This window comes from Rhipicephalus microplus, unplaced genomic scaffold (assembly GCF_043290135.1).
Source record: "Rhipicephalus microplus isolate Deutch F79 unplaced genomic scaffold, USDA_Rmic scaffold_15, whole genome shotgun sequence".
Classification (NCBI taxonomy): Eukaryota; Metazoa; Arthropoda; class Arachnida; order Ixodida; family Ixodidae; genus Rhipicephalus; species Rhipicephalus microplus.
The window spans coordinates 6,307,861-6,379,949 of NW_027464588.1; positions in this window are offsets into that span (position 1 = coordinate 6,307,861).

Here is a 72,089-nt window from a genome sequence, read left to right on the forward strand (position 1 = left end):
TCATTTGATTAAGCTGCAGTTGGGTTACTGGCCCTCCGCTACGAGAACACGGCAAACTGATGTCCTATTCTGTCGCCTCAGAATAGGACACACTTATGGTACCCATAGCTTTCTGCTGACTGGCGATGAACCTCCTACTTGTGGTAGATGTGGCGAGAGGCTAACCGTCCTTCACGTCCTCCTTGAGTGTCCGGAAGCTGAAAGAGAAAGAAAGAAATATTTTCCTTTAGCATACCGCTATCATCTTCCTTTACATCCGATTATGTTCCTCGGCGAAGAGCCGCTTTTTGATGCAAAATCAGTTCTAAGCTTTTTAAAGGATGTAGTATTGAATGTTTTTAGCCCAACATTGAATGTTTTTAGCCCAACAAGTTCATAGCGCATCCTCTGTTCAGAGGATGCCGCTGTGATAGTAGCTTTTAATGAGCCCAGGCCTCCAGGCTTTTGTGTTAAGGGCTCTGTTGAGGCACTGGTGCTCCATGCCAAGTTTTTATTTCACATACGTATCACTTTTAAACCATTTAGTGTCTCCTTAGCACACATGATTTGTCATATCCATAATTTTACTATATGTATATTTTTACGCACCTACAGCGACTGTTTTTAGGTCCATTTACAGCCATGTCACATCTGTTTTATCCACACTGCACATCACACAGTTCATTTTCATCGCTCTGGCGCTCTTTGGCCATATCTGGCCCTTGCGCCAATAAACTCCACTAATCATCAATCAATCATCATCCCATTACATATAGCAAAACTGGTATGGTATGACATGACTCCACAGGAAGCAAAACTGACAGACCCTAACGTGTATATTATCACTGGTGTGTCATATTTATAAGTTATGACTACACGCTGCGCTCATGGTATGCTCATGGTCGTTCTGCTAGCTTTACACTACCAAAATTGGTATCACGAGACGTGAATGAATGACGAAGGTATGTGACTGGTGCAAGCACAATAGTCATGAGATGCATGTCACGTAACAACAAGACGACATTCCACGTTCATGATGCGTTCGAGGCTGTTTCGCTAGCTTCACATATACCAAACTTGGTACGTGAATAGACGACGTCCAAACGTTATAATCATGACATGCGTATCATGGGAAACATTACTACATCCTACGCTGCATATCACGCTCATGGCTGTTTCGCTAGCTGCACATATACCAAATTCGGTATCAAGTGACGTGAATGGACGACGAAGGCAAATGACACGTCAAATCATGTTAATACTGATATGTGAATCATGTAAAACATGACTACATGCTACGTTCATAGCGTGCTCGCGGCCGTTTGTCTAGCTTCACATATACCAAATGTGGTATTACGTGACGTGCATGGATGACGACAGTAAATGACACATCAGAACATTATAGTCATGATATGCGTGTTGTGTAAAACATGACTACATGCTGGGCTCACTGCGCCCTCGCGGCCGTGTTGCAGTTCCACATATACCGAATTAGGTATTACCTGACGTGTAGACGACAAAGGTAAATGACACGTCCAACCGTGATAATATTGAGGTGGAAGTCATGAACGGCATAGTTTACGTCCGCCTCCTAATGTTGTGCTGATTTTAAAGTGACATATCAAGCTTCCTCATTCGTGCTTAGGATATAATCGACTCCTCTCTTCATGGGGACTGCTGATTTGTTTTCCTTGTTTAGCAAGCTTTGTTGCTGTTAATTATAATGGCCTAATACTAAATTTGTAACCTATCATTGAATATAACGCACAAACTTGTATTGCGTGGAGTTAAAAAACGTTTTAATTACTTCAAAAACATGCAAAATTTCAAAACAACAGGTTGTCAAGTGAGTGTATAAATGTGAAATAATGAAAGAATGCGGCTAATGTTTTCACTCCTACGTTTTATATTCTTCATTCATCGATGAAAAAAATTCTCTCAGGCAGGTCAACTGACACTCTATTACCACAGTTATATCTTGTCAGCTCGATACACAATGAGCTTCTACGACAAAGCGCACAGGATGAAAAATTTATCAGTTTTCATCTATGAGAAGGTGAAACGCAGGGCTGCACCCCATGATTGACTGTAATCAGCTGCGTGCTTAATATTGCGACAAGCATTACGTGCATGTTCGGGTATAATTTTTTTATTGTGATACACTATGAAAGAAAGAAATTGCCTTGTCCACTTTAATTTTTTTCTACAGATGGAAGCAAGTCTGTGCAGGCTCTGAATAAGCTACAGCTCCTGTGGTATCGCAGGGTATGGCAAAGGTTTTGTTAGGGTCCACGGAAAGTAGGGCCCGAGGCGGGGCCTCGAGACAAGGTCGGTCGATACCCTCGCGTAGACTTGCTTAGGTATTATATGCACTTTCATTCTTGATGGCTTTACCTCATCGCTTTTCTTTTTATGTAATTGTAACCCATTTTCTCTCGAATGCCCCCTGATTTAGCGCTCACATAAATCAATCAACAAATAAATAAAACTAAGGCAGCTCAGCACTAGCAGTGCTAATCATAAACAAAGTACGAAGATGGGCAGCTTTTTTACAGCGAACGCTGTTATGGGATCACAACTCGGGTCACGCGCGGCGCGGTAGTTGTTCGCCGCCACCGCCAGTGCCTGTAACCACTATCACACGAAATAAAAAGCAAGTAAGTACCAAGCACAAAGTGGCGCTCCAACCCTGGTCGGCTGCGTGCCACCCCAGATTTCTACCACTGAGCCATGCCGGTGCTTGGAGTTTGATCGCAAACTTGCCTTAGACAGGCTTCATTTCTGAAAAGGAGTCACATTATTATAAGTAATAAAGCGATTTAAAACAGATAAATAACAATCAGACATCACACAATGCGAATAGCGTAACGAGTGGGTTGTCGAAATCTTGTTCTTGATCATCTAATAACTGTGGCGCATACCCACTACTGAAATGAATCCTCACCGTCGACTGCCATCGCATGAATGATTGGCACAAAATTCCTTGCAAGTGCTTAGCGGATATACTACGTGAGAAAAATGACGAAGTACACCACAGCGAATGCTGGCCTACCACCAAGAAATCGTTTTAATACATCCGGTGTGGGTACCCAGCAGTGTGCTTGCAGCAGTTACCCTATGAGTGTTTAGAAACGGCTCTGAAAGAACGGCTCTGAAAGTCCGCTCTTAAAGCTATCGCTGTGACAGTGCTGTGCGTTTGCGCAAGCCTTGCGTTCTGTCTTTTCTGGTCTTGCCAAGTTGCAGAACAATCAACAAATTCTGAACCAGAAATTTGCAGAAAAGACAAGTGAAGCTAGTAAACAGAATTTGGTGACCAGCCAGTGAAGCTGGAAATCTTATTCAAGATCAGGATCTGTTCACGAAACTGAGCCTGGAGCCACATCCTGCCCCAGGGTGCAGGAGACGACCCTGGAGGGGCCTGGCGACCGAGAGCGCGCGACATCGAAGCCACGTGAAAGCAGCTCGTCTTTGCGGCACATTATCTGACAGCGGGAGGGCTGTTGTGCCTTGGAGTCCGAACCAAACTTCAGTGCTACAGCAAAGGCAACCAGCGTCAAAACCAGTGAGTGAGCCAGGCTGACTTCATCTCTGGCAACCGCGTCTTACGCAATGCGTACCAAGCACCATTTATCCATGGGTCTGGGTCCAGTCCTATAGTGCAGTCGCCGTCATCTAGCCCGGTGCATCTTACGTAAAGCGTAGCAATACCGCTGGCCCTTGGGTGCATTATCTCGGTGGTTTCTGATTGGTGGCTGGTGATGCAAAGACGCGGCGTTCAAGATTGGAGGCTGCTGACGCAAGGCGAATCGGCATTTCTTATTGGATGTTGTGGACGTAAGGGTTAGCCAGGGCCTCTAAATGGGCCAAGTGGCGTGGCGCCAATCAGCAGACGAGTACGTCACAGCAGACAATAGCATCACAACGCCAGAAGACATTCTGGCTCTTCAAGCTCCTTAAGCTGACGGCTCCGGTGAAAATAATGCATCGGCAGTACATAAATGTTGCCTTAACTCACAATCGCTTTGTCCACTTCGTCTATCAGCTCTTCGCATTTGCAGCCGCGGGCTGAGAAACACGCGCTACCCAAAAGTCAAGTGAAGGCAACCCTTGGCAACCCGTGACCTCAGTGCACTACACAACAGTAGTGACAACGGCCCGACCGCAACAGGGTTCAGTTGTATGTATTCCTTGCATACATGCAAGTGCCCGATATTGAAATCGCGAGACGCACTGGCACACGTAATATACGAGGGCAATGTTGTAACGAAAAAATGGAAGGTGATTATTTACGCACTGTACCTGGCCGAGCCACAAAGGCTCGCTGCGAGTCAAGCGATCATGGCCAGAACAATCCTTGAATGAGGGATTCTTCACCTAGGTTCACCCCGAGATTGCGAGCTTCGAAGCACTGTTTCAAAAAAATAAAGTTATTGAATTCGTTTTTTTTCTTACTCTCAACCACCGCTTAGTCACTGAGCAGTTAACACTTATGTCCACTTTGAAGCGGAAGCAGGTCTAAGTCGCACGCATTTTTATTGTCATGTTTGATGTCCGAGCATTCCCTCGCGAAATCGTGAGTAGCTTGTGGATTTCTCGGTGAAGAGACGCCGGACATTTAGTAAGTGGTATCTCATAATTCTGCTTTTCTTTTTTTTGATGAAATGAAGATTCGTTATACTCAATGAAGGAAACTTTGAACTGCACATTTTGTATGTAGCGCTGAATGTATTAAATGATACTCAACATGCATCTTTTAAGGATGGCTTGTTGTTTATCTGGCCTTTATGGCAGTGTGAAGGGAAAAAAACGTTAATAATTAAAGGCCCCTTCTTGCTGTTCAGTATGCTTGTAATCTTGCCCATGCTTCATTAAGGTGAAGGCCCAAAGTATATTGCAGAGCAGCTGTTCTGTTCTATTCTGTTGTAACTGTCACAGCACTCGTTTTCAGCCGAGCTGTCATTGAAGAAAGAATACCTATCACAAGCTATCGTTCAATGCGGTTGGACTCGACATTCTTCATATGGGGGCTCTTTTCTAACGCAATAGTTTATAAAAATTCAGACATACCATCACAAATTGCCACATTTTTTGTCCTACAAATCTGCTAAATACTTTCATAGTTAAATTGGAACGGTGCCGTGTAGATTGTGCAGCAGGTTTTTTGTGCTGGATACTGCAACCTTTTCCTGCAACTCTTTACAGTGCAGAAATATGCAGTAGAGGCTGAATTGAATTTTTTAACTTTCTCTTTTCTTTTAATGAAATACAATTGAAATGTATTTGACGTCGCTTTAGGTCGTCCTGAATGACCCAACATTCGGGAAACGAATGTAGAGTTCCCAGTAAGGATTTCCCTTGAATGTGGTCTTCTTGATACACAATTATCAGACGTTGCCGAAGTGCACAGAGTGGGTACACTGCCGCCTCTATGTGGTTCATTCTCTAAGCGGAAGTGGTCGTCTTAAGACGCCCGGAATTTTCGTAAAGTCCAGCAAGTTGATTGTTCATCGATATAGGAGGTTCAACGTCCCAAAACCTCCGTATGTATATGGAAGACGCTGTAGTGCAGAGCTCCGGAAATTTCGACCACCTCGGGTTCTTTAAAGTGCACCCAAATCTGAGCACAGAGGCCTACAGCGTTTTCACCTCAATCGAAAGTACAACCGCCACAGCCGGGTATCCATCCCATCACTTGTGGGTCAGCAGCCGAGTACCTTAGCCACTAGACTACATTGGCGGGAAGAAAGTTCAGCAAGTTCAAGACTTTCGCGAGTGCCTTATTCTTTTAGCATTCTAGTTCAGTGCTCTTGCACAAAGGTAAAAGCACTGCCTTTCCAGAGCTTGTTCTCCTAGCGCAGCATCGCTGTAACGAAAGACAAATGAAGGAAATGTGGTGGCATCGAAGCCAGCGTGTTTTCTTTTCCTTTTTACTTCACAACGAAGCGCAGAAGCGTAGCAGCTGTTGCAAACAGCGCGATAACAAGGAATCTTTTCATCGACTGTGTTAGACCGAGGGCTGTGTAAGCACAACAACAGCGGCTCCGAACGAAATAACAACCGAGGGATGCGCTACAGCACCTCTTTGACACTGTGGGCTAAGCATTCTTCAATTTAAGCCATGAATGTCCCGGTTGGCAGTGGCCGTGTCTGTAGTTCTGCGTTCTTTCTAGTCTCCCCTCTTTTTTTCTTTTGCTTGCTCAGCAACTCGAGTTTGCCCGTCTGGTTCTGTGCTTCTAAGTGCTAAATTACGTCACCACAAGAATGCTAATGGGCTAAAATGAGAGTAGATGGTTCAGGAGCTAGCTTCTGCGTTGAAAATAACGGAAGTGAAGGTACTCAGCACAGCTGTTTTGGCTTTAGGTGCACATTGAAAAACACAGGTGGTTGAAATTTTCGGAGCTCTCCACCACGGCGTCTCTCGATAAATATATGGTGGTTTTGGGACGTCAAAGCCAATATATCAATCATCAGGTACTTTGGCGAGTTCATGTATTTTATTCGTGGCAGAAATTTATTATTTAAAGCGTTCAATGCAAGCGACAAGCTACATACACGGGGCTCCATGAGCACATGTGTTGTGGTCTCTCGCGTGTTTCTGTTTTTTGCACTATGGGTTATGAAACGGTAAAACAGTGAAATTCTGTTCGTAACAAAAAATTTATATCCAGTAAGTATAGCGCGATGAATGATTACGCGTGCTCATATATACTAGCGTGCGGCATGTTAGTGGACTTTAATATGATAGCGTTAAAGAGCTCGTTTCGCAAAAATTCTTGCGTTGCGTCGTTGGTTGTAAGAGAGAAATTATCATCTCATGTGTGACCGAAAAAAGGAAAACAATGAAAATAAAATATATAAGTGATAAAAAATCTTAGAGCTGGGTGGGGAAATAACCTGGGTTGTTTAGGTCCAAGTGGAAATTGAACCTAGGTCTTTTGCGAATGAAGCGGATGTTCTACCGTACGGCAGCGCAACTGCTTCAGAAAACAGTGAACAAAAAGTTTCTCTGCTTAGAAGTCCAGGGAAAGTAGCTTTCATGCTTCACAAACACACGCGTTCTGCAAACATGCTTCACTACGCAACATGAAATATTGGAAAAACAATTCGTGGTACAGGCGTCCATTACAAACGGACGTGTCTGCTAAAAGAGAGCGATGCTATCAAAAATTTACTGTTAACTGTCTGTGATTGACTGATTTATTTGTGGGGTGTAGCGTCCCAAAACCACGATATGATTATGAGAGACGTCGTAGTGGAGGGCTCCTGAAACTTCGACCACCTGGGGTTCTTTAACAAGCCCCCCAAAGCTGAGCACATGGGCCTACAACATTTCCGCCTCCATCGGAAATGCAGCCGCCGCAGCTGGGATTCGATCCCGCCACCAGCGGGTCAGCAGCTGAGTACCTTAACCAATTACCACCGCGGCGGGGTGTTCACACTCTGTCCTCGTTCCGAGTATACTGATTTTTGGGATTCGAATTGGTGGAAGTTTTTCTAATTTTGTATCTTGGGGTGCTCACGTGCCTATATTGTCCTTAATTTTTCTTCAGTTCTTAGACATGTGACCGAAATATGTGCACTTCTTATCAACGAAGGTCTATTATAGTTAAAATTCTGTATCATGACTTCTTCTTTACAAATCTATTATTGTGTATTATCCCATCTCTACATTATATATATTGGGAGAATACATATTATTTGTGGACACTTCTATCAGCTCCTATAAGAATTTGTGACGGGATGGACAATAATACTAAATAAGTAGGTAAGTAAATAAATAAAACATTATATAAATATGTGATTATTTTAATGGCTATGTGATTGAAATCAGATATGTTACTATAAAAAGCACACACTTACCGTGCCTATTTCTTTATGGCCATGTAGTCGGTGCATAGCAAATTCGAAAAGATTTCATGCACTGAGTGTTTGAAGCACGCACAAGAATCAGGATGTCGCTATCGCGCTGAACTCCCAAACGTGAAGCCTTAGGGTGTCCAGCTTAGTGTTATTTTCAACCGTTTATGAAGTATGCAACATAATTACAGCGTTCTGTCAGCAACAAGTCATTCCGTTTAACACCATCTCGGATCTGCCACAATAGAAATGACGTAAACGTAAAAATCATGTTTAGAGAACGACATTCGCCCAGGCTTTAAATATACAGTGCCCGTCAAAAATTGTCAAGTAATTATATCATGTCATCTGTGGCAGATTGGACTTGGAACTTTACATCAACACTCTACCTTCAATGCAAATTCCACACATATGTAATATTTGCTTACAGTTCTTTCTGCAATCACCAATTAAGACGATAAATGTACGCACAAGCAAATTATTGTGATAATTATATCACCATATAAGTGAAACATGCGGTTGAAGAAACAAAACTCGACTGACCACTGGGTACCTGTAGTTATTTTATTCAGCAAGACACTAGTTGTTGCAGCACTTCCACTGTTAGTGCCTATATTCTGTTATAGGTATTTTAATTCTTTGACCGTTTTAAATTAGCTTTATTGAGCTATAACAATGAGATCTAAATATAAAATGATCCTCTAGGCTTCCCACATCATTTGTGCCTGTATTTTTAAAAGTTTATTCTATGAGGTACACAAGTATTGTAGACTGAACGCATTATACAATTTTGTAATGTTTGTATAGGCATAGTGAAGACAAAAGAACAGAAATGTTTTTTAAAGAAATGATAGGCCGAATTTACCTACTTTCAGATGTAACAAAAGGTGACAAACTAGCTGAAGTACAGTTGTTGATACTTTTTTGCGCATGCGAAAGGAAAGCCTAGAAAACAATGTCATTTATTTATTTATTTATTTATTTATGGTACCCTCAGGGCCCGAAGGCATTACAGAGGGGAGTGGCAATACAAAATAATACAGCAAACGGCAAAACGTAAAGGAAAAGAAGGGAAAATACAAAGCGGTTGGCAAAAACACACAGTAACAAAGAATTAAATGTAGCAGCGGGAATACATGACAACGATTTTGAAAAAAAAAAGATCAATGTAGCGGTAACGATATTACAGGTAGTACATAGTCAAGAAACCGAAGTGAAGAACTACAACAATGATTAGCCAAAGCACTACAAAAAAAAGAAAGAAAGAAGAAAGCACGACATATATAACACGAAGCAGAATCAAACATCGCAAAACATGTTTTGCAAAAAGGCCCTAAAACGTGATGTGTCGGTAATAGCCGTAGCTGATTGTGGTAGTAGATTCCATTCGGATGTGGTTCTTGGAATGAAGGCATGCGAATAGGTTACGGTTCTGCAGCGGGGAACATGAACTTTTTGTAGATGGTCCAATCTGGGTGATATGAATGAGGGGGGTTTAATAAACTGTTCACGAAGATTTTTGCTATGATAAAGTTTATGAAGGAGACTGAGTCGGGCTATTTTACGCCGAATGGCGAGTTCAGGAAGGTTGAGCTGGGACTTCATTAAGGTAACACTGGCCGTGCGGTTATAATTGGCTAAAATGAAGCGAACTGAACGATTCTGGACTGCTTCTAATTCATGTGTAAGTGTAGTGCCACCAGGATCCCAGACGGATGATGCGTGATATTGTTACGAGGGTTACGAAGCCCCGAAACCAGCATATGTTATTGAGAGACCTCAGAGCAGAACTCCAGAAATTTCGATAACAAGGGGTCCTTTAGGTGCACCCGAATTTGAGCACATGGGCTTACACCATTTTTGGCTCCACCAATAATTCAGCCGCCACAGCCGGGATTCGAACCCGTGACCTACGGGTCAGCAGCCGAGCACCTTAGCCACTAGACCATCGCCGCTGGGCTGGAAAACAATATCACGCCACCGTAAAGCACTGCGACACTGTACGTCAAACTCTACCAAAGTCGGGTTCCTCTATACATGGCTTAAACTCAATGTTTGCAAAATACAGGAATACAGGGCGCTTCAAAGGATATGAGTGAAAGAAGAGGCATGGATGTTAGGCAGTCTAGAAAATCCCGTACTCTACCCTACACTGGGGAAATGCTGGAAGTTTTGAAGTGGCACCATGGTAGTAATAAAAAGCAGAACAACGTAAGGCAGGGCTGAACAAAGCTTTTTGAGTGCTGACAAAAAGTCGTAATGCCTACCTAAATTTACCGCCCAGAGCACCTTCCAATATTTTTTTAAATAGAGAAAAAGAAATTATTTTCAACATGCTGTGGCTACTGGGTGCTTTCTTCACTATCGGTTACTTCAAAGTATGAACACTCCGTTTATTTCCAGCCAACTTCATCACACTATCCGCATCCTGCATGATTTTTATATGTTTTGAAGTTTTGCTCACTTTCCTGTGTCAATTATCAGTGACTTTCATTGCTAGTTTTTGTACACGTATACCTTTATGAGTGGCACGTTTTTAGTATGGGCTCCAGATGCAATCTTCATACTCTCAACAATCAACATTTTCAGTCTGTGAGTCTGAGAAGAAACAACTTCTAAACTGGCCACACACACACACACACACACACACAACACACACTGTATATTCTGCGTATAGCATGCAATAGAAACACGACAATCAATTGTTTGAAGCCGTAGTGGTTCAATCTATTCCAACGGCGGCTCGAGAGCGCAACTTAAATACTGTAAAAAGTTGGACAGCATGCTGAAAAAACGTTAACGTCCATGGAATTATTTATGATCACGTTTTGTTCTTTTCCACTTCGAATAACTCAATGTTGCCGAGATCGTTGTCAAATTTTATGAGAGCTGTATACATGTGGGTGTCTATGGAGCTATTTAAAAAAAATAACAGCCACAAAAAGATATAAATAATTATCGCGGCGCCTTTCGTTCAGGCTTTAGTGTACTACGTCCTTTTATTTCAGCACATAAATGATTCAAAAGTAAATATTACAAAACTCGAGCAGGTTTTTTTTTGAAGACAGTCACGTTGAATGTACAATAAAGTTGCAAAAGCATAAACGAAGATATATGTATCACTAATACGACACCACGATGTTGTAAATTTTACATGAGCAAAAACTATGAATAGTACTTCTGTTTTTGTTTTTTGTTTTTGCAATGCGGGCACAGCATTTTTCTGGGTGTTTCCAGTCGCCCTTCGTCTGAAACATGAAGGTTCACAACAACGTGAAAGGAGCAAAGCACGAAAAGAGTACGCAACGACAGAAAGTGTGATATAAGAGGGTAGGCGCACCGAGTGGCGTCGCCAAAGAGTCAAAGCGACAAGCGACTGCTCATTTGGCGTAGAAAGATTTTGAACTCTGTGCAACGCCTTTGTCAGTCACTCGAAGGCATGTTCAATTCTCCTGCGTCATTTGTCACTGGGACGTTATGGCTAGACATGTTCTGCTTTCTATACAGCATAGGGGCGGTAAAAAACAGTGTTCTCTCACTGACAGTGTGAGAATCAGCGGCGCACACGAAAAACGTCACTGTCATCCAAAATTTATTTCCAAGCTCTTATTTCGAATCTAATAAATGCGTAACTGTGTCAGAACCACAGTACCATGCTGGTTTGATGATCGCGAGGTTCGCAAGTGACTATAGGATGGTCCACTGCTGGTCGCTTCGTTCAGTAGACCTGCACTTATTGCGTTCTGTTTATTGCACCGTGCGCCAGGCGTTACTGTGCAACCACAGCATATGAAGAATCGAACCCAACTTTTTTTAGAGAATGAAAAAAGAAGACGTTATGGACCATCTTTCTATGGGGACGTCGACAGCAGGTGTGTGCATGGCAATGAACTGGTAAAACGGGTGACGACGCGAGGGCTGGAAGAACGGTTGGAACCGAAACTCGGTGTAGCGATTACTCGACTAATGTTTATTTGACACACAGTGGCAGGGGAGGTGGGTAGAACTTAGTGTAAGTTTTATCGCAGATAAGCGAGCGGAAAGACTGTTTCCACTCGACATGCGGTTGAGTGTTGCCAGCCGTGGAGAGAGTGAACAGTTTGTTGCGAGCGGGCGGGGGAGCCGGCAGCGGCGGGTGCTGTGGCGTGCATGCTGTGGATGAAGTAGAGAGGGACGTCAGCGCGCATTTGCGATAGAAGCTTCCGAGGGGAGCGTAACGTCAATGGACAGCTGTGGCGTGACCTACTTGGCACAGCTCCAAAACCTGCGGCGAGGAAAACGCGTGGTGGCGCCTTCGCACGGAAGCTCATACGTGCGGCGCTACACACATGACTGCTTCGAATCTATAAGAGCAATCATTCATCTGCGACAGCGGGAAAATATTGCGCTTGCACCGCCGTGATGGTATAGTAGCAAGGTACTCGGCTGCTGACCCGCAGGTCATAGGATTGAATCCCGGCTGTAGTGGCTGCATTTTAGTTTGCGGCGAAAAAAACCCCCCAGATGGTCGAAATTTCTGGGACCCTCCACTACGGCGTCTCTCATAATCATATGGTGCTTTTGGGACGTAAAACCCCACGTATCAATAAAAAATATTGCCCTCTATTTCACGCATTGAAGCTTGTCGGTCGAAGAAACTGTAATGTCTCTCTACGTAGCAGACTACTGTTTGAATTGTGAAATAGAGCAAGTTATTTATTAAATGGTTTACAGCCTTGCGACATTTATATCGGCAATGTCACAGCATTATATAGCTGAAAAGACAATAATATTGTTTTAGGGGTGATGCTCTTTAAGGCGTAGGTCGTGCGTCACCTGTATGTAGTAGCCACCTCTAGTTTTAGTCCTTGGAATGTCCACTGGATGGTGGTACTTGTATATGATGATTGACTATATGCGAGAAGATGCGAGATGATGATATTTGTAGTGCTCAGTAGTTGGACGAACAGACAGAGAGACGGACAGACATACAGACAGATGGACATGCGGACAGGTGGACAAACAAACGGGCATAATACATACATACCTACATACATACATACATACATACATACATACATACATACATACATACATACATACATACATACATACATACATACAGGCAGGCAGGCAGGCAAGCAGGCAGGCAGGCAGGCAGGTAGATGGACGCGGCCCGCGGATGGGTCACGGTTTGCCGATAAAACCTTCGACGCTACGCCCCGCCCCGCTTATCGTCATTCACTCCTTGGATATGCTCTGATTTTTTTGTGGCCGTACATTCCGTGGGATGATAGCTTTCATGTATCTTGCTAAGCGTGTTGTTCGAAGTACAAATAGGTCGCGACGTCACTGCCTGCATCCTCTACTACGAGCCGCCACTTCCATCATGGCTCGTCATCTATCAATTTGTTGTGGCCCACGGAGGAAGGAAAGGTAAGGAGCGGCCCTGACGTCACTCGTTGTGAAGCCGCGATGAAGCCGGAAGTCGGCCATATTAAGTAGGCAAATTCTCCTCTCTTGTTTACTTATGAATGCGAAGCAGAAGGCACGACTCCCTCCCCGTCTCGGAAAGCACGTGGGCTGCGCAGCGCGTGTGTCGTGACGATCCGAAACTAATGGAACTGGGCTCATCACTCTGAGCCAGCGGGACACCTTCAGCGAAATCGCTTCATCCGAGTAATAACAGGGAGTAACAGCTCGCCGACAACGAAGCAACTACGAGAGAACGCGCGCTAGATGCACTGACAACGGCGAGTGCTTTCACGTCATTAATTCAGCAACTGCACAGACAACACGATCGGTCGTGCGCCTTCTACGGTTGCATTACGCCACGCGGCCGACGCAGCGTCCTGCCCCTGTGTCCGTGTTCCGCGTGAAACTCACCGGCGTCAGCATTCTGCGACCGTGGTGACTTTGAGCACGGTGCAAGTGACACTCGAACGCGGTTACTGTTACGTTTAGATTACATGCAATGCTGGTGGAGAGTGTACCAAGCGGAACAGAAAATGTGTTTTAATACGCACATGCAAGTTGTCACTGTACGCACACAACACGAAACTATGTATGTGCACATGGTCCTCACGGCACGTCTTGCTGGGCTCAACAGCGTCGTCCGTTGTCACAAGCAGGAGCACTGCTCAACCGTCACTGACCTGCAAGGCGTTCGTCGTCATTGAGCTTCGTTATTGGATTGGATAAACTTTTATTTGGTCCTCCAAAACACAGATCACTGTGTTGCGGGCCACTCCCACGTGGGTACTGAGATGCCAAGCTCCTCAGCCGCCTCGCGGGCTTGGTGGACAGCCCAGAGCTGATCTGCCAAGGATGAGCTGCGGATTGCCGCCTCCCATCTGGCAGAGGTGATGTGCGATAAATGAGCGAATTTGGTGCACTGCCAGAGCATGTGTTCTAATGAAGCTATTTCCCCACAATGTGGACAAAGATTACTTGGGTATAGGTCAGGGTACATGATGTGTAACATTTTCAAAGTAGGGTACATCCGCGTTTGCAAAAGCCTTAATGTAAGTGCTTGGGGCCGGGTTAGATTTTTGTGAGGTGGAGGGAAAATCCTTCTAGACAGGTAGAAATGTTTAGTGAGCTCGTTATATGTTGTAAGAATTTCCCGGTTATCCCCTTCACCGGTAGAACGCATCCCCGGGGAGGCGCGGTTGGAGAGTTCTCGCGCCGCCTCGTGTGCTGCTTCGTTGAGATTGGGAGGGGAATCGTTGATTTGTCCAAGGTGAGCTGGGAACCAACTCAGAAGATGATGTGTTATGTTCTTGCCTTGCAGTATTTTCAGCGTTTGTTCACAGACCGTCCCCTTGGCGAACGCCCGTAGTGCTGCCATGGAATCACTGTAGACGACTTCAATGTTATCCATCTTGAGTGCTAAGGCGATGGCCACTTGTTCCGCAATGATTGGGTCTTTCGTCCTGACCGTCGCTGAGTTGACGACATGGCCAGCCCCATCGACTACCACTGCCACAAACGCTTTCCCATTGGCGTAGGAAGCCGCGTCAACAAATACAACCCCTCGTTCCTCGTTTGAGACTTGACGAAGTATAGTCCTGGCCCTCGCTACTCTTCTTCCGACGTTGTGTTCTGGATGCATGTTTCTCGGTATAGGAGATACCGTGATAGTCTCCCTGATGTTGTCAGGGATATTATTGTAATTGCGTCTGATTGCTATTGGGTGTTGGCCCAGCTCCTGCAGGATCATTCTCCCCGACCTTGTAGTAGATAACCTTGCAAACTGTGCTCTCTCTTGGGCTTCTGCTATTTCTTCGAGCGTGTTGTGTATGCCAAGCTCAAGCAGACGCTCAGTGCTGGTATGTATGGGTAGGCTCAGGACCTTCTTGATAACTTTCCTGAGGAGCACATTCAGTTTCTCGGACTCTGCTCTTGACCAGTTGTGCATTGCCGCCTCGTATGTGAAGTGACTTAGAACAAACGCATGCATCAACCTGATGAGGTTGTCTTCCTTGATCCCATTTCTTTTGTTGGCCACTCTGCGTATGAGGTGCACCGCACTGTCTGTTTTCCGAGTTACCTTGGCTATAGATTTGCTGTTGGCGCCGGTAGACTCTATCAGCATTCCCAGGACTTTGATGGAGTCGACCCTCTGGATGGCATCCCCTTGATTTGTACGGAGATGGATGTCTATCTGGTTTAACGGCTTCCATCCCCTGGGCTTCGGTCCCCGGCGTGCAGTCCGATAAAGCAAAAGTTCTGACTTACTCGAGGAGCACTTGAGCCCGGAAGGGCGAAGGTAGTCTTCTACGGTGTCAATCGCCTCTTGCAGAGCGCTCTCAATCTGCCCCTCGCTTCCACCTGTGCACCAGATGGTAATGTCATCAGCGTAGATGCTGTGCTTCAATCCTTCTATGCTCGATAATTTCTTTGACAGTCCAATCATGGCAAAGTTGAACAGCATTGGTGAAATCACTGCCCCTTGTGGCGTGCCCCTTGCTTCTAGTTCGATTGCTGCGGTCTCGATATCTGCAATCTTCATCACGGCTTTCCGATCTGTAAGAAAGGACCATATGTAGTCATAGAAGGCTTTCCCTAGACCAAGCTTGGAAATTGCTTCGAGTATGAATGAGTGGTGGATGTTGTCAAACGCTTTTTCTAGATCTAGGCACAGAATGGCTCTCACGTCTCTGGTTTCATTGTCAATGACCTGGTGTTTGATAAGCTTCAATGCATCTTGTGTGGATAGCCCTGCCCTGAATCCAACCATATTGTGTGTATATATGTTGTTATCTTCCAAGTACTTGTTTATCCTGTGCAGTATGGCATGTTCTGCGACCTTGCCGATACATGATGTCAAGGATATTGGCCTCATGTTGTCCAAGTTAGGGGGCTTTCCTGGCTTAGGAATAAGGATCGTGCTGACCAGCTTCCACTGCTCTGGCACCCTGCCTTCTTTCCATGCTGAATTGATCATATCCCTCAGGGTTTCAATTGAATCATCATCAAGGTTACGCAGGGCCTTGTTTGATATACCATCCGGGCCAGGGGCCGACCTGCCGTTGAGATCATGCAAAGCTCTTCTGATCTCCTCGATGTTAAAGTCGCCCTCAAGACCTGGATTTGGCGTGCCCTGGTACTGTCTACTTGGTGGTGCCAATCCTCTTTTGATTGGGAGGTACTTATGCACGAGCCGCTGCACAACTTGCTGTTCTGTAGTGCGCCCTATCTCTTTATGCAAAATTCGAGCGATAACATGCTTTTGATTTGTTTTGGTGGTGTTTTCATTGAGGAGATGCTTTAACATATTCCATGTCTTGCCATTGCGCATCTGACCATCAACGGAGTTGCAGATTTCGTCCCATTGCTGCCTCGATAGTGCGCGACAATGTTCCTCGACTGATCTGTTTACCTCAGCTATCTTCTTCCTCAGTCTTCGGTTCAGGCGCTGACCCTTCCAACGGTTCAGTAGTGCTTGCTTTGCCTCAAGAAGATGAGCGAGCCGGCTATCCATTCTTTCAACCGGAAAATCTGTGGTAATGGTGGAGGAGACGGATTTGATGTCATCTTTATTCTGTTTGACCCACTGCTCCAAGCCTTGTCTGTGGCCATCTTGTTCCCTTTTCATCCTTATCTTCCTGAACTTATCCCAGTCTGTGAAGTGAAATTCTCTCTGCTTTTTACGCTCCACGAAGAAGGTAGTGGCAAGAATGCAGTGGTCACTCCCTAGGTCTACAGCAAGGTTCATCCACTGGGCCTTCTTGATGTTCCTTACAAATGTTAGGTCCGGGGTGGAATCCCTGCAGCAAGATGTACCAAGCCTTGTTGGTAGGCTGGGGTCTGTGATTAGGGTGAGATCAAGTTCACTGGCACTTTGCCAAAGTCGATTTCCTTTCCCAGTGTTGTACTTGTAACCCCATGTATGATGAGGGGCGTTGAAATCACCTGCTATGACGAGTGGACATTCCCCGGCGATATTAACAGCTTTCTTTAGAACCGTCTTGAACCCTTGCTTTTGTTCTTTTGGACTGCTGTATATATTCAGAATGAAAATGCTCTGACGGATGCTGGTACCCGGCACGATCTCTACCAAGACGTGTTCCAACCGGCCTGCTTCTATCTTGAGGTCGTGGGTTACGTGCGTTAGTTTGTTGCATACGAAGGTGCAGACTCCCCTCCCTTCAGTATCCCCTATTACAGGCCGGAATCCAGGCAACGTTGCTTGCGGTGAAAGGGTCTCTTGTAATAATATAATATGAGGCTTTTCTTCGCTGCTCCTGATATACTGCTGCAGGGTTGCCTTCTTTTTAAGGTAACCTCTACAGTTCCATTGCCAGATACGAAATGTTTCACGTAGCGCTGCCATCATGGTTATTACATGGGCGGCCAGAGCCTGATGCTGCACCTGTCGACAGGTTTGGTACCACTAGTATTGGTGGCCGAAGGGGTGAGCTTGGTGCATGAGGAGGCCTTGCTGTGTTGTGCAGATCTGCTTCGAGCTTTGTAATGCGCAAAGTCATATGCTCTTCGAGTGCCGCCACGCTTGATTGTAGCCTACCCATCTGCTCGCTAAGATTGGCTACTACTTTGCTGAGCGTGTCGAACACCTCTTTCATATCTGACATGGTCGTTTGGTTGGCTTCCACGTGTTCTGCCATGACTGCCCTCTTTTTCGCGGTTCTCGAGTCCCCCACGTTTTCAGCCACAGGGACATCAACTGGCTGAGGCATTGGCTGTGAAGATTGCGCGCTAGTTAGCTTAGTGAGAAGAATTTTTATTTCCTTTAACTCAGCTGATAGCCTCTCATTCGATTTTGTAAGTCTCGCGTTTTCTTGCTCTAGCTGTGCAATTCTATCATGCTCTGGCAGCTTACCTGTCATCACCTCTGCCCCGCCGTTGCGCACTCGCTCAGCCCAGCTGCCTTTCGAAGTAACTGCAGGCGTCCTCCCTGGGTGTGAAGCCGTGATCTCGAACTGAACGCCAGGCAGCTGGCCATTCGGGTGCCGCCCAGGCTGATCCCGACCCTGATGGTGACCTTGAGAACTCGAGCGCCCCCGTGATTGGGAGCGGGCCTTGGGTCTAGAACCTCTTCTGGAACGCGACCTCCCCCTGGAGTGGGGCCGCCTTTCCTGTTCTTGTGTAGTCTGGATGCTCTGGGTCCCGTAGGCTGGAATAAGCTGCTTGTCATTGATGTCTGGACTCGATGTGATTGATGCGTCCCGGGCTTCTGCGGCTGCTCGCGATCTTTCCCAACGTCTGCGTCTGACGACGTATGGCACTAAGAACCTGTTCTTGCACTCCTTGTCTGCCGTGGGATGGTGAGCGTCGCACAGCCTGCATCTTGGATTGCACTGGTGCAGGCTATCTGGGTTCTTGATCTCGCAGCCTCTGCAGATTGTTTCAGCTGGGTTCGGACAGACGTCAGACCGATGTCCCAGCTTTCCACAGACGTAACAAATATCGATGTTCTTGCGGTAAAGGGAGCACTGCAAAAGTGTAGGTCCATATCTCACGAATCTGGGCACCTTGTGTCCTTCAAACGCTATGATGATTGTCCCGGTGTCCTTGATTCTCTTCGCCTGCAGCGCGAGCGGGTTGTTCGCGTTCACAATCTTTCGGGTCAAAATGTCCTGAGTATCGCTTACGGGGATCCCGCGAATCACTCCTTTACAAGTGTCGTGGGGTGCCGCGGCGTACGCGCTAACCTCGAAAACTTTGCCTCCAATGTCAATTTGCTTGACCTTGAGGTATCTTGAAGCTCTGTCTTGGTCCGGCGTGCTTGCCACCATAATGTTCTGCTGCAAGTTGGAACAGATGATGTCCTGCATGGCCTCTTCCTCTTTGACGCCGGCCGCCAGTACTATCGCGTCTGCCACGGCTCCAGTGCCAATTCTCGAGATATTTAATCCTCCACGTGGTCGTAGCACAATTTTGCTGAAGTCCTTAGGTAGTGGCGGCATGCGTCCAGATCGCACAATTGTATGCTTGGTGTCATACCTACTACGACTGGCTCGAGCGTCTCCCGCAACGCCGGCTTCGGTCGAACCCTTGGCAGCAGGAACGCTAACCGCGGCTTGCTTATTCCTTGAGCGTCTCGTTTCGGCTTCCTTCCAACCCATTTCTTCCGTGCAATCCTCTGGAGAAATGTCCTCTCCATCTACTTGGTATTCCATTCTCAGTTGCAGTTGCAGATACTGGAACGCGCAGAGCGTTGAGTCGCGTTGGCGCCGGGCCGGCGCATCGGCGACAATCGCCTCCTTGGTTAGGCCTAAATCCCCCGGTGGCGTTGCCGTGTAAAAATGTCCCAAAAAACGGTTTAAAAAGTCCACTCACCGGCACAAAGGTGGTATCTGTTGATTTCTTGAGAACTTAGGCACACGATGAGAGTAAAAACTCGGCGACAAATTCGTGAATACCACAGGAAAACATTCTTGAAAGCAGGAGCCGATCTTCGCGCGTCCGCACTGGTCGGCACCTAGAGCGTCTCCAGCTTCGTTATGGTGCCCAACGCAATTTCGCTGAACACTAACTGCTTCATCCGCGTCATCCACCGCACCACACATGGATATGCACTTGTTCCACGCACTGTTGAAACCCCGTGATGGACAAAGGAATTTGTAAACGTTGCTAAGAGTAATGTAACAGCCAGGAGAACACTGCGTAACCAATAACGCGGCGCAGAGCGCAGATATTGTCCGCCACGGCTCAGAACGAGACCTGTGGAGGCACACATTCCGCCGCCAGCCGCGGCCGCTCACTGCTAGACCAGCTCCACTGCGCAACACGTAACCATAGCAACGCCGCCATTGTGCCTACTGATTATGGCCGCCATGATGTCATTTCCGCCACATTTTTTACGCCCTGCGCCGGCTGGGCATGCCCTCTCCTTACCTTTTTCCTTCCTCCGTGTTGTGGCCCGTGCGATGTGTTTTGTTTCCGCAAACATCTCTATCATCGGCTTGCAATTTCACGTAAACAACTTGTGCCGCTTGAGGGTCGGATTGTTTCCCTGTCGAGACAGGCCACAGCTCGGCAAGCTAATTCGTGTTAACGTGGATCTGGCAGCGTTTCTTCCTCAATGGAGCTTTCTGTGAGAATGCAGCGCTTGGCTTTCAATCGGGCAACCGAGACTTTCGACAGTGAACATTGCTGTGAGCCATGGCCTTGAGCGTCTTCCTTCCTCTCAACGACCGCAGCGATTAACGAGGGCCCTTTCGATGCACGTGTTGCCTTCTATTTAAATGGCTTGGCCAAAGCAGACTGCCGGTTGCTGGCAGTGTGGCGTGCATTACTGTGTTATCACACATCTTTTTTGCATTAAATAAAGGCGACCGCGAAAGGCTGTGCCTTCGTGTGGCGTTATTCGGCGGCAGGAGAGCAATTTGCGTTAGCAAAAAATAAGACTAAGTTTTTTTGCGAAGAAAAGAAAAAAGGGGGGGGCGAATTAGGCTGGAATGAGCGAAGAAAGTTTACAAACTGTATTTCCTTGATGTAGCCGAAACTTTAAGGACAAGGTTAAAAATTGCTTAGAAGTGATAACAGTGACGACGAGAGTTAGACCACGTCAAAATAAATAAAATTGTTCGCACACCCGCAAGCCAAAATGTCTTGTTATGGTTTCTTTTTATAATGGTCAGCATGTTTGTTTGTTTGTCTTCAAGAGGTAACAGTGCAAAAAAGAAAGCAATCTTGGGGTGCTGGAATGGAAGCTAATAGCTTTTGTTTTATGTTACACTTTTTGTGTGTCTACGTTAAAATAGCTTCATCGATAGTATATATAGTGCAATTCCAATTTCGTTCAGCAATGGCATACTCCGTATTTTCACTGAAGCATTTCTACTCACTTGTTTTTGAAACAAAAAATGTCGCAGTACTATCTAATTTTTCGTAACGTAAGGATACAAATATATATTTCATCCTTGTGGAACAAAGCTTGAGGTTATGAAAGTCGAGATATTTATTTTCCGACCATAACACCATACTGCGATAGGTAGCAAAAAATGCTCATGTACGCCACAATGAGTCAGCGACCTAAATCACCTCACTATCCTTTTGTCCAACTGGAGGAACAAATTCAATAAAGTTAGGACCCCTGGTGTTATGCCTAGAAGTCCCCCACAAACAGTACTGCTTCTGTGAAGTATTCAAGTTGTATCGTTTGATGCAAGCGCACTCAACCAAGGCGACAGCCTTATGTAATAAATGGCCATTCCCTGGCGCTCTTTGGCCATCAATGGCCCTTGCACCATTAAACAACATATATAATCATCATCATCATGTAATCAATGGCATCTTTTGTAGTGCGCCTGACGAAACCGATGGAAAAATCTCACACAACGTGTACCGAGCCTCCTCACCCACGGGTCTAATTCCAGCCCGCAACCCGCGGCGGTTCCTGATTGGAGACTTCGAGCTACTGGCTGATGCAAGGCATCCCCAAGGGCTATAAAAGAACCAAGCTGCGTGAAGGCGAGAGAGTGACTGAAGAAGTCCTGAGTCATTGTCAGACCTCGGTGTGAGCCAAACGAGCTGTCGGTTGCAGTGCCGTATATGTAACGCGTCCGTTCATACTGTACATGAATGTTGCCTTAATTAAACATCGCCTTGTCCACGGCATCTATTATCTCTGTGCACACACAGCCGGGAGCTGATACACCCGATACCCAACACTCGCAACAGCACGTGAGGTAAAGTGTATATATTTTTGTGTGAGCTTAAGTAAGGTTTCCACAACCCTATTTATTGGGTTTTAAGCTTGCCGGCTTTATGATATATTCTTTTTTTTAAATTGTAACTGGCGCCCTTCTATTGCAAGATGGACAATGCTGTGCACAAAGTCTACATTTGTGTGCGCTGCCTCTGGCACAATTTGTTACTTTACCCGAAGTCCCGCGACTTTCCGACAGTTTCAGCTACGGATACAGGATTTTCGCTTGCCTGTAATTATCACAACTGTTTTTAGCTTTGGACGAACGCTGGAAACAATTTTACGTTCCGACAACTGTGCGCAGGCACTGAAGCGAGCGTGGCTCGTTTTAGTCTCCCACAGAGCCGCTTTATCTCAGTGGCGTATGTATACGAGCGATGTTGACCCGCCGGTGATGAATGGGCGATTTGGGACCTCGATGCGTTAATTTATTCAGTGCTGCAGAGCTCAAAACTTCATTAATTGATCTCAAAGTGAGCCGCGGCACGCAGAGAATGTATGTTCCACTGAAATATTCACTATTCCGAAGTTCGTTTGACTGAAAAAATTTTGCATGTGCCTAAGAAACCAGCCTGGGATTTTTCATGAGCTCGGTATTATCAAATTTTACCTAAAGCATCGTTCATACTAGTGAAAGTTCACTGTATATCTTTTGTTCACTTTTCTTTCTTCAAACCAAGTGAGGGGAGGGGGGCGCTGCAATGAGCATTAGCTCTCAGTTCAAGGGAAACACCGCCCCCTGCCAATGCAATTAGTCCGTTTTACGAAGCGTAGTCGATAGGTTGACTAGATGGTATTGCTCTATATTATTGAAAACTGCTCAAATGACAGGACTACAAGTGGACACTGTGAAATCTTGGCAACTGGCAGGTTTATTGAAGGAACAAAAATAAAAATACAAAAAGAAAATGATGTGCCTCAAACGAACTGCGCAATCATCGACACGTCAAAATTTTCTCTACTGGGCAATTACAAAAGAACAAAAGCTAAAAACAACGATCGGTAAAAGGTTGGGACGTTCGAACTCTAGATAGGCACTAACGAGGCATGACGACAGAAAAACAACACACAAAAGCCAGAGACCTTATACTTCTTATGCACTGAGCAATGTTCTCCGAAGGCATGGTCACTAGCTGTTCGGGCCATGAAGTCAGTCCAGAGTGCATGCCCACTGGTGGTGGTTCATGCGCTTTTGAGGAGGAAATGCCGCAGGCATATAAAGCTGTAACTGACCACAGACTTCACACGCTGCTATTTCTTGAAACCTACACGTAGCTTAGGCTCTCTTAGCCAACCACCATTCATATATTAGGGCTGTTAATTACTGCCCACATTTTCCTTAGAGTAACCATCACTTGCATAAGTAATTTGTGAGTCTCGTAATTTTAAATCCGTAAAACGCGCGTAATGCTCATGAAGGCTACGACGCTGGTATTTAGTTAAAAGCTTTTCGCTTTTTCTACAGAGCGTTTTGACCACATTTATATAAATAAAAATCGCGGCTCCTTCCGCCACTTTATCTATTAACGAAGTCTATGAATCGATGTTGATTCCCTTTCAAACATCGTCGCTTTGACTGGTTTTCTCAATATAGGTATTTCAATTTGCTGCCCTCACACAAAGGCTACAAGTTTGTCAGAAATCCTGCACCCGTTTCGTCCTCAAGTTTTATCGAACAAGAATTAGAAGAGGGACTTTTGTATTAGAGTCGATAATTGCGGTGTGCCTCTACCACTGGCGTTGCCATTTAAGCCCGTAGTAAAAGTCTCAATGGGAGGTCCTTTCAACGGCCTGTGTGCCGAGGGTCACTATTCGGGCATGGCCTGGGCTATGGCTTAATGCTTTTGTTTTCGATAAACTCAAGCGCAGTTCTATCCCTTTCATGTGTGATATCGGCGGAATCTTGATATCCTTTTACCCCTGGGGTTTGGTGGCCCGTACAGTGCTTGTTGGCGAAAGGCCCTTTATATTTGCCGATGGGTAAAGGCGGCGGATCATTTAACCACCTTCAAATAACCGCTAAGTACTGCACGCGAAAATGGTCTTATCTTGTTATATAGTCTCTTTGTCATTCATAACCATTTGGGCCAGAAGTACAAACTCATCCCAAGTTGTGGCACGGAAATGAGGCCCCTAGCCTATTGAATGCGCCAACCGTCGGTATCAACAGTCAATGGAATTTTCAAAACAAAGAACTAAAACTCTAAGAAAGTTTTCAAACAAAAATAAAAGTACTAAAGTACTTCAATTGAAGAAAACAGTCAGGTTCCAAACAAAGCAGAAGAATTCATATACGACGCAGTTATAGCAAATACGAGCGGGGTTGCGTGGTTTAGCTAACTTGCTTCAATTTCTTAGGCCGATGGCAGCATAAATGGTCACAGCGTTGCCGGAAAGGCGACGCAATGAATGCGGTAGCAACAAATTGAAAGGTCACGCGCGAATGGAAAGCAGATCGAAACATACCCCGCGTTCCTCACGCACAAATGACGCACAAAACGTCAAAACGTACTCACGAATTCACGCGATAAAGAGTCTCATTTATTACTTTGTTGTGTCTCAAAAGCACGCGCTTTTCAAAAACGGACACTGCATTGATTACAGTGACCTTTGTGCACCCGGTAACCACAGCAAAATCGCTCCAGGTAAAACCCAAGGCCAGCCAAGGCGTACGACCTTCCTCTCCTCGCCACCGCGAGACAAGGGCGGGTGAGGAAGCACTACTCCGCATTTCTAAAGTGTCAACCACTGGCACACGTATGCTCGCGTCTACGCGTCAAAAGCGTCCAATGCACCTCTCGGCGTCGGAGTTGGAGGGGTATACGTGAGGAGGCGCGAGGGATCAAGCCGGGTTTGATATTTTTGCCACGCGTACGATACGTCCCACTCGTACAGTGGCGCCAACCAGCTCGGGGCCACGCACCAACCAACCAGAAGCCGCGATGCCTCTGATCGTTGTGCCTTATGGCCGCCGCTTTGAAGGCACAGCCGAGTGCTGGATGCAAGCACGGAAACTACTCCAAACGTTCCTGAATGACCGCTTCGTAATGTAGAACGACAACGACACGACGAACGACTGCGAGTGCTGCCAGCGTGACGCGGTTTCGTGCCGAGTTCGAGCGACGCCGACAAATCCAGCGAATTCCGGCCGGCTATGCTAGCGCCGGTCCCGTGTGTGATCGTCGACCGAGTGAAAGGAGCATGTCGGTGTTCTTGTGTTTTGATCTGTGACTTTCTGTGCTAAAAACGATTGTAAACAGACTTCGGAGGTTCAAAGGTTTGAGCGTGAGCCTTTTCCTACCGCGGAGGCAATTCAGAGTGGTGTCATCTGCAGCCAGCGCAAGCCCCTACCTTCTAGTTCGTATGAACCAGCACATGCGAGGAACCCTGGCTGAAAAAAACTCTACGGTAGCTTCCATCGCAACATCGACACCATATACGACGCCCGAAACATCGCGAAGTTCATACGGAGGAGTTTTTATCTGCACTGTGTTTGTTTTCAACATCGGTATTCATCATCACTGAAAGCGAACGTCGCACTAGCCAACACATTTCAGTGATGTCAAAACGTACGTACTTATAGACGTGTATTCGTGGATTGTACGACGCTCAAACATTCCTCGGCTTCGGTGCGAATCAATTTCGTGTGTTGCGAAGCTAATAACAAGCGTGCGCTGGTTGGTAGCAGTGTGAGGTGACTTCGTGTCGGGTACCACCAACGCTGAAACTTTCAGCTGTCAGTGGTCTCATTTCCATTCACGTACCAGACAGAAACTTGAGCGTGCGTTGCTGTGGTAATCGAAAAAGAAAGTTGCATGATTAAGTGCTGCTGGTATTGCCTGGTATTTCACTTCTCGCTTCTTGTGATTCTCTGCCACGCTCAGTTGCACATACGTTGTTTGGAGGCATTCTAACACACGCATTCCTAATTGATAGTTTATTCTGATACTCATAGCTATAGGCGTAGAATGACGCATCTCCGTCGTTTTACAGTTTAGTATAATATAACGGGCGTTTTGTTTACAGCTGGACAGATAACTGAAAACCTTGTGAGAAACACCTGATTTGAAATCAGTTGCACGATGACACGATAGTTAGAAGAGATGATCACCACATGTATGCACAGAGTGAATGAAGGTGCACTAGCATGGTACTGCGCTTTGTATAGAAGAAATGCAAAAAGTACCTCATGTGACTTCTGAGACCTTTCAGAACTGTTCATGTATTTATCTGTTCCTCCACACTGTAACGAGCTGAAGACATTTTTCGATGGTTTCGAACATTGACTATTTCTATGTGTTTCCAAGCAGTGCTTCATTTCTGTTCAGTTTTTTATTATATGCATTACCTTGGATTTTATATATGCATGCACTTAAGCATATCTAGTTTAGCTCTGTTGGAAAACGTGCCATAGCTTCTGTACGGTGCTCTGGTGCAATCCAATGATCGGTCTCTGTCCCATCAAAAATTTTGGGCATACTTTATTGCATTATAGGGTATTTTGACAACTGATGACATGTGAAAGCCACAGTGCTTGGCTGTAATTTCAAAACCAATGTCTGTCTCATCAGGAAGTGTCAGATGCATTTTGCAGAAGTTAAAGGATATTTAAACTACCAGCAAAGTGCTGAAGCCTTCAACACGGCACTGATCCGCAATCAGCATCCAGCTTAGTAGTCATTTGTAGTGCTCTCTAACACGTTCAAATAAAGTTATCAAACACTGGATTGATCTACTTGATTTGATTCCTAATACCGGTGTATCTGACTTTTTGGAGGCACTTGTATTATAATAATGTTTCATTTCTCTGATTTCTTACCGGGGTGCACTCAAGGGTTTATTTGTTTACCTTGGCACACTTATTTTGATATTACTGTTTAAATTCTTTCATTTTGTATATATGTACGCCACTTTTGCAGTAGTCTCACATAGGGCTGCCGTACTTGAAAATAAATAAATATACTATCTACAAGTGTTCCTCGCTGTGCTCGGTTCCAATCTGATCACTAATATCTGTTGCATCATAATGTGTCGGGTGTGTTTTATTGCATTGGAGAATATTGTCGCGCACATGCACGAAGACAAAGAAGCTTATAGGGTGAACGCACTTGTCGCCAAGAGCGAGAAAGGAAGAAGAGGATCAGGAGGATCTTTAACCAGTCAGCCGCTTCTGAGCTGCCCGTCATGACCTAATAAACGGCACTTTTCAACGTCTACCAGTCTCTTTCAAACGTACAGAGTGGTGGAGGAGCTGGGTAAGCGCTTCAACTACGGAACGATCACTGCCACAGCTTCGACGAAGCCGTCGACTTGCCGGTCTCCCACCATCTGCCGTGAGTGACTTCGACATGCCCGAAAAAGCCGGCGTTTTCCGGACGGCACCGTCTGGCCCGCTTCCGTACTACCGAGTTCCACCACACCTCGTAGGAAAAGCCAAAAAAGATGTCGACGCCTGGCTCACCAAGTACAAAGGTGTGGGCAAGTCCAACGGTTGGGATGCAGCCGCTATGCTAGCCAACGTAGTGTTCTCCCTGACCGACACCGCACTGGTATGGTACGAGAACCACGAAGACGCACTCACGACGTGAGATCTTTGTGTTGAAGAGCTCAGGGCGTGTTTCGGCGACTCGGTTGCTAGAAAGAAGCGGGCTGAGCAAACAGTGTCGCAACGGGCACAGCTACCAGGTGAGACATGCACCACTTACATAGAAGAAGTGTTAAGGTTGTGCAAGGTGGTCTGTGCTACCATGTCGGAAAAGGACAAAGTTAGGCATCTGCTTAAAGGGATTGCTCAGGACGTGTATAATTTTCTAATTGGAAAAAAAGCCTCAGTTCTGTGTCCGACGTCATTCAGCATTGCCGAACGTTTGAAACGCTCAAGATGCGTCGAATTGCGCCCAAGTTTGGTGGGCTGGCTAACGTTACAACTGTTGCCAGTGTGGACACGAATCCTGGCCTCGAACTTTTTTCTACCATTCGACAGATTGTTCCTTAGGAACTGTCCCATCGAGAAATGTTGTGTTCGACAGCTGACCATCGCAAGTTGCGTCTGCCACCTGAGGCTATGGATGTGCCTTCTTTGACCCCATGGCAACCGACGATGAGCGCGCCAACTGTGGAGTCCAGCCCAGCCCCACAGTCAAGAATGACTACCAGATTTTCCGCGTAGCGGTATGACCGACGCTCTCAGCGCATGCCTCCTCGACACCCGACGTCTCGGTACGACGTACCCAACCAGTACATCCGTTACAAAAAAACAAATGATGACGCTCGATTCAACGACGAGCGACCAACGTTTCGACCTCGGCCAGTGTGCTATTCCTGCGGTGTGCCAGGCCACATATCGCGATTTTGCAACCGTCGGGTGACTCCTCGGTATCATCAACCATACGACTTTTCACGACCCTTCGAACAGCCTCATGGTGTGCGGCGGCCGGCCCACATACCACCTGATGACAACTATTGGCGCAGCAACTTTCGCAACCACTCCCCGGAATCTGACAGGAGTTTAACGCCCCCACCAAAACCTTGTGCTCATCGTTTTCCTTCTCCGCTGAGTCGCAAAGCGCCATCTTAGCCACCGGAAAACTAGCCAGCGCGGCCAATGGGGGTGAGGTCGCCAGAACCGTGCTACTGACAGAAATTTTTCTGTGAGTATGTTTAAAAACAAAGTGCGTGTTTTGGTGGATTATGTGCCCGTGATGGCCTTGGTCGACACGGGTGCAACGATTTTTGTGATGAGTGCTTCCTTTAAAGACGTGTTAGGGCGGAAAGTTGTTTTTACATGGGATGAAACTTCGACGTTCTGTGGAGTGAGGGGAGAGCCGTTGCGCCCTATTGGTGTGTGTAGTGCTAAAGTATTTTGGGAAGCCTCATGATAACGACAGAGTTTGCGATTATTCCTCGGTCGACACATTTTGTCATTCTCGGCATGGACTTCTTGCGAGAATGTGGTGCCCCTGTAGACTGTCGCACGGGGAAAATATTTGTGAGTGGCCAGATGCCGTCAGAACTTCTGGAAACTCCAGCGAATGATCAAACTACGCTGTGTGTCTATGGCGATACGTTCATACCTGCGTTGTCTACCGTACGTGTTGCTGTTGTTTGTCGCGGCGCGGATTCTGACAGCTTCGATGCGAGCGTAGAACCAATGCACATAAACTGCGTGAAGAAGAATGTGTTGGTTCCCATTGTGTGGTGTCGATAGATGGCGGACGAACAGGCCTATGGACTGGAAACTGTTCCTCTGAGCCCGTGGCACTACCCGATGGTTTGAAATTAGCTTCGGTCAGCAAAGAACACGCGACCTTATCAGTGGTCGAGCTTACACACGAGCCGGAAGAACGTGACGGAACTGGTTGTCACAATTTGGACGGGGTGCTTATGGCAACGATAATTAAGTCGCTTAGCTCAAATGAGCGCCGAACTTCAATGAATGTGCTGTTGAAGCACGTTTCGGTATTTGACTTTGCGCAGAAGGGGAAAGTAATTCCTATCCCCCTGTCTCAAACGCACCATACCATCAACACTGGCGCGGCAAGTCCGATTCACCAAAAACCATATCGTATTTCCCCGTCAGAAAGACAAATTATTAACGACCAAGTGCAGGAAATGATGCCAAATGGAGTGGTACAAGACTCAGCCAGTTCGTGAGCAGCACCGGTGATCCTTGTTAAGAAGAAAGATGGATCTTGGAGATTTTGAATCGACTATCGCCGACTGTATGCCGTAACTAAAAAGGACGTATACCCACTGCCCCGTATACAGGACGCAATAGACAGCTTCCATTCAACCTCTTATTTTTCCTCCATAGGCTTATGATCCGGTTATTGGAAAATTCCGATGCACCCAGAGGACAAGCAAAAGACTGCCTTTGTAACCCCTGATGGCTTTTTGAATTCAACGTGATGCCATTTGGACTGTGCAATGCACCGGCAATGTTCGAGAGGTTTATGTACACCATTCTAAGTGGCTTGAAGTGGAAAATCTGCATGTGCTACTTCGACGACGTCGTCATCTTTGGCCGCACGTTCAGTGAACACAACTCTCGTCTGGATACTGTTTTGAACTGCATCCGAAATGCTGGCCTAATTTTAAATTCGAAGAAATGCCACTTCGGAGACCGCCAGACGCTTGTGCTCGGCATCTCGTTGACAAGGATGGCATCCGCCCTGACCCCCAGAAGACAGCAGCAGTTGAGGCGTTCAATGCGCCGCGTTCCTTCAAAGAGCTTCGTAGTTTCCTGGGGCTTTGTTCGTACTTCCGCCGCTTTATTCCAAAGTTTGACGACGTTGCGTATCCTCTCACATGCCTCTTACGGAAGGACAGTTCCTTTGAGTGGACTCCGGAGTGCGATTCTTCATTCCGCCCATGGAAGTTTTTTGCTGACGTCACGACCCGTCCTTCATCACTTCATGTCTTCTGCTCCGACAGGGCTTCATACGGATTCTAGCGGCATAGGTATTGGAGCCGTCTCCGTACAACGTTACGGCGACCGCGAACACGTCATCGCATACGCAAGCCGCTCCCTAAGCAGGCCGGAACAAAACTACATTGTTACGGAACAAGAACGTCTGGCGGTATTATTTGCAATTCAGCGGTTTAGGTCTTACCTGCACGGACTCCCATTCACAGTCGTAACCGACCCCCACTCGTTGTGTTGGCTTGTCAACCTTCGTGACCCTTGTGGCCGCCTTGCGCGCTGGGCACTCCGGCTACAAGAATACAGTTTTACCGTCGCTTAAAAGAGTGGTCGTCGACATGCTGACGCGGACTGTCTTTCACGTATGCCACTTAGCACAACGAACTGTGAATCCGATGACCTAGACCAGCTTGTAGCGTCTGTGTCGCCTACGTTTCCGGACTATCCTAGTTTCAGAGCAGAACAGCGGAAGGACGCTAAACTAGCACCACTATTCACCGCTGCATCCGCTTCCACTGGTGCACGCCGTTTTTCTATGCGTGATGGACTGTTGTTCGAAAGAAACCTCTCGAGCAGTGGCGCGCGTTTCCTTCTAGTGGTCCCGGAGAGCCTGCGAACCGTTATTATGAGTGTCATGCACGACGACCCTACATCTGGACATTTAGGTTTGGCGTGGATGCTTCACCGGACTAAAGAGCGCTTTTATTGGCCGGGTATGCAGAAGTCCGTTGAGAGTTATGTGGCAAGCTGCATGCAGTGTCAGCGTCACAAACGTCCATCAACTGGTCCAGCTGGTCTTCTACAGCAAATGCCAACTCCAAGCGCACCTTTCGAACAAGTGGGGATTGACTTTCTGAGCCCCTTTCCAAAATCGGCTAAGGGCAACCGATGAATAATTGTTTGCGTCGACTACCACACACGCTACTGCGAGACGGCGGCGTTCCCCTCCGCAACTGCCAGTTAAGTCTCGTCGTTTTTGTTACAGTACGTCATCCTCCGACACGGCCCACCTCGCCTGATTATCAGCGATCGTAGATGACAATTCACAGCGGATGTCGTGGAGGAGCTACTCCGTTTATGTTAATCCCGCCTGCGTCACTCGACACCATACCACCCCCAAACTAATTGGCTGACGGAGCGTACAAACCGCACCAATATCAACATGTTGTCTATGTATCTCTCATGCGACCACAAGAACTGGGAGGACGTACTCCCGTTCATTACGCGTTCAACACCGCGAAGCATGAGATTACAGGCTATAGCCTTTTCTTTTTGCTTTATGCACGTTCGTCCCGGCACACAATCGACACAGTATTACCTTTCTGTGACCACGATAATGTCACTGTCGCAGAGACTCTCTGCCTCGCCGAAGAGGCACGTCGCATAGCTCGACTACGCACATTGGCATCACAAGACAAAGCGAAGGCACGCTATGACATTCACCAACAAGCAGTGATTTATCGCCGTGAGAATCTGGCGTGGTTGTGGACTCCGATGCGCAAGCGCGGGGTTATGCCAAAAGTTTTTGGCCGCTTACGATGGACCTTTTTTTCATTGTCGACAGACTTACAGAGGTCAACTATGTAATAGCTCGTCTCACGGCGAGCGGTCGACGAGCTGCCAAAACTCAAGTGGTTCATGTTGCCCGCCTGAAACTGTACACGCCACGACAACTCGACTGACTCGTCCGGTGGCTTTCGTATGCGTGGAGAGGAATGTTGCGCACATGCACGAATACAAAGAAGCTTATACGGTGAACGCCCTTGGCGCCAAGAGCGAGAAAGGAAGAAGATCAGGAGGATCTTTAACTAGTTGGTCGCTTCTGAGCTGCCCCTCACGACCTAATAAACGGCCCCTTTTAACGTCTACCAGTCTCTTTCAAACGTAACAATATTTTGGCTGCCTTTAATGAAGGGTTAAGTTCCAGTATTATAACTGATATCGGTGACTTCATGAAGAGGTAAGCGCGGTTTGTCGTTTTAGAGAATACTTTAACTACAGACAACGTCCAGAAGTCTTCTATAGAGGGTTGAGTTGCAGTCCTATAGCCAATATCTGTCTTATCATGAAAATTTCAAGTGCAGGTAGTTGTACTAGAGCATATTTTGACTATAAAAAATGCCCAGAGGCATTCTACGTAGTGCTTCGTTACATACTTATGACCAGTATCTGTTGTATCATTAAGAGCCAGATGCGGTGTATTGCATTAGAGGATACTTCCACTACACTTATCATTCGAAAGCCCTCCACACAGGGCACAATTACAGCCTCAAGACCTACATCCATCACATCATGAAGAGTAGGGCGTGCGTTTTGGCATTGGAGAAGATTTCGGCTGCAGACAATGTTCAAAAGCCTTCTATACAAGGTTCAGTTCCAATAGTATGACCGATATCTGTGACTTCATGAACAGTTGGGTGTCATTTGTCGTTTTAGAGAATACTTTGACTAAAGACAACGTCCGTTAGTCTTCGATGCAGGGTTCAGTTCCGATAATATGACGGATATCTGTGACTCCATAAGTAGTTAAGTGGCGTTTGTCGTTTTATAGAATACTTTGAGTAAAGACAACGTCCAGAAGTCTTGCATTAAGGTTTCAGTTCTGGTATGAACGATATTTGTGACTTCATGAACAGTTGGGTGTTGTCTGCCACGTTAGAGAATACTTTGACTGAGGACAATGTCTAGAAGTCTGCCCCGCCGCGGTGGTCTAGTGGCTAAGGTACTCGGCTGCTGACCCGCAGGTGGCGGGTTCGATTCCCGGCTGCGGCGGCTGCATTTCCGATGGAGGCGGAAATGTTGTAGGCCCGTGTACTCAGATTTGGGTGCAGGTTAAAGAACCCCAGGTGGTCAAAATTTTCGGAGCCCTCCACTACGGCGTCTCTCATAATCAAAGGTGGTTTTGGGACGTTAAACCCGACAAATCAATCAACGCCTAGAAGTCTTTCGTTAAGGATTCAGTTGTAATATTATGACCGATATCTATGACTTCATGAACAGTTGGGTGTCATCTGTCATTTTAGAGAATACTTTGACTAAAGACAACGTCCAGAAGTCTTGCATTAGGGTTTCAGTTCTAATATTATGACCAATATCTGTGATTTCATGAACAGTTGGGATCGTCTGTCATTTTAGAAAATACTTTAACTAAAGGCAACGTCCAGAAGTCTTGCATTAAACTTTCAGTTCTATTATTGCCACGTTGCATTTCCCAAGTTTTAGATGCGGAAGCATCTTAAACTCGCGCCTTGTAGTGCGCCGTCCGCACCGTCCGCACCGCTTTTCGAACATTCGACAGCTGACGCGCGCGCATGCGCCGTCGCGCCGTCGCCCACCATCTGTGCCGCGCGCGCTTCTCCTTCGAGAACATTCGACAGCTGACAGCGCATGCGCCGTCGCGCCGTCGCCATCTGTGCCGCGCGCGCGCTTATCCTTCGAGAACATTCGACAGCTGACAGTGCATGCGCCGTCGCGCTGTATATATACTCAAGGTCTGCGCTCGCTCGCTCAGTTGCCGCTCGTCCGTTGGTTTGTACGGCGCGTCGACGTCCGAAGTCGCCGTGAAATGAATGCCAACGAATCCACAAACACAATTATCGACGTCCCTTCGACCAGCGCCGCCCTTTCGCATACGTGTGTACGTGTTCACTCATTTAACACCCCCTCCTACAACCACGTTAACCAATTTAGCCATCGACCGAAGTAAGTCGCAATTTAACACCCCATTTCACAAACACGTTAACCAATTTAGCCATCGACCCAAGTAAGTCGCACTTTAACACCCCGTTAACCAATTATATGCTCCGCATCCTCCTCAGTGTTCCCCCGAGGTAAGCTGTGGGCAATTTTTTTGTTATCGTTCCGGAACACCACACGATTCTCGGCACAAACCGCGCCTGCAGGTTTCGAGAAGGTTCCGGACTGTAGTAGATCATTTCGATAAGATCACGCCCACTGTGCGAAAGGTACAGATTGTTCTGGAACCTACGCCACCGCCAGCGATAACGCTAGAACATTCGATGGCAAGGGTGTAAATGCCGGCGCGCTTCGCCGCTTGTCAATGGTTGATCGAAAGCCGACGCTGCGTTCACCGCTATCAGTCCGAGACTGCTATCTGTGCAAGACTGCTGCTGTAATTAGACTTTCCCTTTACCGGGCACAGGTTCGCCCAAATAAACAGTTCAATCCCAACACGAAGTTTCCTGTCTTCGGCCACGTCACGACCCCGTGACATCTGGTGGAGGTGCTGCTTCGTTCATGTACCGGACGCCCCCGTCAAGCCGTGAACCCAGCCCCCGTCGCGGAGAAGACACCGACGCCAACCAAGAGCAGCGAACGAGCCGCCGACAGCAAGGTCTCCCATCGGAGTACGGCCTTCTTCAAGACAAGGCGCGGATGACCAAGACCATGACCTCGACTGCAGCGACAATGACAACCGGAGCGTCCCAGCCCGCGATCGTCATTCATCAACCCAGGGAACCGCCAACGTTCGGCTCATCGTTTGAAGACCCGGAAACCTGGCTAGAAACATACGACCGTGTGGCCGCCCTCAACCACTGGGACAACGAAGAAAAGCTTCGTCGTGTGTACTTCTACCTGGAAGACTCCGCAAGGACCTGGCTAAAGAATCGGGAGTCCACGCTCCGAACGTGGGATGTCCTCTGCGGCGCATTTCTGCAAACGTTCGCGAGCGTCGCTCGCAAAGAGAGGGCCGCTGCTCTACTCGAGACCCGGGTTCAGCTACCAAATGAAAAGGTTAGAATTTTCACAGAGGAGATGACCCGCCTATTCCGTCACGCTGACCCAGACATGCCTGAGGAAAAGAAAGTTCGTTTCCTCATGCGAGGGATCAAACAGGAGCTCTTCGCGGGACTAATGAGGAATCCACCGAACACCGTCCAAGAATTTGTATCCGAGGCGACCACCATCGTAAAAACGCTGGACATGCGCACCAGACAGTATAATCATCGCCTGACTCCAGAATGCGCTGCTGCTCAAGCCAGTGACTCCGACGACCTGCGTGAAACGATCCGAGCGATCGTGCGGGAAGAGCTGCGCAAACTGTTGCCTTCGGCGCAGCCTCAAGTGGATTCGATCGCCGACATTGTGCGAGAAGCCCGGCAATCACTTCGAATTTTCGAAACACCGCCGCGCGAGCCAGAAACTATGAGCTACGCCGCTGCAGTGTGCCACAACGCTCCTCCCCGTCCACGCCAAAACGCCGCCCCGTCGCACTTCCATCGCCAGACGCCACCGCCGCCACCACCCCCACCGACGTCCTACCGTTCCCCAGCGGGCCAGTGCAGTGCACCGAGGAAAACGGACGTTTGGCGTGCACCTGACAACCGCCCGCTCTGCTACCACTGCGGCGAGGCCGGGCACACATACCGCCGTTGCCAGTACCGACCGATGGGACTGCGTGGCTTCGCCGTCAATGCACCGCGTCCGCAGCCAGGAGATCGGCCACGTGACATCGCCGACTACCTGGCAGGAACTCAGTGGACACCACGAGTCCTTCCCGTTCGCCGTCACCCAGCCGCCGCATGTCACCGCACCTCCGGCAGTACTCCGGCCCAACGCGGGGCCGGTCTCCTAGCCCGTATCCGGGAAACTAAGGGCAGCAACCGATGGTGGTGCGGTTGCTGTTCGACGAACTACCGAAGATCCTCCGACGACGACGCCGCTGCGACGGAGTTTTTTGAACAAAACACCAACCAGGCAAAGCCCTGAAGGCAAAAGCCCACTTACCGAAGGTGGCCGGACGACGCAACATGGAAGCAGCGGAACAAGCCGACGCAGCCGTGACCCGACGCCACGCCCTAACTGTAATGCGAGAACGGCGAACTAGCGACCTCGACGTTCTTATCGACGGCCACAGTGTGACTGCTCTCGTCGATACTGGAGCCGACTATACTGTCATCAGTGGGTCGTTCGCCGGAAAGTTAAAGAAAGTTAGGGCAGCTTGGAAAGGCCCTGAAATCCGCACAGCCGGAGGTCATTTCGTAACGCCTGCAGGAATCTGCACAGCGAGAGTCACCATTAACGGCCGTATTTATCCTACAGACTTCGTAGTCCTACAGCGTTGCTCGAGAGGTGTCATCCTTGGCATGGTTTTCTTATGCCTCCATGGTGCTGTCATCAACCTAAAAACAAGGTCGATAACGTTATCCACAGAAGAAGCACTACCGCCGCGCACGCCGTCAGGACACCAAGCCTTGAATGTGCTGGAAGAACAAGTCACCATTCCGCCTCGCTCAAGCGCCATTATTTCAGTCGGCGCTCCTAAATCACCTGACTTGGAAGGTGTCGTTGAAGGCAGTCAGCATCTGTTGGTGACCCGAAATATTTGCGTCGCAAGAGGAATTGCAGAGCTGCGGGGAGGCAAAGCAACGATTATGCTCACGAATTTCAGCAATGAGTACAAACATGTGAACAAAGGAACAACAGTCGCATACATCGAAGAAATTGTCGAAGCCACCAGTGCTTTCGCCCTCGCCGATTCTGCGGAACCTGCTCAGAGGAACCAAGCCCCTCCCATAACTTTCGACGTCAGTCCCAGACTTTCGAACGATAAGCAAGAACAGCTCAGGGCCCTGCTCCTGCATTACGAAGATTGCTTTTCGTCGTCATCGAAAATTCGGCAGACCCCAATCACTAAACATCGCAGCATAACCGAAGAAAATGCCAGACCACTTCGTCAGAGTCCGTTCAGGGTTTCGACGCGAGAACGTGAGGCCATGAAGAGACAAGTTGATGAAATGCTGCGAGATGACATTATCCAGCCGTCCAAGAGTCCGTGGGCATCCCCCGTGAAGTTAGTGAAGAAAAAGGATGGGACCCTACGTTTCTGCGTCGATTATCGCCGCCTGAACAAAATCACAAGACAGGACGTGTATCCTCTCCCACGAATAGACGACGCACTTGATCGGCTCCATGACGCCAAGTACTTCTCGTCAATGGACCTCAAGACTGGCTATTGGCAAGTCGAAGTCGACGAAAGAGACCGAGAGAAGACGGTGTTTATAACACCGGACGGCCTCTTCGAGTTTAAGGTGATGCCCTTCGGCCTTTGCTCAGCGCCTGCAACTTTCAACGCGTTATGGATACAGTACTGGCAGGATTGTAGTGGCAGACTTGCCTTGTGTACTTGGACGACGCCGTCGTGTTTTCCTCGAGTTTCGACGAGCATCTTCGGTGCCTTGAAGCTGTACTTCAAGCCATCAAGACGTCCGTACTCACACTAAAGCCAGAAAAGAGCAGATTTGCGTATGAGGAGCTCTTGTTTCTGGGGCACGTAATCAGCAAGTCTGGAGTTCGTCCCAATCCACGAAAAACAGCCGCAATCGCCGACTTGCCGCCGCCCACTGACAAGAAGGCCGTGCGCAGAATTCTGGGCCTGTGCGCCTATTATAGGCGGTTCGTGAAAAACTTCGCCCGCATCGCCGATCCTCTCACTAACCTTACCAAGGCCGACGCTGAGTTCAAGTGGGAAACGCCACAGGAACACGCTTTCCAGGAGCCTAAACATTGCCTCCAGATGCCTCCATTACTTGCCCATTTCGACGAATTCGCCGAGACAGAAATACATACTGACGCAAACAGCGTAGGTCTTGGCGCCGTTCTTGTGCAGAGGGCGGACGGACTTGAAAGGGTTATTAGTTACGCCAGCCGATCGCTATCCAAAGCAGAAGCAAATTATTCCACAACAGAAAAGGAGTGCCTCGCCATCACCTGGGCTACGTCGAAATTTCGCCCCTACCTCTACGGCAGGCCCTTCAAAGTTGTGAGTGACCACCACGTCTTGTGTTGGCTAAAGCCACCTTGAAGGACCCTTCAGGTCGCCACGCACGATGGAGCCTGAGACTTCAAAAATATGACATTACTGTCATTTACAAGTCCAGCGAAAACCACTCCGACGCTGACTGTCTCTCTCGTGCGCCTGTCGACCAACCGCTACCCGACGACCCGGATGACGACCACTTCTTGGGAACGATAACTACCGACGACTTCGCTGAACGACAGCGGGCCGACCCGGAACTTAAGGCCCTAATAGAATACCTCGAAGGCAGGACCGCCGAAGTCCCGAAGGTATTCAAGCGCGCACTTGCGTCGTTCTTTCTACGAAATGGTCTTCTACAAAAGAAAAACTTTTCACCGCTTCGAGCTAAGTACCTCCTCGTGGTGCCTTCAGCTCTGCGACCAGAACTCCTGCAGGCCCTGCACGACGATCCGACGGCAGGGCACCTCGGTGTTTCCCGCACACTCGCGAGGATACAAAAAAGGTACTACTGGCCACGTCTTACCACCGACGTCTCACGTTGTATGAGGACATTCCGGGACTGTCAGCGACGCAAGACACCGCCGACAAGGCCAGCGGGACTTCTGCAGCCAATTGATCCACCTTTCCGACCTTTCCAGCAGATTGGTATGGACCTACTGGGGCCGTTCCCGACGTCGGCTTTCGGAAACAAGTGGATCGTGGTAGCTACCGACTACCTCACCCGCTACGCCGAGACAAAAGCCCTGCCAAAAGGCAGTGCATCCGAGGTAGCTAAGTTCTTCGTCGAAAATATCGTCCTACGTCACGGCGCCCTTGAGGTCCTTATCATCGACAGAGGAACGGCATTCACTGCCGACTTAACTCAAGCGATCTTGGCATGCAGCCAAACAAACCACCGCCGGACGACAGCGTACCACCCACAGACCAACGGCCTCACCGAGCGGCTTAACCAGACGATCGCCGACATGCTGTCAATGTACGTCGATGTCGAACACAAGACTTGGGACGCCATTCTTCCGTATGTGACCTTCGCATACAACATGACGGTGCAGGAGATGACGCAGATATCTCCATACAAATTGGTCTACGGAAGGAGCCCAACAACGACGCTCGATGCCATGTTACCCTGAATGCAGGAACAGCGCAACCTACAAGTAGTTAATTCGTAACTACGGAAGCGAAAAAACACAAGGACAGAACCCTACGTCACCGACGAAGAAAACCTCGATGTGAGCGAGTACCTTCAACGCGCCGAAGAAGCCCGACAACTTGCGCGTCTCCGTATCAAGAATCAACAGACGACCGACAGCCACCGTTACAACCTTAGACGACGCTTTGTGGAATACCAGCCCGGTGAACGTGTTTGTGTGTGGACGCCGATACGCCGACGTGGACTAAGTGAAAAGCTTCTGCGACGGTACTTCGGACCGTACAAGGCGGTTCGACGTCTCGGCCCACTTGATTACGAGGTTGTCCCCGACGGCATCACGAACTCTCAACGACGCCGATCGCGACCTGAAGCCGTCCATGTCGCGCGTCTCAAGCCGTTTCATGCACGTTAACAAACTGAAACAGTGTTTTTTGTATTATTGTTGTATTGCAATTTATTCAGTGTACTTTCTTGCATTATTATTGTACCTTCATCTTTAGTTAAAGCATCGGGACGATGCCTTTTTTCAGAGGGGGGAATGCCACGTTCCATTTCCCAAGTTTTTGTTATCGTTCCGAAACACCACACGATTCTCGGCACAAACCGCGCCTGCAGGTTTCGAGAAGGTTCCGGGCTGTAGTAGATTATTTCGATAAGATCACGCCCACTGTGCGAACGGTACAGATTGTTCTGGAACCTACGCCACCGCCAGTGATAACGCTAGAACATTCGACGGCAAGGGTATAAATGCCGACGCGCTTCGCCGCTTGTCAGTGGTTGATCGAAAGCCGACGCTGCGTTCGCCGCTATCAGTCCGAGACTGCTATCTGTGCAAGACTGCTGCTCTATTTAGACTTTCCCTTTACCGGGCACAGGTTCGCCCAAATAAACAGTTAAATCCCAACACGAAGTTTCCTGTCTTCGGCCACGTCACGACCCCGTGACAATATTATGACCGATATATTTGACTTCATGAACAGGTGGGTGTCGTCTGTCATTTTAAAGAGTACTTCGAGTAAAAACAACGTCCAGAGGTATTGCATGCCGGGTTCAGTTCCAATATTATGACTGATATCTGCGACTTCATGAACAGTTGAGTGTCGTTTGACGTTTCAGAGCATACTTTGACTAAAGACAACGTCCTGAAGTCTTCCATGCAAAGTTCAGTTACAATAATATGACCATTATCTGTCACATCATGAAGTGTCAGGCACAGTTAGTTGCATTAGAGCACATTTCGACTATTGAAAATTCTCGAAGGCATTCTACGCAGGGTTTGGTTCCCATCTTATAACCAACATCTGTTTTATCAATAGAACCAGGTGTGCTTTGTTGCATTAGAGGATATTTCAAACACACACATCAACCGAAAGCCTGCTACTCTGGCCTCAATTGTAGTCTTATGACTGACTTAAATCTGTCAGATGATGAAGTTTCAGGCATGCTCATTAAGTTGAGTGCTATAAATTATGATGTGCAAATATACTGAAGGTACCAGCATAATCAAGATATTGTTAATAAATTTGGTAGTGCAGGTACAGAAACCCAGTGGTTTGTAAACCTGATCAGGAGGCCGGTCACCGCCTCATTCACCGAAGAGATGAGGGGGGGAGCTCAATGTCAACTCCATAGATTAATATAATAGGGAGGGGGCGCTAAGTCAGCCCCTACATGGAGGGGAGCACTGCGACAAACGTTTGCCCCCCCCCCTCCTTAAGGAGAACTCTCCACACGTTTATTATAGGCGTACAGTATGCTACACGCGAATGTTCATTCGCGGGAGCGGCACACGCACCGTTGTTGATTTCTGGAGCATACCGCTGTAGTTACTTCAGGCACTGGAATGTCAATTACTTCTAAAATTGTCAAAACTATGGTGGGTGAAGCACTATCAATTTTTAACGTGTTCTCATATCCTCTAAATCATATAAATCCGCTCCAGTTAGGAACGTGCCATTCTGTGCTGAACTTGGACAGTTCTAAGCCAAAAGGTCAAGCAACAATGTGCATCGGCCTTCGTCGCGTGGGCGTCAACGCGGTTGACGCGTGCCAGTGGTTGCGCGCCCTTTTCTACCACAGGTGCGACTAGACGCTTTTGACGCGTATGCGCGTGCATACGCGTGCCAGTGGTTGGCACTCAAGGCGGCAAAGTACGCGTAGGAGTTAGGAGCGGGCACCGCCACGCAATGTGGCAACGAGCGCTCATTGCACCATCTTTCTGGTAATGCCAAAAACATAATCCCCCCTGACATTCTCATGAGCAGCGGTAAGTGGTAGATTTAAGTAGCTAGCCGTTTTAGCGCTGAAGGACGGGCACGGGTATATAGACAGTGAAGCGTTTTGGCTTGAAAAGGCTGAAGAACTGCTCGCGACAGCCGAGGGATGGGGCGGTCGTGATTTACCATTTTTCTCTCGGTCAGCTGCTTGTGACGTGTGTCTGGCTGCTGAAACTATGTACCTTTTGCAAGTACTTATTTTTACGCGTAAAATCATTCCTAAAATCCACAGGATATTCGCCCCGTTCATCTGGAGCTCTACATGAGCGCGAACATCTAGAACGAACTTGTTTCGGCGTGTTAAGCAAGGAGGGCTGTCTTTGCGCCACCTGCTTCTCAAGTAAGTATTATCACGTTTCCTGCTAACAAGAAACCAGAGAGACTCTTCTATATGTTCTTCATTTCAAACAACGCTCTTACACTACATTCCTGACTTCTTTGTATCTTCAGACAGGGGAGAACGACACACCTTGTCACCGTTCTTGCGCAAAGTTGTGTTCCCATATCGTTTCTTAAGGGCAAGGTTTTCGATAGATTACCTAACTAATGTGAAAAGAAAGCGCCTTACGAAAGATTTAATGCAGAATGTTTTCGCTGTGCCCCATTACCATTCAAAGTATGAAAAGTTATACGAATATGACGTACTAAAGCGAGTTAAAAACATGTGTGCACCCCCAAATGTTAAAACCTTCTTTTTTAAACTTCATACAGGAACCTTGCCAGTAAAAACGTGGCTTGAAGACAGAGAGATGTATGTACCATGGGGTAGCAGCTGTCTCCTGTGTAACAAGCTTGAGACCATTGAAAATACTTTTATTGAATGTAAGAGTGCTTTTTTCTTTTGGTACATTTTACAGAGGACTATAAAAGAGACGACTTACATCTTACTCCATATGATTGATTGATTGATATGTGGGGTATAACGTCCCAAAACCACCATATAATTATGAGGGATGCCGTAGTGGAGGGCTCCAGAAATTTCGACCACCTGGGGTTCTTTAACGTGCACCCAAATCTGAGCACACGGGCCTGCAACATTTCCGCCTCCATCAGCAGCAGAGTACCTTAGCCACTAGAGCACCGCGGCAGGGCAACTTACTCCATATGGAATTCGTTTTCTTTGCTTGTGATACTTCTGTACAAAATTTGAATGTTATATTTTTATTGGTCTTAATTAGGTTTGGTGTAGTATGCTATCGTGCAGATACTGGGATGTAAGAGTTCTATCCGTTAACGAGTGTTTTGTGGAAGATGTTATAAAGTGCGAGATGTGTATAAGACTACAGACTGTGTTTAAGATGTATTATCTTTGTTTGATGCGTTATCACACATGCAACACGTGTGATGGTGATCGTGAGATTATCTTGAACAGTAGTCAAGCAAGCAATAAAGAAATAAAAGAAAAGCTCCGGTGTGGCTCAGTGGTTAACGCCTCGCTTTCACGATGCAGAGGTCGCACGTTAAATTCCGTGTGCTGCAGTGTTTTTTTCTTCATCTTTTTTCTTTCTTGCGTTATCATATATATAGATACGTATACATATACTGAGCATGACGTCGACGCCGACGCCGACGGCAAAATCAAGCAAAGAGTGTTCATACATTTGCTATCACAATAAAACTGTTTTGGCTGCTTGGCTCCTCTATGGCTACTTCATTGTGATCCCCCGTTCCGATTTTTTGAAGTTATAATCATCTGGTGACGTTTTTATGGAGGTGTTCGAGTAAATACTGCCAAACATTGCAGTCGTAACATGTTTTGAGATCCTAGATTTCAAATATATGCAGTTTCATTGCGCAGATAATTGACTATAATTTAAAAGGATGGTACAATGGGTGAAGCAGGCGTAAGGGTCACTGATAGTGATTAGAAAAATTATGGTAAATAACTCACATGCTCACAAACTACCAGTAAAGCAGTTACATACACGCGCAAATTGCGTTTGGATACATGGCTAGGACTTGGCGAGAACTACTGCAAGGGGCCTCGTTTTGCAGAGCACCCATGCTGGACTCGGCTTTAAACCACAGTTTTAAGTGAGCAGGAATTCTAACTGCTGTGTATCCAAAATGAGCTGCCCTCTTCAACATTATAAATAGAATATCCTACGTACCAAATGAGCTCTGAAAGTTCAGCAGATCTCACATACAATGGGAAACAGCGTAATGCGAAGCATGTGGAGGATGGGTGACTCTATCTTGTCATTTTATTGAGGGTATACGATGGGACCCTAAGGATATGCACAAACGTTTCACCCACACCCACACGTTGAACAGTCACGTTAATTTTATAGTATTGCATTACCAGTTGTTCTCAGTTACGAGATGATGCTAAGAGCAAGATGGACGTTATCAACACCAAAAGCGGTATGGTGATGTGGAGTGCTTGCGTTTGCAAGCGTAGTAGTTCTACATAGTGTACACCAACTTCAGTCAATGGCGCCTAACTACAATTAATGGTAACCCAACATGGCACCGGTATCATACGAGTACATATGTAACGTTCATAAACATATATAGCCAGTACCACGAACACAGTTGTTATACCAACATCACGCCTGCATTGAGTTTCTCTTCAAAGCAGTTTCAACAGCTGCGTGGTTCTGTGGTAAAATACTTGAATTCCACGCAGAAGCTTTGGTTCCACTTTTCCTTTGACTGTTGTATTTATTTTTTGCCTTAGTTTGTTCTACGTTGCTGATGCAAGTTTCAACTTGAAAGCTGTGTGTGGCTAGGGAAAACAAAACCCCATTCGCCATGAGAAAAGCGAAACGTCTTTGTTGGCTGCTCAGTCACTTATGTTAGTCTTTACGTCGCGTCCAAGTTCCACGGCATTGTGAGGGCTGTCAGTGACCTGGTCACCTGCATATTGTTCAGGTGATCCTTTTTCCAAAAAAAAACAGTTGTCAAACTAAAGAAGAGACGGGCAACGATAGTTCACATGCGGACCAGCTTTTGAGGACAATAAAGGTGCCATATTTCTTACGGCTAACACAAACTTCCACTCAGCGGGGCGCGTATGCTCATGGAACTGCATTCTTAGAGAAGTAATACAGCACGTTTGTCCTTAATGCCCATGGAAAAAATATGAAAACGGACAAAAAGTTGACCACCTCTGTCAGTAGCAGTATTGGAATTACAGAAGTCAAGAACCGCCTTAGTTCTTATACAGTTAGGCCATGGTAGAGCATAACGGCATCATATTCTTAAACCAGCCTAGAACGATACCTCGAGCGCTACAACGTATACCCAAACTGCATGACGGGTTTTCGGCGAGGTAGGTCACCTCTTGACAACGTTATTGATCTCACAACATTTATCCAGCAACAGAAGAGCCTCAAGCGTATACCACTCGCACTCTTCCTCGACGTCAAAGGGGCTTATGATAACGTAACACTTTAGGCCATCCTAGACTCGTTAGAAGCTGTTGGAATTGGTGGTCGGATGTTCCAATGGATCCAGGATTATTTGACGAAAGGTCCTTTTTTGTACAAACCTCAGGTGGACCTTCCACCAATTACTACACCTCCCGTGGCGTCCCTCAGTGCACCGTATTAAGTCCCACTTTATTTAACCTCGTGATGGTACTACTTCGTGAAATTTTGCCAAGTACTATCCTCATATTCATATATACTGACGATATTTGTGTATGGACTTCGGCTGTAACTCTTCTACAAGTACGTGCAAGAGGCTAGCAGGCTGCCTTCCTGACATGCTCATATCTCCGCAAGCAAGGTCTTTCCGTCTCAACGGAGAAATGTGCATTGGTTGCGTTTACTCGCAGAGCCATGACACAATACCCCGTTACCATCGATGGGCAAAATATTTCATACCAGAAGAACCATCGCTTCCTGGGTGTGATTATTGACAGGGACCTTTCGTGGAGTGCCCATTGCAATTACCTGAGGAGAAGGCTAACTCTCATCGTCCATATAATGCGGTTCCTCTGCGAAAAATCTTGGGTCACATCGATAAGGTCAATGATGCAGCTATACAGGGCACTGTTTCTGGGATTTTTGCGCTACAGCTTGCCGTTACTGGCAAGTACCTGCAAGACGAACATCCGCACCCTCGAAAGCCTGCAAGGACAAGCACTACGCGTGTGCTTAGGATTGCCGCGATGCACATCAACCTACAGGGCAATTATGATCGCAAAAGAGCATCCAATTCAAACAAACATCACCACTGACAATTTGAAAGCCCGCATAAGACACCTCTGCCGAGTTCCTGGTCACCATGTTGCAGTGTTGCCACTTCAAAGACCACAAGGGATGTTTTCAAAGATAATTTCTGCCCTAAGAGAATGCCTTTTTTTCGGCTTCATTCCAGGAACAAGACCAGCGTCACCTCCGTGGTGCCTACAACAACCACAGGTGTTCCTCACTATTCCGGAAATAACGAACAAGAGCCGTCATTCGACATTGGTCCTACGATAGGTGATATTGTCGCTACTCAACGAAAAATACGGCCAGAGGACCCACATTTACACCGATGGATCGGTCTTATCTGACAGCTCCACAGGTGCTGTTGTCATCCCGGCGTACCATATCACTATAAAGATGAAACTGTCGCATAGGACAACATCCACAACAGCGGAAATCGCCGCCTTACGTGCTGCTCTACTTTATATCGCGGAAGCCCGACCTCAAAAATGGGCTGTGTTCTGCGACTCCAAGGCATTCCTTCAGAGCTTGCAATCAGCTTAACGACAAAGGGAGCATCAACAACTAGTGAATGAAGTAAGGGATGTGATTCCCGAAGTTTTATCGAAAGTACATGACGTGGTGTTTCAGTGGTTACCGGGACATTGTGGTATTGTTGGTAATGACCTTGGTGATAATGCTGCCCGATCCGCCGACGCGGACGCCCAGACAACCCCAATTCCATTGTCGAGAACCGACGCTGCAAGGGGCCTTCACTCGTTCGCTAACACCTTGTCGGAAACTTCGCTGAGTGACCTCAGTGTCAGGAACCGCCGCCTACGCAAATTGGACCCATTGAGAAAGCCTCAAGTTCTATCAGACCTCTCCCGCCAGGATGCAACTTTACTGTGCCGCCTGTGGTTAAGAGTAGCTTTTACAAAGGCGTACTCCTTTCGCATAGAAATGGCGGATAGCTTCCGATGTGAATCGTGTGACACTGACGAGACAATAGAACATCTACTGTGTTCATGTGAACGTTTTTCAAACGAACGCAAGTTGCTACGCGAAACGTTAGAGAAACTAGACAGTAGACCTTTCTCCGAAGATAAGATTCTTGGTTTATGGCTGTACGCGTCGCAGGCTAGCAAATCGACGGGAGCATTGCCAAGTTTTCTAAAGACGATCGGACTACGCGACCGCTTATAAGCGTGCAATGGACAAGGTCACATCTACACACACGTTGCCCTTCACTTCTTTCTATCTTCTCCTTTAATCCCCTCCCCCCTTCCCCAGTGCAAGGTAGCAAACCAGACTGCGTCCGATTGACCTCCCTGCCTTTCATTTCTTCCCTTCCTCCTCCTCCTCCTCCTAAACCTGTTTAAGCGTTTATTATCCAGCAACCGGCGATCATATGCTTTGGCGACAATCACGGCCAAGCACATACTCTCGGCGCAAGCGCCGTCCTTGTTCGGTAGCCCAACTAGAAGGTACTCAAGAGTTCGACCCATTTTAGAGTTTGAAGGACGCCGCTCGCACTGAGAGCCCGTGCTTGGCCGTGACTGTCGCCTTAGCCTATGATCACTGGTTGCCGGCTAATAAACGCCTTAACAAACCTAACGCTGGCAGCCACTAAGTGGTGGACGTACGCTAGCGGCACACTATTCTCAGAAAAGAGATATGTTCAAGGCATGGTTGTACTTGACGCCAGTGAGAATTAATTTATAGTATACCTTCATAATAATCATCATCATCATTGTCATCATCATCATCAGCCGGACTGCGTCCACTGCAGGACAAAAGCCTCTCCGATGTTCCGCCAGTCAACTCAAACCTGTGCTTGTTGTTGCCAATTTTACCCCCACCCCGAACTTAATCTCATCTGCCCGTCTAACTTTCTGTCTACCCCTCACCCGCTTGCCTTCTCTAGGAATCCAACTAGTTTTCTTTGATGGCCAGCAATTATCCTTTCTAAGCTCTACATGCCCGGCCCATGTCAATTTTTTCTTCTTGATTTCAACTATGAGATCCTTAACCCCGGTTTGTTCCCTAATCCACTCTGCTCTCTTCTTGTCTCTTAGGTTGCACCTAACTTTGTCTTTTCCATACCTTAAACAGTATGCAACGAAAATATAAGGTCTATGTAACTTTCCTGACCCTACTGCATATTTAGCCTCAGCATCAACTTGGTGCTATCATTCCGTGCAGTTACATCAACTTCCCAGCCAGAATTAATTACTTTTACAGGTTTGCATTCATTCTAGGTACTTGACAGAAATCACTCTATTCAAGTTGTTTTTGATGAGCATTGTGTCTTTGAATTATTTTTTAATTCTACCTGAACGTAATTCTGGGCTTTATTCTACCTAAATATATCTCCGGGCACACTGAACGTATTCTTCGATACAAAGAGAGAGATATAACATTTATCTGCACATGCCGAGAATGATGGTGGAGAGAGCTCTGGCCTATGCCGCCTTTTATCCCCTTAGTCATTGGCCGGAATCCATTTGGACACGGTGCTGTTCAGGGTAAGATCGCTGACATTATGTTCTTTGTCCGGGGGTAAAAATTCTGTAGGCCTGTGTCGTGAGATTTGCGTGCACGTTAAAAAACTCCAGGTGGTTGAAATTTCCGGAGTTCTTCAAAACGGCGTCTCATAATAATAATACTTGTGTTGTTGTAGGAAGGGCATATTGCGAGCACGTCCACTATACTTTCAGACGTATAACAATGTGCACATCTGGCATTAAACAACTCTTTAATCTCTTCCATCCCACACAATATCCCCATACTGCTACTGTTGTGGAGCGCATCCCACAGTGTATCGCTGCACCGGGGAGTTCCACAACCACCAGGCTTCCGCTCTATTTTTCTGGGAGACTGCGCTGACCAGCTCAGGAACGCTAAAGCAGCGTCGCCTGATCTAGCGGGCATTTGGTGTGGTGCGAGCCTATGGGGTCCTGAACTAAAGAATCTACCTGAAGAGGACAATCCCTTCTGCTTGCATGAATAAAAGTGCTTTTTGTCTCTCTCCTAGTGCCTATAGCAGATGAATGAAGAACACTGAATGCATTCTCGGCAAAAATCCCCGCTCAGAAGAACCTGCCTGGCACAGGTGCAAGTTTCTTGTGTTAAACGTAAAGAAGGTGCAGTGCTGCGAAGAAATAAGGTTGTAGCAGAAGAAGGTAGGGCTTCCACGCCGTGTAGTGCACGATTTCTGCCTGAAGAAGAATGAGCTACTTAATTTTTTGTTGCTGTTTGAGAACAGCCTTTTTAATAACAGGCATCAAGTTGTGCCAGTAAAATAGGAATGCTTCGAAGGGTTTATAGCATAAAATCTTAAAGGATGATTCGTGTTGGTTTTTAATTTTTTGCTCTTACATTAAAAATCACCAGGAAATTTACGTTCAAAGCATTTGAAGTTAAAAAGAAGCTTTTTAGTATCATTTAGTAAGTTGCACTTCACCGTTGTCAGTGGTTTTTTCACTTCTTCATTGCATTACCAGGAACATAAAAACTTCACAATAAATTATGCGTGGTCAATAATAAACCTATCTCTAACATTCCCAAGATATATATAATTCTGCAGTTCCCTTCATTCCAAATATTCTAGTTATTCAAAATAATATCCTTTTTGAAAACATTCAAAACAACGTCATAATTCGTGTTAGAAAAAACCTAAAAGTGGCAAAGGTGACTGCGGATATTGTCACATCGTGTCTCTGCATGAATTTTTATTTTGTTAGGGCAGGTTTCTCTGCTTTTGGCATCATTAAACCCGGCTGTTATGGCACCTGCACCCAAGGCGGCTGTTGTCAAAACTACTCCGCCTACTCCCGAACAGAGAGCGGAGACTACAGGGTTCTCACGTTTCAAGGCCTCGCCTCACAAGGCGAGGCTCAGAATTTGAACTACCAGCTCGAACGTGCGGGAATCTAGTGCTTCTGATGAGACAATGGATACGCTGGCACCCTTGGTGCCAAAAGAGCGGCGTGGCTTCTTAGAGTGTGTTAAGAAAACAAAAAAAAGCAGATAACGGGGCCTTGTGACGGCCCTGTTACTTGAATTCAAGCTTCCCGCCTGAACAGCAACTCACTCTTCGTACACACAGCACTATTTTACTTTCACCATGAACACTGAAAATATTCAATAGAATGTCAGGTGCCTTCTCAGCAACTTTGACGATGTCCAAGAACTTTTACGCAAACTCTCACCAAAAAGGTTGTATGTACAAGGAACACCCCTAAATCCAAAACGCACGAACTTTCTACGTAAATACGCTATTTTCCAAAAGTACCGTGACGATGCCGTGACATCATTCGAGGTGTTGCCATAATAGTGAATCATGGAATTAGATGCACACACTTTAAACTCCAAGCATTGCTTCAGGTAGTGGCTGTTTGAGCTGTGCTTTTCGACAAACTGATCACAGTTTGCACTCTTTACGAACCTCTGAGCTATAACCTACAAACACATGATTTCCAGTCCTTATTTGATGAACTTCCAGAACCTTTTATTCACCTTGGAGACTTGAATGCGCTTAGCAGGCTATGGGGTGACTCTCGTTGTGACGCTAGAGGTCAACTGATTGAACAGTTCTTTCTCTCTTCCAGCGCGTGTCTCCTGAATCGAAAAGAACCAACCTATTATACCCTCTCTAACAATACATATTGCTCTATAGAGCTAAGCATAGTATATCCATCACTTATCCCTCTACTCCACTGAAAAGTGGAGTAGAGGAATCTCTACAGAAGTAATTGTTTTTCCGTAGATTTGAGCACACCCACATCAACTGAATGCCCACCACAGGTGTCCAAATGGCTATTAGGCAAAGCCCATCGTGAACAGTTCATACCATCGCTAATTTAAGGTTGCGCGACATATGTACTTTAAACATTATTGCTACTGTCAACTATTCCATGGCGCTTTTCATTGATGCAGCAACCAAATTCATCCCACAAACAAATGGACACTCCGAAAAACGACGTTTTCTATGGTGGTAATCTGAGTGCCGAAATGCGCGCAAGCCACAACAAAAAAAGCACGGAAGTAGCTTCGGAGCTCACAGACAGCTGAAAATGTTGACATCTTTAAAAAAATAAAGTCTCAGGTCACGATAACGCACCGGCTGGCAAGAAGAAAAAGCAGGCAGAAGTTTTCATCAGGGTTCAATTCAAATATACAGGAGGCTAAAATCTGGAACATGGTTGGTAGGGTAGCCGGAAGACAAGTACACACACTCCCACTCGTAAACACACAGGGTGACACCTTGGAAGATCAGGCGAACTTCCTCGGCACACACTTCAAACGGGTGTCCAGTTCATCACACTATAGTAATGCTTTCCAAAAATACAGCACAAAAATGAAAAAGCGAAAACTCGAACACATATGTACAAGATACGAGGCGTACAACCAAGATTTCAGCTTAGCTGAGCTCCTAACATCACTGAACTCCTGCAGTGATTCCGCCCCTGGTTCTGACCATGTGATGTATGAAATGTTAAAAACCCTATCATTCGTAACAAAGAACAAACCTTACTTTGTTTCTACAATGCCGTCTGGTTCTCTTTTGCTATACCTACTTCCTGTAAATTGATTTATTAATTTGTGGGGCTTAACATCCCAAAACCACCATATGATTATGGGAGACACCCTAGTGGAGGTCTCCGGAAATTCTGACCACCTGGGGTTCTTCAACGTGCACCCAAATCTGAGCACAAGGGCCTAAAACATCTCCGCCCTCATTGGAAATGCAGCCGCTGCAGCCGGGATTCGATCCCGCGACCTGCGAGTCAGCAGCCGAGTACCTTAGCCACTAGACCACCGCGGCGGGGCTTCTTCCTGGAAAGAGGCTATTGTTACTTTCATTTGGCAACAGGGCATGGACCATTAGGTTCCATTTATTGGGCCATTGCACTAATAAGCTGCCTGCGCAAACTTTTCGAAAAAATGATAAACTGCTGACTTGTACCTTTCCTTGAGACAAAATATTTGCGCTACTAATTCTAGTGTGCGTTTTGAGTGCATGTTCGTATCGAGGCACAGATCCGAGATGCTTTCGTCCACAAGCAATACTTCCTTTCTGTGTTCCTGGACATTGAAAAGGCATATGATACTTCATTGCGCTTTGGAATATTAAAAGACCTGTCTAACCTTAGCGTGCATGGCAGAATGTTCACCATAACCTCAAGTTACTCGTTTAATTGGACATTCTGAGTTAGAGTGGGCAGCGTTTTTTCCCAAAAATTTCTCCAAGGAAAAGGTGTGCCGCAAGGTGTTGTACTCAGATGCACACTTTTTCTTAAGAAAACGAATTCTTTGCACATGTTCATTCCTCGTAATGTGTTTTACTGCACATATGTCGGCGATGTCCAGCTTCGTTTCAAGTCTCGTAATCTGGCCATGTGAGAGTGGCAGGTTTAGCTTGCTTTGAACAAAACCCGCCGCGATGGTCTAGATGGTCTAGTGGCTAAGGTATTCGGCTGCTGACCCGCAGGTCGCGGGTTCAAATCCCGGCTGCGGCGGCTGCATTTTCGATGGAGGGGGAATTGTTGTAGGCCTGCGTGCTCAAATTTGGGTGCACGTTAAAGAACCCCAGGTGGTCGATATTTCCGGAGCCCTCCACTACGGCGTCTCTCATAATCATATGGTGATTGTGGGATGTTAAAACCCCACATATCAATCAATTCCTTTGAACAAAGTTTCCATTTGGGCAGAAGAAAACGGGTCCCGGCTGAACGCACAGAAAAGCATGTGTATCTCTTTCTCCAGGAAGAGAGGCATGCATTCCAAACATGATATTCAACTGCATGGGCAACGTTTTGCTGTTAATACTGAACATAAATACTTAGGCCTGAAATTGGACACTAAACTAAGCATCATATGACACATCAAGTATTTAAAAAAATAAGTACACAAAAGTCATAAATGCTTTAACTAAAAGAGTTGTCATGCACTGCATGGGGAATTGACAAGAAGTGCTTAATGAATTTGTATAAAGGCCTCATACGTACCCGCCTTGACTTAGGGGCAATGGAATATCACTCTGCGGCACCTATACTGCCTTTAAAATGCTTGACCCTGTTCATAATCTAGGCATAAGTCTCTCTATCGGTGCTTTTCGCACTAGCCCCATGGAGAGCCTGTACGTGAAATCAAACTAATGGTCCTTTTATCTACAGATATGTTTCATGTCTTTTAAATATTATCTTAACGTGAGCACAGGCAAGGAACGCCCTTCGCAATCTACAATAAATGACAAGTCAAGTTCTGCTTCTTTTGAAAAGTGGCCTTCTATGAGACAGCCATACACAATCCGTGTGAGGGTCCTAGCGAATGAATCTGGTGCGCTAGTTTGATGGCTTCAGCAGCATGCACGCCACCATGTCAGCCATGTCAGTGGCAAGCGACAGATGGTGACGTGTCTTTCTTGAAGGTTACAAAGCACGCTCCCATTGCACATATCCAGACATACTTCCTAGAACTACAACATAAATACGCGAGTCCTGAGTTCTTCACAGATGCCCCAAAGTCCAACACTTCCGTGTCGTACGCAGCCATTGGCCCATCTTTTTTGGAAGCCAGTGTATTACACTCTGATACAAGCATTTTCACTGGCAAAGCTTATGCGATGCTTTCGGCCATTAAACAAATAAAACTACGAAAGGCCATATTATACACAGATTCCCTAAACGTTGTAAAAGCTCTGAAAACATTTGAAAGCACAAAAACGCGGTCCTTGTCTCACTTCTATGCACAGTCTACTTATCCAAGTAGCATGTTATAGTTTTGATGGTTGCCAGGACACAGCGAGGTACAAGGCTACGTTTTGGTGGACCAGCTAGCTGGATCTCCCAACGAAGCCGCTACCACCAATACATTGATACTAATTCCTCCACTTTTTTGAGGCCTTTTCTAAGTGAAAGCTCAGGGGTTAGCGGCAAAGCACAAGGAACACACTCACAGGTAATAAACTTCATGTTATCAAGCCGCAACTTGGTCATTGGCCGCCAGTATCGTAGTTACGCCACACAGAAGTGATACTTACAGGTTAAGAACAGGATATGCACACACGCAACACATTCATTTTTTTTGTCTGGTGGCGATGCACCTTTGTTCGACAGATGTGAAGAAGCACTCACTGTACTTCACAATTTATACCTGTGTAAACAATTAGACACGCTGAGAAGACGACACTTTCCATTACCCTACTGACAACACATACCACTTCATCCTGCAATGTTCGTCGGTAGGGAATCACTTTTGTTATATGAATTGTTCTTAGCATTTTTGAGAGACGTCCGTAACAATCACGTCATATACCCGGGTATTCCGTAGCACGACCTCCCCAGAGAAGTATCGGCTGTGGTGGCTACACTGAACAAAGCACTTGCCTCACAGCCCTTGGACGCAAGAGTGTGGATGATCGAGGCACTTATGCTATTGCCATACATGTCCACCATGGTTTCTACCATCACAAACTTTCATCACCCATTTACACTACACATATTTTATTACAAGGTCTTTATTTTATTACTTCCACGTGTTTTACACGCCCTAGCGTGAGGAATTTCGAGGCCCTTATACAGCCGCTTATTAAAGTCATCGTCCACATCTATAGTACCACAAACTGGCAATCTTTGGCGGGTTTATGGTACTAGAGAAGGTTTGTTGGAGCAAAGGCCATGAAACGGCCTTTGCTACACAAAACATTAAACATTATCATCAGCAACATCGTTATACCAAGCAGAACTGTTTTAGCTTGGAAGCCCACTGACAGTGAAACTGCAACATACTGTGTTTTACAACGAAAGCTGTTATGAGACCAAAAATCGGGTCAAACGCAGTTGCGTGCTATCCGCTGCCGCTCCCGCTAGTGTATGTAACCACATTGCGCGAAATAAGAAAAAAAATCTTGCACCGATGACACAGTGGGGCTCGAAGCCGGGTCCGCTCGGTGCCATCTTAATATTGTGCCACAAAGTTACGCCGGGGCTTGTAACTTGTTGTCAAACTTAGAAGGCAGGCATGGCCTAGCGCCATTGGCATAATGGTGCTCGAAAAGGGGTCCGTTGGGTGCCAGCCCTGTATTCTCCACTGAGCTACTCCGTTGCATTTCACTTGTTGTCAAACTTGCCTTAGGTAGGCTAGAAGTCGGGAAAGCAATCGAGTTATTAAGGTTTATAAAGTGTTTTACAACAGCGAAAGAAGAACCAGTCGTCGCACAATGCGATTTGAGTAACGAGTGCACCATCGAGTGCTCCAACCCAATATAAAGTTTGATCTTGTTTTCTTTCCCTATTAACTGTGGCACATACCCGCTTCAGCCATAACTCCTTCCTCATCAGCCACTGCATTGACAATTGGCACAAAATTCCTAGCAAGTGTTAAACGGACACCGCACTTCTCAGAAGAATGACAAAAAATAGCTTAGTTGTCGGCCGACCACCAAAAGTTTATTATTATTGTCCTAGTGAGCCCCAAACAAGTTTGCTTGCCCAATAAGTGTTTTGGAAGGGCTCTGAAAGGCCGGTCTTCTAGCTTTCGCTGTGATTGTGCTGCGCCTATCACGCAGGACTGGCGTTTTTTTTTTAAGCAAACTTCCAGAGTGTAAGACAGTGATCTGAAAAGCACTATTTTTACGCTCTGATGAACTGTTTCAAGGTTTCTGTCTGCTGTCATAAGTTTAACACGTCTATTCAGAAATGACAACTGACGAAATATTTCTAGGAGCAGAATGGATCTTTTAAATGATTTATCTAGTTTTTGGCGTGCAAAGCACCACTGGTATGCGCTTAGCTTCGAGTGATGAGTATTAATAGAAAGGTAAGCACGTCCTGCTTAGATCTTCAAACGCAACCGGAAGCAAGTTTCCAAATGCGAACGTGCCTCGGCGCACGTATATTTGAGAAAAGGAGGCTACTTGAGCGCAAACTCGCACAACAGTGAACTCTTTCGTCGTTCGATGCTTTTATCTCGCCGACATTTGCTTTGAAACCTCCATAATCAAGAGCAGCAACTAAACTACGGTTCAGCCAATGAAAAAGGATTCACGCGGCTATAGTTAGCAGCGTATGGGCGCACGTGAGTTAGTGCGGGCCACTATACCCTCCCCACCCTCTAATTTCTCAACCAGCGACTTTTGGCCCTCTGTTTCCCTAACAAAATAGTTTATCTATCTATCTTATATATTCTAAATCTACCTATGACATCCCAGTCATGTGTTTTACTGCAAAATATCGGCATATTTTCGGCTGAGGGCGGCAATAAAAGACTGTGAGGTACTTCCGAGGAACTATCTTTTCACAGAAATAGGCGGGATACAGTGGTGTAGGCACGGCTCGCCTTCATTGACGTGTTGGGGTGACAGTCAGTGGCCCCCGGCTGAGCGTTAGCAGTGCCTGACAATTTTCAATATAGTCTTGGTAGAATCACGGGCTGGCAAATACACAGATTCGCAGACTAACTACGGCTCACTCTGACTTTGATTAGGCCATGTATCTGAGTCTGAATGAGTCCGCGTGAGTTACATTCTGATGAGTTTCAATCCAAGGGAGTCTGGTTGAGAAAATTATTTTTTTAATACGAGCCCGAATGAGGTCGGTAAAGGAATACTTTGATGAGTCACAGTCTGGGTAAGCCTTGATTACAACATATACTTCTGGAGTGAGGCGCAATCAACTCTAGATTTTCTACTGACCTCTGGCTACAATACTTCGCAGAAAAAGTGGTTTCAGAGTTGTGCTTTCCTGTGTGATTTGAATAGGAAAGTTGAATCCTTTTGATAAAGTGTGTTATGTGTTTCTAATTTTCTACTCATGACTTCGGTACTTCTGTTTCCGCAAGAGAAAGTGTGGAGGAAAAGATATCAGCAGAGTTACTCTAATATTTACGCTGAGCAGACAATTGTGCAAAAGCATTAGATAAAATAATTAAACTCTAGGCAGTGTGACAAAAAGCGGTCAACATTAGGAATTCACAAGTGGTTTTTTAATAATAGTTGTCTAACTGCATAACCAGCTTCAACAGGTTTAGGCATCAGCAGCAGAGCTTTTGCCACTGACATTTTCTCATTCTTTTGAACAGCGGCTACAGTTTTCATATTCCAGCATTGCATTTTTAACTTCGAACCGCGATCAAGCCGACTGGTGTAGTATTTGGGCAATAATGTACCAGCTATAAAGATTCTTCATTTTCTTAACAGCACCTGTTTTATTGAGACATGTAGAAACAATGAAAACTTTCAGGTTTTTTCAGCACCCTGTCATGACCTAAATTAGACGAAGATGTTCTCTAAAGGGATGAGCAAAAGCATTAGCTATTTACTCGGAGAGAGACCTGCCCGTCGCTAATGTGTGGACGTCATTGTTTATCTTTGCGCTTGTTTAGGCATTCACTAAAAGAGCAGTCTGATGCTGAATGAAGCCCCGCCGTGGTGGTCTAGTGGCTAAGGCATTCGGCTGCTGACCCGCAGGTCGCGGGATTTAATCCCGGCTGCGACGGCTGCATTTCTGATGGAGGCGGAAATGTTGTAGGCCCGTGTGCTCAGATTTCGGTGCACGTTCAAGAACCCCAGGTGGTCAAAACTTCTGAAGCCCTCTACTAAGGCGTCTCTCATAATCATATGGTGGTTTTCAAATGTTAAACCACACTTATCAATCGTCGATGCCGAATGAAAAAAAAAGTAAGCTAGTCCCCATATATAGGGTCGGTTAGGTGCTGACTTGATTAGAAACCACTATATATCCCCCGCAGAGGCGTCCCCATAAGCAGGTGTTTCGTGTGCAGCGACACCATGTACGCGAGCGGGAAAAGTGTTTCGACTCCCTTCCACCCCTAGCCGTGCATGGCTGAGCCGTGCCCGGGAAAAAGAGGATCTTGGAGGTTGAGTTGATGGTGGACACTTGAAATTTTAAGGACTCCCGGCCGAGGCAACACACCCCTTTGGCCAAAGCTTCACATAGACGGCACCCATGTGCTGACCCACCCAGGAGAAATCATTAGTCGCCTTTTCACGTCTTTCTCTCATTATATCTTCGCTTTTGCTCGACTTTAAATCTATCTATCATGTCTTCTTGTCTTTTTGATTTACTTCATTGTTTCCTGGTGACAAGGGTAAACCCTGTGTGGCTACCCTGCCTAGGATAAGCTATATCCGGTTATAACAACGGCACACAGCTGGCGTAGTTCGAAATTGTCCACTTGTTCTGATACGTCCCCTTGTGGGGCTCCGTGGTTGGTGGTAGGTGCCGCTGCCACAGAAATCAAAATTTTCATGGGACCATTGAACGCCCCCGGAACCGATCATGCCTCGAAAAGGGTACGCACCAATGTTTCATCTCTTTTTCTTCACCAAAACGTAGAAACCTTCCCGAAATGATATGTCCCTAATTGTGAACAACCTTTAACGAAAGTCACAGCAATCTCACCTTTTTTGTGGCCAAGTGCCTAAAAGACACCATTGGAACTGTCTATAAAGCTACGAAGGTGAAAAGTGGAGATATTCTACTTTAACTAAAGGACAACAAACAGTTCGACAAACTTGCACACCTCGTTGCGTTTGGCAATATCCCTGTATCAGTAAGTTCACACCGTACAAGGGACACAGTGAAGGGCGTAGTAGCGATGAAGACTTGATGACACTAACCGAAGATGAACTCCTTGATGGATGGAAGGAACAAGGCATAACACACGTGCAGAGCATCACAATCAGACGCAACAACGCAGAAATTTCAACAAAACACCCGATACTCACTTTTAACTCAACCATTCTAACTCAGACAATCGAAATTGGCTACGTAAATCTTCCTATGCGTGCATACATTCCGAATCCAAGATGTTGTTCCAAAGGCCAGTGATTTAGACATGGATCTCAGACGTGCCGGGGTCAGCAGGCTTGTGCTAAGGGCGCCACAACTGGTCACGGTACCGATCAATGCAAACACGATGAGGTCCTCTCTGCAAACTGCGAAGGTGGTCACCCTGCATACTCGAGAATGTTCCCAGCCTGGGCGAGAGAAAATGAAATGATCACTATGAAAGTGAAGGAAAATATAACATTTCGTGAAGCCCCACAACGAGTCTTACATTCATCTTTTGCCCTAAGAACATCTTTCGCTGAAATGATGCAACGAGGGGCAGCACCACAACTGCCCTTGGTGGATACCTGGCCTACGCTTAGCGTGTCAAGGCTAAAGCCACTCGCCACTACGCTGAGATCAGCCAGTGCTGCGCCGCCTAAAATCAACCAGCTGACTTCTATGATCCCTACAAGAACTGGCAGCAGCCAGGGCAATGAAGAGGCTAAGGGGGTCCCATCAACCCCTGGCTCGGTGGGGACAAAGACTTCGTCAGTTGAGGCGAAATCTAAGCGACAAACAGATCGCTCTGCGGAGTGGGCATCCAGTGCCTCACAAAAGGCAACGGACACCAATTCTAAACAAATGGCGCAGGTAGCACCAAATGAGCGGCGACCTCTTGTCGGCCGCTCCAAAAAAGACAGAACACTGATTACAGGGCCTCACAAAGGCCCTGCAAAATAGTTTCTTTTTTTTCGGCACACAGTTCTGTTAGTACAAACAGCACCACCTTATGTCTAATATGAATCCACAAATAATACAATAGAACAAAAGTGTTCTTAGGAACCTGGATGACATACAAGAACTCCTACACGAATTCAATCCGAAAGTCTTGTGTGTACAGGAGACACATTTATAGTCCAAGCATACCAACTTTCTCCGCCTCTACGTCACTTTCCGAAAGGATTGCGATAATGCTGTGGCGTCGTCAGGTGATGTGGCTAATATAGTAAATAAAAGTGTGGCGTGTTCTCATTTACCACTTCAAACAACCCCTTGAGGTGATTGCCATCCGAGCCGTTCTTTTAAATAGACTCATTTCCACAAACAGGACTTAGAAGTATAATTAGATGAGCTCCCAGAGCTTGTTTCAGAAGGACCAGAGAGGCCGCAGAACCGATACGTATTCGGTTTATTGCTGACAGAACGAGAATAAAAAAGTATGCAGAGCAAGCCTCTGGCCACTTCTTCCTCGACTCCGAGCTTCATCTTCAATCTGTTTTCTACATCTTCCCGCCGGCCAGATTCAACCGAAGCAACCTTCGAGTGAATACAACAGTTGAATTTGCCTCTTGACTAGTTTTACTTCAGGTGTACGAAGCAAGCATGTTCTCACTAGTTCATCCTTGCTTGGGAAAATCTTTTTGACCTTGCAGAGTTTCCACTGTGTTCTTTTTCGCGCTTCTCTAAGCAGAAGTACATCTACTTCTTATATATTTGTGTGACCCTCTATTTTTCTGCTGGAACACTTAAGCACCCTCAGGTACTTCTTTTCCATCTGGTCCACCATGTTATCATTGTCCGTTTTCTTGCACTTCAGTAATTCAGCAAACTGTATTCTACGAGTCTGTTTTTTCCTGCTTGTTCATTGCTTGCCTGCCTCCTATAACGTCCACCGGTGTGATGGGTTGTGGCTCCTTAGGATCGCCATGCACATAAGTAAGAGGCCGGTTGTTAATTACTCCTTCTGCTTCAACACCCACAGTCCGTAATTCTTCTTCATCTAAAAGTCAAGCACCTATTGTTTTTTGCCACGGACGTCTTAAAGTTTCTGATCAGTCTTTCACAAAATCATCCCCACCATGGCGCTGACTCTACAATAAACTTCCATTTTGTTTTCAGGTTACTGGTATACTGTTGCACACTTGCATCTTCCATCTTTAATATTTTGTTCATCTCTCTCTCACATTTCTTGAACGCTCTCGCGTTATCACTGTAAATAGTTGCACACAATCTTCTTCTAGCTACGAATCTTTGTATACATTTGTCGATGTTGAGTATTCGTCGGCTCCTAGTAAAACGTCATCGACGTAGATTCATTTCCGGTGTTGCGCCACAACTGCAGAATATTTATGTTCGAGTTTATCCAAATGTCGATGAATTGTGGCCGCTGGAAGGAAGCTACTTGGTTAAGTTCCGAAAGTAACCGTCGTCATCCTCCAAGTTTTTATTTTCTGGTATGTCATATCTTCCCTGGGCATTCTTTACCACCACATAAATCACAGTGGGTCCTGGTCATTTTCGTGTATCTTGATCTGCAAAAATGCTTTTTCCATGTCCGCTGACATAGCGATCTGGTGATGTCAAAAGTTCATCTGCAAGCTTGTGATGTCAGGTTTTAGAAATGGAATGGAAAAACTTTATTTATGTCAGGTTTTAGGTTTGGCCCATTTTCCAAGTTGTCATTCAAGGATTCGCCTGGATACTGGCTTGACTATGCGTCAATGATGATCTGTATTTTTGTCGTTTTTGGGTTCTTTTTAATTACCGCTTGATCCGGCTTGTAGTACACAAACTTTTTTGTATAACTGATCTAGCATCTTCTTCGACGTTTTCTGCTATTTCTTGCTTGTAGAACTCTCAAATAGCTTTGTCATAGGCTAGGAGCTCATCTTCATCCTTGTGTAATTTCTTTGTCACCTGGATAAGCCTCTTCTCGGCAATAGTGTTGTTGTCGCCCGATGTTACGTTTTCCTTCCATGGTAGCCGCCTTTGGTATCTTCTTGCCTTGAATTCTATTGTTCGTTGGACGTACTCTATCACAGGTTCTACGCACACTTTTTTGCTGGTTTCTCCTTGATGCCCATGTTATGCAAGTCCCAGAGTCACTGAAGTTCGTCCGCAGCCGTGTCCGACTTGGCACTGACCTTGAGTACCATAACCGTCGATGATTTCATTGGCACACAATGAAGTCCTACAGTACTTTGGACCGTCCATCCCAACATCGTTTCTATTGCCATTACTTTTGAATTGATCTTGCGAATGCGACCAGTGACTATGGTTCAGTAATAATGTGTTCTAATTATTATCGAAGTTTCTATATTTTTTGTTTCTTTGTCCGTCTTCTAATTGTCATCAGCCAAATGAATTCCCATCGATTTTGCTCTTTCGTGTATTTGTAAACGGTGGCGATGGTAGCATGTCAATGGAAATAACTTCCATCTCCAGCGCCTCAATCTTGACAGGTTCTGATGTGGGTCTTTCCTCATGCTGACCTCGACGACTTTCATGTCTTGTTCCATCTCTCTCTCTCCAAGTGATCCTACGATAATCCTTTCGGGTCTTTTTACCTTGCATGCTAGTTGTCTTGACAATCTTTTGAGAATGAATGTCTTCTGGCTCTCATTGTCCAGCCGAATCTGTGCGTAGCATTCGCTGTCTCCTCCCTCCGTCCACGGAAAGGCTGTCTGCAGTAGTATGCACTTCTGTTCACCAGACTGCAGTGCGTGCATGTTGCAGGACTTGCTGGGTTCTAACCGGTCAGGTTGCGCACTTTTACGCACTTGCTCAACGTCATCAGCGCTTTGCTGCTGTGCTGACTTTCCTGCAGGCGTACGTGGTTGACACATGGATATCGCTTGCCTTCCCTTGCATATTTTGCAGCGTACGTTAGTGCGGCATATCTTCGCCGTGTGGTGAGTGAGGTCTGGTGCATCTGAAGCATCTTAGTTCCTGTTGCATGGTTTTTTTCTTATGTTGCATAGTAATGCTTCTTCTGCAATCTTCCGTGTAGTGTACACTCATCTCACAGAAGATGCATTTTTTATTCGAGGTGCTTTGAAGCGTAGATGTTCTATTCCACCTCATACTGTGCGGTGACTGGGTCACGTCGTATTTTTCCTCCCGAGTTTCTTCTCTGCTACGTATATATATATATATATATATTGTTACGAATGATTATAGCACCTGGTACTATATAAACTCTTTATTTAGGGCGAACTTGTGCCCGTAAACTCAAAGCTAAGGATGGTCAGCCAAGAATGCCTCTTGCTCGCTGACTCGAACTTCGTCGGTCTCTTCTTCTGCCTCTCGAGTCTCGTGCCGGTCCCGTGGCGTAGCATCGTGGCGCGTGTAGGACGGCGTTCCATGGCGCGGCTTTCTTGCTACTTGCTTGGCGGCTTTTACGAACGCGAATTGTGGCAGCGTCTTCTGCGATGTTCGAGCTGTGGCATTAGTCCCCCTCCTAGCACGCATCGCCCCGATGCGTAGAGCCGGCTGACAGTTTCTAAACAATAGGACTTGTCCTTGTGTTAGACGATGTGAGTCAGTTCACTTGTTGAGTTCCTGTCGTAGTACGGTTTCATCCGTACTATATGTACAACTTCCGGGAGATTCCGGCGTCGTGTTGTGCATACTTGACCTTCAGGGATAACTTCGTAGTTTAATGGGCCTAGCTGACGAAGAACCCTGTAAGGGCCAAAATAGCGGCGCATAAGCTTTTCTGATAGGCCACGTGCACGTACAGGCGTCCAGACCCACACTTGGTCTCCAGGAGAGTACTGAACATCCCTTAGTCTTAGATTGTAACGGTGCGCGTCGACGTCTTGCTGTTGAATGATGCGCTTCCGTGCTAGTTGTCGCGCCTCTTCTGCCCGTTCTACATATTCGCTTATGTCAGGGTCCTCTTCATTCGTGCTGTTGACAGGCAGCATTGCGTCTAATGTCGTTATTACTGTCCGACCATAAACAAGTTGAAATGGCGTGAAGTGGGTTGTCTCTTGTACTGCTGTATTGTATGCAAATGTAGCATACGGTAATATGGTGTCCCAAGTCCGATGCTCGACGTCCACATACATCGCGGTCATGTCAGCAAGCGTCCTGTTCAGCCTTTCAATTAACCCGTAAGTTTGCGGATGGTATGCGGTAGTTCTTCTGTGATCGGTGTGCGTTAGCTTCATGACAGGCTGTACTAGCCTGGCAGTGAACGCAGTTCCTTTGTCAGTTATAAGGACTTTAGGTGCGCCATGTCGCAGCACTATCTGGGTCACAAAAAACTGAGCCACTTCATTTGCCGTTCCTTTTGTGAGAGATGACGTCTCGGCATACCGGGTCATGTAGTCGGTTGCTACAACTATCCAGCGCTTCCCAAACGATGTCATAGGAAATGGTCCTAGCAAATCCATTCCGACCTGCTCAAACGGAATTTTTGGTGGCTCTATCGGCTTCAAAAGACCTGCTGGTTTTAGGGGTGGTACTTTGCGTCTTTGTCATTCTCGACATGATCTTACGTAATGCTGTACTGAATCCATCAGTTTTGGTCAGTAATATCTCTGGCGGATTCTTGCCAAAGTCCTACTGATGCCCAAGTGACCTGCCGATGGGTCATCATGACAGGCTTCTAAAATTTCCGCTCGCAGTGATGATGGTATCAGCAGTAGGAACGTTTCACCGGTGTGTTGAAAGTTTCTCTTGTAGAGAACGTTGTTGCGGAGGACGTAGGAACGTAGTCCACGGACGAAAACTCGCGGTACTTCGACTTGCTGCCCCTCTAAGCACTGAATGAGCAGAAGTAATTCTGGGTCCATTCGCTGATCATGAGCCATCTCCGATACATTCACAGCTCCAAGAAACGCGGAGTCTTGTTCATGCTCAGGAGACGAGGTCTGGACTGGTGCTCGTGACAAGCAGTCCGCGTCATTGTGCTTGTGGCCAGACTTGTAGACTACGGTGATGTCATATTCTTGTAGACGTAGGCTCCATCTAGCAAGTCTTCTGGAAGGATCCTTGAGGTTCGCAAGCCAGCACAATGAATGATGGTCACTGATGGCTCGGAATGGTCTACCGTATAAATATGGACGGAACTTACTGATGGCCCATATAACTGCGAGACATTCCTTTTTCGTAGCTGAATAATTATACTCAGCTTTCGACAGAGTGCGGCTTGCATAAGCAATAACTTTTTCTTCCCCGTTCTGCCATTTAACAAGAATAGCACCGAGGCCAACGTTGCTGGCGTCCGTATGAATGTCTGTTTTGGCATCTTCGTCAAAATAAGCGAGTACGGAAGGTGACTGCAAACGCCGTCGTAACTCAGAGAAGGCGTCTTCTTGCTCTTGATGCCAGATAAATGGTACACCTTCCTTCGTAAGCCGTGTCAGTGGTTCCGCAATCTTGGAGAAGTTTTCAACGAAGCGCTTATAGTAGGCACAAAGCCCCAGGAAACGTCGCATAGCTTTTTTGTCTCTTGGCCTTGGAAAATTTTCAACCACATTGATTTTATCCGGATCTGGGCGGACACCGTGAGAACTGACAATGTGCCCGAGGAACCGAAGTTCCCGGATTCCAAAGTGGCACTTTTCGGGTTTGATCGTAAGTGCAGCCATACGAATGGCGTCCAGTACCGTTCTCAATCTCTGTACGTGCTGCTCGAACGTAGTGGAAAAAATTACGTCATCAAGATAGACAAGACATGACTGCCATTTGAGGCCGGAGAGCACAGTATCCATCATCCTCTAGAAGGTAGCGGGAGCAGAACACAAACCAAATGGGAGTACTTTGAACTCGTAGAGTCCGTCGGGTGTCACAAACGCCGTCTTTTCCCGATCTCGTTCGTCGACTTCTATTTGCCAGTACCCGCTCTTTAGATCCAACGATGAAAAAAAGTGTGCATTGCGCAGTTTATCCAACGTATCGTCGACTCGTGGGAGTGGGTACACGTCTCGCTTCGTGACGAGGTTGAGTTTTCTGTAATCAACACAGAACCGCATGGTGTTGTCCTTCTTCTTCACCAGTACTACCGGCGATGCCCATGGGCTTTTGGAGGGCTGTATGACATCGTTGTCGAGCATCTCCTGTACTTGCTTCTTTATCGCCTCCCTTTCTTTCGGGGCTACTCGGTATGGATGCTGACATACTGGTCTAACATGCCCTTCGATTACAATGTGGTGCTTTGCTACAGGTGTACGTCCGACCTTCGATGAGGAGGAAAAACACTCTGCGAATTCCTTGATCAACTCCACAATCTGGTCTTTCTGCAGAGATGAAAGCTCTCGGTCAATATCTATTTTCTCGAGGACACTGTCCACTGTTGAGGGCGTTGTGGGTACTTTTCCTACGGTGCAAACATCTGAGACTTGTACGTAGTCATGAAGTGATGCTATGGCTGCTCCCTTCGCCACATGCTGTACCTCGTTGGTAAAGTTGGTCAATAGCACATCAGTATATCCGTTCCGCAGGTTCACTAGACCTCTCGCCACGCGTATCCCCTTTGTGAGCAGCAGTTCGATATTTCCATCAGCTAGTCCGGCATATTCATGAAAAACGTCACTTTTCACAGAAACTGTCACGCTGCTACGTGGCGGCACTGTCACACCTTCATCCACAATACGAAGAGACGAAACAATTGGTTGCTCCGCATGACACACGGCAACAGCGTTCTCTGTAGAGAAAGAAACTTGGGATTTCTGCAAGTCGATGATGGCACTGTTCGCTTGCAGGAAGTCCATGCCCAGAATTGCCTCACGGGAACACTCGGGGAGAACAATAAAACTGCAGACGTACACATGGCCTCTTATTCCCACTCTCGCTGTGCACATTCCTATGTGGCTGACTAAATGCCCTCCGGCGGTGCGTATCTGCGGTCCGGTCCAATGAGTGAGCACTTTCTTCAGCTTCTTTGCGAGAATGCTACTTATAACTGAGTAGTCTGCACCTGTGTCTATTAACGCTATGGTTTCGACGTCGTCGATTCTGACTTGTAGTTTGGATGTCACGTCACCATTACTGCGCTTGTCCGTCATTGTGTCAGTGTCGTCGTGTGATCCTGTTAGTGATGGAGGGTTTTCAGTTTTCCGAAAATCAGCGGCCCTGCCTCCACAGGTCGCTGGTTCTAGTTTTCCCGTCGAGGACTTGGTGAACGACGCCTCGGGAAAGTAGATGATGGGTGTGGACTCGGCGACCTATTGCGCATTGGTGCAATCGACCGCGATTAATGTCGCTGAGTGTTTGGATATGCATAGCGCGAAGATAAATATTCCTCTATTTCGTAAGGGCGCTCACCGTTACGAGGGCAGGGTGCATTCACTGGGAAGCCACGTAGCCCGACCCGACGGTAGTGGCATGTCCGATAAAGATGACCTGCCTCCCCACAGTGGTAGCAGAGGGGCCGCCGGTCTGCCGTGCGCCATACATCACTTTTGCGGGGTCTCGCTTCTGGCATCGGCGGTGGCGTACTGCGAGGAAAGGTCGGTGGCATAACGGGAGCTTGTGCAAAGCTCGGGCGTCTCATGTCTTGCCGTACGACTTGCGCGTATGACAGCTGCGGCTGAGGTTCCGGTTGCGTGTGGTGTGGCACCTGAGGCTGCGGTTGAATAATTGCTTGCTGCACTTCTTCACGTACAACGTCCGCGATTGAGGGCATCGCTGGAGCACTTTGGGGGAGTTGCAGTTTCTGGAGCTCCTCCTTAACAATAGCCCTCACCACTTCCCGGAGGACGACAACGTTGGTGTGGAGGGCTGTTGACTCCGCCCTGACTGAAGAGACGCTGAAGTCTCTGTTGTACAGTCGCGCACGTTGTTGTAGTGTCCTTTCCATGGTCGTTGCCTCGGACCGGAACTCCGCCACAGTTCGCGGTGGATTACGCACCAGGCCTGCAAAAATCTCTTCTTTGACTCCGCGCATTAGGTGCCGCAACTTCTTCTCTTCGGCCATGTTTTGGTCGGCTCGGCGGAAGATCCGCGACATGTCTTCTATGTACATGGCCCCGCTCTCGTTATTCCGTTGGTTCCTTGTCTGAAGAGCAGCCTCTGCCTTCTCTTTGCGGTCCGTGTTCGGATAGGTTGCGATGAGCTCTCGTCGAAAGTCGTCCCACGACAGCAAGGACGCTTCGTGGTTCTCAAACCACGTACGTGCCGAATCTTGCAGGGCGACGTAAACGTAACGAAGTTTTCGGGCTTCGTCCCAATCATTCAATCGTGCAACGCGCTCGAAGCCTTCAAGCCAGTCCTCGGCATCTTCAAAGGTCTCACCGCGGAAGACCTCTGGTGTACGTGGCGAATCCACAATGAGGTGAGATGGAGATGGCATCGACTGGGTGGCCATCGCATTGACGCTTGTGCTTGAGGTCTCGACAGGTCTTGATGGGTCAATAAGGGGGCCAAACTCGGGCTGCTCACCACGTAGTCGGCGACTCGTGCGTTGGTGCACAGGTGTCAATTCTGCTGGCTCCAATCTTGTGGGATCTGGGCTTCTCTCCCTTGCCTGTGGTGGGCTTGGAATCATACCCAGCACGTCCACCAGATTGTTACGAATGAATATAGCACCTGGTACTATATAAACTCTTTATTTAGGGCGAACTTGTGCCCGTAAACTCAAAGCTAAGGATGGTCAGCCAAGAATGCCTCTTGCTCGCTGACTCGAACTTCGTCGGTCTCTTCTTCTGCCTCTCGAGTCTCGTGCCGGTCCCGTGGCGTAGCATCGTGGCGCGTGTAGGACGGCGTTCCATGGTGCGGCTTTCTTGCTACTTGCTTGGCGGCTTTTACGAACGCGAATTGTGGCAGCGTCTTCTGCGATGTTCGAGCTGTGGCAATATATATATATATATATATATATATATATATATATATATATATATATATATATAAACTCCATAATTTTTTTTCAAAATGCTCATGCTGGCGCTGGCTCTTGATGCTGAGTCTGATTCCGTAGTTACTGGCCTGTTGTCACCTATCTCTATTTCCTTCATCTTCATCTCAATCCTCATATCCACTGGTAGCGCAGATTTTAAAACAGGAGCTATCACTGTGGCATAATTATTCGTTTCCAATTCTAATGACTGCAATGCTCGTGCGTTGTCTTGCAACTTTTGGAAGAGTTGCTTGAACGCATCTACATCTTTAAGACTCTTCACTGCTTCCACGTTTGCTAGCTCTCTTATGTTGGTCTCTCTTAAATGATCTTGTCGTCCGAATGTTTGTTTCAAAATAATGACTGCATGCTCGTTATTCTGAACAGAAAACTGCAAACATTCTATGATGGACACAGCCTCCCCGCTCAGAGACGCCAGAAGGTAATAAACTTTTGATTCTTCAGCATGTTCGCTCCGTTAGGCACCGATGTCTCTAACTGATGCCAAAACGTTGGTCATGCTGTTTTTTTTATCAAACTTGATCATCTCAAGACGTGGAAACTTAACAAGCTCTTGCGTCTCCGAGATTTGGTTAGTACCTAGCACTGAGCTCGCCTGTTCTGTTACTATTCTCGTGGTCAGCTGCGTCGCTTGTTCTAACTCGCGCCATTGCTCCTCAAATTTTGTCGTTGCGGTGATGATCTTCACTTCATACTGCAAAACTCTTTCGAATTCTGTCTCCACGTCGTCTTCTCCAAATGAACGGTTCAATCTGTTCGTTAACTTGTCTTAGCGTCTGTGACAAGCTCTTCGTTTGGTTTAGAAGCGTCATAAGTTGCGCTCGATCGGCGTCTTCTTCTATCTTCTTATCAATTTCGCTCGTAAGCATTGTCACATTTTCAAGAAGCGTTTTCGGCTTCTTCAATAGGACCTCTTTATTCATGCTTAAACCGTGTTGAAAGAGCTCTTTCCTGTTTATGTGCGTCGCCAACAGTCGTCGGTCGTGGTCCTTCCTTCGACGGTTCGTCCTTGAGCCAGACGCCGCTGCTTCGGTCTTCAACCCGTTGTTGCGAATGGGGTTGAAGTCCTTGTGTGTCTTCAGATATCCTCATCATGGCACCATGTTTCAGAAGGATCAGAGAGACCGAAGAACCGATACGTCTTCGACCTATTGTTGACAGAAAGAGAAAACAAGTATGCATAGCGTGCTTCTGGCCACTTTTTCTTGCTTGCCTCCGAGCTCCATATTCAATCTGTTTTCTACAGCCGTATTTGCTTCTTGGTGATTTTAATGCACACAATGGCCTTTGGCGATACTCTCGCTGCGATGTTCGAGGGCGTATTATTGAACAGCTCCTTTTTTTTCTCTAAGCTATGCCTTTTTAATACAAATGAGCCCACGTATTTTAGCCTCACAAACAATTCATAGTCCTTCATATACCTTAGCAATTCATTGCCATCGCTCTAACCTAATTTAAAATGAAATATTCTTAAGAATTCTCATGGAAGTGACCAGTTCCCAATAATCCTCAGTGCGCCAAACCGGAATAACCTTCTTCCCTAGGCCCTTCGGTGACAGCTGGACTCAGCCGACTGGGAACGGCTTCGAACTCTTACTAATGTGACGTAGGCTGAAATGTTCGGTCTGACAATAGAAGATTCCGTGAAGTATTTTACAGCTTTTCTGGTTGATGCTGCTTCTCAATGTATTCTAAAAGCGAATAGCTCCGAGTTTAAACGACATGTTCTCTGGTGGAACAATGAATGTAGAAAGGCGCGGGACAAACAAAACAAAGCGTGGCGATTTTTGAGAGCTTCTCCAACTGTGGATAACCTCACAATTTTCAAGAATGTAAAATCTCAAACAAAAGAGACACGCTGGAAGGCTCGAAGAGAGAGCGGTCAAAAGTTCTTGTCAGGTATAAACTTGTATGCAGACGAAAGCAAAGTTTGGAACAGGGTTAACAGGATACATAGACGAGAAACACACCCACTTCCTTTGATTGATATGCAGGGCAATACGCTGGAGAACTAAGCAAACTTCTTGGGTGCCCATTTCAGTCACGCTCCAGCTCATTGCATCACTCTAAAACTTCCAGCACTACAAAGCAAGAATAGAGGGACAGAAACTAAAACGAAGGTGTACAATATACGAAGAATACAATAAACCTCACTGCATAGCTGAGTTTCAGGCAACGGTAAACTGCTGTAGCAAATCATCCCCAGGTCCCGACCATGTAGCATACGAAATGTTAATGCACCTGCCTCTCAAGACACGGAAATTTGTCCTTTCACTCTACAATGCCAAAGGCGTTCTGGTGTTATTCCTGCCTTGTGGAAAGAGGCCATTGCGCTCCCTATCTTGAAGCAGGGCAAGTGTCTGTTCCCTGTTTCGAGCTACAGACCGATAGCTCTGACAAGCTGCCTCTGTAAGCTTTTCCAGAAAATGGTAAGTCGTCCATTAACACAATTTTTTTGGAATCAAAGTGCCTACTTGATCCTCAACAGTGTGGCTTTCAAAAGGGATGTTCCGCTACTGACCATCTCGTACGAATTGAAACACATCAGAGACGCTTTCATTGACAAGCAATTCTTTTTTGTGTGTGTTTTAGACATGGAGAAAGCATACGACACCAGATAGCAATTCGGTATACTTAGATACGTCTCAGAGTTTGGTATTCGTGGAAAAATGCTGAATTTGTTGAGAGCTTCTTGTCTAACCAAACTTTCTGTGTTAAACTGGGCAGCCTTTTTTTTCCCGACTGTTTGTCCAGAAAACTGGAGTTCCACAAGGAGGTGTGTTTAGCTGCACACTTTTTATAACAAAAATAATGTCCCTGTGCCTATGTACCCCTCGAACCATGTCCGACTCGACTTAGGTAGAAGATATCCAGATAGGCTTGAAATTGTGCAACCTTTCAATATAGGCCGCTGTGATAGCTCAGGGGTTAGAGCATCGAACGCGTTATTCGAACCCTTCAATAAGCGAGAGGGAGGTTCAGCGTGGTCTAAATAAGATGTCAAAATGAGCAGACTAAAACTGATTCAGCCTTAATCCACAAAATAGCACTGGCATCCTATTTTCCAGGGGGAGAGGCCTGCATTCAGGTCCAAATATTCACCTCCAGGGCCATCGTCTTCCGGTAAAAACGGAACTTAAATTCTTAGAAGTGACACTGAATATGAACCTGACATTTGTGTCACCCATCAAATATATTAGAAGCAAGTGCATGAAAACAATAAATATTCTAATTGTTTTAACGCCCACAAATTGGGGAGGGACATAAAATGCCTCTTAAGACTATACAAGAACCTTATGAACACGCTCATAGACAATGGGGCTATAGTCTATCAGTCTGCCACATCAAGTGCTTTGAAAATTTGGATCCGGTCCACCATCTGGGCATCCGCCTTTCCACAGGAGCCTTCAGGACAAGTCCAATACAACGTCTTAATGGAAAAGCAAACGAATGGTCGTTGAAGTTACAAAGATCTTATTTATTGTTCACATACTTCCTAAAAGTTAGTGCAAATAACAAACATTCAGCATATTATGCTGTAGACGATCTGTCCACCTCTTTGTTTCATAACCGTCATGCTATAAGAGAGCCATACTCTCTGCGTGTAGGAGCTTTGGCTCAGGAATTGAGTTTCCCTGTTTTTGAATATCAGCGCATGGCTCCTGTTGAACAGCTCTCGCCATGGGAATGGCAGCTCATAAAGTGTGATTTGTCTTTTAAAGAACTTATGAAGCAAGCCTCTGCCCCACATATTTACGCACACTTTTTTGAGCTTCAGCATAACTATTGTTGCTCCAAGTTCTTCACAAACACATCTAGTTTTTATGGTGGCGTATCGTACTCAGAAGTCAGCCCATCCCTGTCAGAGGCTGGCATACTGCA